The sequence below is a fragment of the Stomoxys calcitrans genome, chromosome 2 (assembly GCF_963082655.1).
Source record: "Stomoxys calcitrans chromosome 2, idStoCalc2.1, whole genome shotgun sequence".
NCBI lineage: Eukaryota > Metazoa > Arthropoda > Insecta > Diptera > Muscidae > Stomoxys > Stomoxys calcitrans.
In genome coordinates this window covers 144201164-144273252 of record NC_081553.1, presented here as the reverse complement: position 1 = coordinate 144273252, position 72089 = coordinate 144201164, and the positions used below count along the sequence as shown (strand labels likewise).

At 38.1% G+C, this 72089-nt stretch overlaps 2 protein-coding genes and 1 long non-coding RNA gene across 6 annotated transcripts; 1 reads left to right on the top strand and 2 right to left on the bottom strand.

The window, feature by feature from the left end:
• Positions 1-19783: 19783 nt before the first annotated feature.
• On the bottom strand, positions 19784-60770 carry LOC106091371 (uncharacterized). 3 transcript variants are annotated; one of them, XR_009397132.1, is made up of 3 exons: positions 60680-60770; positions 20293-20406; positions 19784-20076 (listed from the first exon to the last, which is right to left on the bottom strand). XR_009397132.1 is itself a non-coding variant. In XM_059362910.1 (3 exons), the coding sequence occupies exons 1-3, from the start codon at positions 25766-25768 to the stop codon at positions 19932-19934; spliced, it is 279 nt and encodes a 92-aa protein (XP_059218893.1). In that variant the 5' UTR covers positions 25769-25804; the 3' UTR covers positions 19784-19931. The 3 variants fall into 3 exon arrangements, 2 of the variants coding, with proteins under 2 accessions (XP_059218893.1, XP_059218892.1); XM_059362910.1 differs by lacking the exon at positions 60680-60770 and adding an exon at positions 25749-25804; XM_059362909.1 differs by lacking the exon at positions 60680-60770 and adding an exon at positions 20480-20534.
• On the top strand, positions 41326-60883 carry LOC106091378 (methionine adenosyltransferase 2 subunit beta). 2 transcript variants are annotated; one of them, XM_013257878.2, is made up of 5 exons: positions 41326-41472; positions 41599-41772; positions 47680-48048; positions 59884-60152; positions 60212-60883. In XM_013257878.2, exons 1-5 carry the CDS (start codon positions 41439-41441, stop codon positions 60479-60481), a joined length of 1116 nt encoding a protein of 371 aa, XP_013113332.1. In that variant the 5' UTR covers positions 41326-41438; the 3' UTR covers positions 60482-60883. The 2 variants fall into 2 exon arrangements, with proteins under 2 accessions (XP_013113332.1, XP_013113333.1); XM_013257879.2 differs by having other exon boundaries at positions 41384-41472; positions 41541-41772.
• Positions 60884-62573: 1690 nt separating this feature from the next.
• Positions 62574-63085, bottom strand: LOC131995084 (uncharacterized). The gene is made up of 2 exons (XR_009397133.1): positions 62979-63085; positions 62574-62848 (listed from the first exon to the last, which is right to left on the bottom strand). It is a non-coding gene; the product is annotated as an uncharacterized LOC131995084 (long non-coding RNA).
• Positions 63086-72089: the final 9004 nt, after the last annotated feature.

Sequence of the window (72089 nt, the reverse complement as noted above, 5' to 3'; positions counted from 1 at the left end):
CAAATAGTCTATTCCGGACTAAACTAAAAGAATATTTAGGGTATCAACATCATTAACAGCACCCTAACCGGTCTGGCACTAGCAAAAAAAAAAAAAAAAAAGTCCAATGACAGCATTTCCAGATTAAAGAGAAGTCAATGTTGAAAATACAAAGGGATAGATTGGGGGATGAGTTGCGAATAGGTCGGCCTGACAATAGCTTTCAAATCCATAGACAGCTTCCAAACCTATACAACAACCAACCGATAGATATAAACTGAAAAAAAAGATCTCTAGAGGGAAAATGAAATATAGTTAAGGACCCACACTGCCTATTTGGAATAAAACCCAAAGATGGAAAAAAAAATAATGAATAATTTGTGTGTCGGGCCCCACGTTGGGCGCCAAAATATAATGTAGCATACAACGCTAGGTCTAGTAAACCCCAAGATGGTCTGAAATGTTTGAGCTGAAATCAGCAGCACGCAGCTAGCTTCCGGCTTCTGTCTCGTCGGCAATGGGGAGGTTCTTTAAGGCTGAAAACTCAAACTATGGGATGTCTACACTATATTATTTTAAAAGTGTGCGTGCGAAAGATAGAAGAGAGGGAGAGAGAAATAGAGAGAGGAAAGTAAAAAAAAAAGGGGAGTTTTCAAGAGAGGGTTTTGTCTACCACCGATGCAGAGATGTTCACATCGTAATACGCCCGCCCATCCATGACCAGGACTAAAACCCAAAGTTATATCATATTTATCCATTGGTCCCACTGTACCTACCCTTCAAATGTTTGTAGCCCCGGAATCACAAAACGGAAATTTAGCTAATATTCATTATGTTGTTTATTAAACAAAATCCAAAATAATCCATTAAAATTCTAGAAAAAGCTAACTTGAACTTTCACATAACCTTAATCCTAAACAGCATTAATAAATTCATTAAAACAATTTCCAGATAATTAACGTTCATTGTGGCCTAGACCAAATCTAATTCAAGTAACAATAATTATTTAGATAGCAACTAGTCCAATAATAATTTAGGCAACAATGATTCTAAAAACAACTATCCCTTTACTTTAAAAACAGGAAACAAAACTAAAAGGCTAACAGCCTAGCTAAATGACAAATAAACCTAACCGGTGTATGTGCAATTTCAAAGAAAAAAAAAAGCTGAAAGAAATATATCCCATTCGGATATCATGGGGTTAATTTAAATCAAATGTGCATGCAAAATTTAAATATAAAAGAAAATGTAAAAGAAAAGTTAATGGCAAAAACTTTAATTAAGAATGAAAATCCATTTAAAATTTCATTCTGGTTCGGGGATATGAACCTGCGACCCACTGTGCCATGGTGGATTACATTCGAAATGCATTGGATGTATGTATGTAGCTTTAATCAGAATTATTTCTCTGTATGGTACATTAAAGTGCACCAAGTGCTTCCTCTTCCTCCCATATACTGCCTTACCCACGAGAGTTACCAAACAAATATCATCCAAACCAAAATGGAATTATTTAAAAAACAAAAATTATTGATCTAATTAATTAATTAGACAAAAAAAATAAATTTTGAAAAGAAAAATTAAACGACCGAACCCGGGCTCGATCCCACGACCTCTCACTTCAGAGTCAGCGACCCCCACCACTGAGCCAACCAACCACTTGATGGGATGATGGCTAAGCGGCCATTTGATCACTTTGAATGATATTTGCTTAGTTACACCAAAAAAACAAGGTGAATACCACGTTGAACTTCGGTGGGTATTAAAATCTAATCAAAAAGGGTGTTTAATTACTCACTTTGAAAAATGTCCCCCGTTGAAAGATCTTTCAAGTGTTCCGGTTCCGGGATATTTTCCAACACAGCGATTCCAAGGAGGTATTTAAAAGCGGATATGGACAGGAAATTGGTGAAATCAGCAACAAAGCACTTACACACTCAAGCATTCAATGTCTATGTTTTTTTTTCCTTTTTTTTTGTCTTTAACCACTGTCTTTTACTTTCTTTTTAAAAAAAATTTTAATTTTTAGCACAACAGTTTTAGCTAATTTTCTTTATTTTATTTGTCTCTAGACTTTTTCTTTTTACCATTGAAATTGCACAACACTTACAAAAGTTTGAGTTCTAATTTTTTTCTATCAATATTTATAGCTATTTTTACTTTAAATAATACTTTTTTTTTTTTTTTTTTACAGGTTTTTAACCAATTTTGATATATTCTCTTTAAAAATATTAGTTCTGGACGTTTGAGAGACTTAGTCAACAAAATTTTACACTTTCTAAAACACTTCTTGGTCTGGTAACCAGACGCAGGGCCAAGTTTTCACAATCTTCACAAATTACCCGATGAAATGCCCAAAAGCCGTCGGCGAATTCCTCCCAAATTCATCATCGAAAGGATATGCGGGTTTGTCGATGAGGGTTTCCCGTTCCCAAAAAAAAGAATCGGCCTTTGATGGTCCAAACAGCTAACATCAATCTCAAACAAAGCTAGTCCAGCCAAGCGAATGGGGATCAACCAAAAAAAAAAAGGTTAAAAGTTCCAAAAAAAAATTGCAGCAGGAGCAGTCAAGATGCAATAGTAAAAGGCTCCAATAAGTGCAGCAGAAAAAAAAATATATTGCTGAAGCAAAAAAAATCAAAAAGAAAAAAAAGCAAAAAAAAACAACAAAAAAATAGAATCTAAAAAAAATCATTAGCGACGGGATTCAATAGTCTCACCCCTTAAATGGCTCCAGAAAATTTATTGAAATAGACAATTTCACTGAGCCTAACTTCCATTTATAAAATAAAAAGCCTTGGAAATAATGCGCTAATTCAGCTAATTTTCGTTAAATTGTTGCGGGAACTACGTATACGTATACGTACTAAAAACCAATACAAAAATAAAACCTTCCTCAACACAATCAAGCCAATGCTAATATGGATCTCAAGGCCCAGATCAAGCCCCACGGAGGTCCTATACAAGCACTTGGAGAAAAACCACAACTCCTACAGACCCACCCACACTATAGGAATAGCCTAGCGGTTAGTGACGTCGCCTTGCAATCCGGAAGCCCAGGTTCGAATCCCGGACCGGTCGAAATAAATTTTATTGTTCTAACGCCTGATGTTATTCAAACGCGTGAAAAAAAAAATAAAAAAAATAGAAAATAAGAAAAAATAGAACAAAATTTGTAGCTAAATTGTAGCAAAAAAAATATAAAGCATAAAGCAGAAAACCAGCGACAAGTCACCCTACAAGTAAGAAGCTTTCGGTAACATAACAGGGCACATAGGACTACGAGCTCACTTATACAAAATCGGTGCGGCATCTGTAGGTCATGGGGGGAAGATGATCAGACATTGGACCATTTCCAATGTCAATGCCCGGCTTTCCCGTCTAACAGACACCGGTACTTAGTTGGGGCCATAATACCAGACATGAACAAAAATAGGGGCTTGGTATGGAAAACTATTAAGGATTTTGTAAGTAGCACGGAGTTCATAACTTAGATTTTCTTTTTCGAGGTTACTTTTTAGTATTGAGGGCGCAAAAAAGCCAATTAATGGCTAAGGTGTACGTCCATAGTGTCATGGGGCGGATTAATATCTGCACCCTCTTTTCCACTTAACCTTTACCAATCCTACTTTAATTGGCAATTACAATTGCTCTTGCCGAACGTAGAATAGATGTCCAAGCTGCGCTTCTTCTTCAATCTCTGACACCCAGTTTCGAGATGTCTCCACTGGTTACTCCACCGGAGTTTTGGTCTTCCCGTTTTGCGTTTTCTTTTATGGTCGCCTTCAAAATACTTCTTTGCTAGAGCTTCTTCGTTCATTCTGACAACTTTATATAGCCAACGCAACCGTTGTATTTGGATGCGTTTAACTATGCTATCGTCGACATACAGTTCAGCTTACTTAATCCAAAGTAGAATTTGTTAGTCAATATTATCCTTCGTTTTATTTCAAAACTGGTGTCATTTGTTTCAGTTTCTGACTTTTTCAAAGTTTTTGTTCCCAACTTTCTCTTTATCTGCTCGGGTGAACAGGGCTTTGTGGGTTTTGATGTCATCCACTTTGTCTTATTAGTATCAGTATCAGTTTTGCAGGAATATCAAACACAGTCATGGCTTAAAATAAAGGGCTGTCGAAGTCAACGAAAAGATGGTAGATGTTGATTTGTCCTCCGGTCTTTTCCAGAATTTGGCACAGTATAAATATCTGGTCTATGGTGGATTTACCATTTCTTAATCTCGACATTTTCAACACAATTGTCTACAAGGCGCGAGCTTACTAGGAAACGGTCACGGAAAGATGGACCATAAGAATATGACGGTGAAGTATCACAAAACCGAACGACATTCAATAAATTCTCATTCAGCCAACGATGGAAGACTTTCCCGTTCGCGTTATCCATAGTATCAACCCAAGATTGGCTTCTCAAATACAAATCACCGCCAAGAATATAACCATCAAGGTTAGGTTAGGTTTAAGTGACAGACTGCCATCAGACTCACTTAGACGTTTTCGTCCATTGTAATACCACAGGAACAGAAGAAGGAAGATGCCTTCTAGTTCCTACCGTTGATCCATCCAGATCGCTTTAAAAAGCCCAATAATTTGAGAGTGTTCATATCCGCTAAATCAGAGAGGTTCTCAAAGAAATAAGAACCTAAAGTGGAACTCCTTCTAACTGCTAGTGCGGGACACACACACAGAAGGTATTCTATATTCTCTTCTTCTTCGATGTCCCCACAGCTTCTGCAAAAGTCGTTGCTGGCAACCTTCAGTCTGTCAGCATGTTTTCCGATTAGATAGTGACCTGTCATGACGGACACAATGACTGAGACGTCGGTTCCAGCCAATGACAGCAAAGCAGTAGACCTCTTCAAGTCTAGATTATGTCACATAGTTTTGGAATGCTCACAGCCCCCTCTTTGTGACCATTATCATACGTTGTCCTTTGGGCCAGGTCCTGAAAACTTAGCTTACATGTCGCTAGAGGCATGAACCGGCACCCAGACCAGGTGAATTTTAAACTGTTCAGCCATCTCGTTGAGAGATCTGCGAGTCGAGGGCGGTTTTTGTGTTCAGAAATTCGTTCTCCAGGGATTTAATGCCTGCCTGGTTGTCTGAGAAGATATTTATGCCAATCTTAGCCATTCCATCACTTCCTTGATTGCAAGGATCTCTGCTTGATACACACTGCAGTGGTTGGGTAACCTTTTTGATATGACCAGTTCTAGATCTTTAGAGTACACTCCAAAGCCTATGTAACTTCTGTTACCAATTATATCGCATTTCCAATTGGTTCTATCAGGAATAGTGGTACAGTAATTTTGTAATCCACGCTGCCTGGAACATCGGATATTGTATCAAGGATAACAAAGTGTCCTTAGCCGCCACATGACCAATGAGAAAGATCCCTTAATCTCACTGTAGTCGTCGCTGCAATTTGGGTAGCCACAATGTCCAAAGTCATAAGATGTAGCATTAAATTCAGGGCATCAGATGTTGTCGTCCTCAGTACGCCTGTGGTGAACAAACAAGCCATCCTTTGGATCCGGTTAAGTATTGAGTAGGTGGTGAGTAGGTTTTTCAAGGGCCGTCCACCAGACAACAACACCATATAGCATTATAGGCCTGACAACTACAGTATATACCCAATGCATGACACGCGGTCTAAATCCCAAACTTTTGCCAATGGCTCTCTTGCAGGTGTATAGGGCAAGAGTGGTCTTCCTTGCCCTTTTCAAAATGTTGGATTTGAAGTTCAATTTCCTGTCCAGCAAAACACTCAAGCATTTTGCGCTTTCTGTAAATGGAACATTCTCTCCACCCAAGGAGACAGGTTCCACTGTAGGCAACTTGTATCTCCTGTTGAAAAGAACTACTTCTGTCTTGCACGGATTTATATCCAGACAACTTTCGGTAGCCCACTTTGCTGTTGCACGCAGAGCTTCCTGAACTATATCTATGCTGGGAAATTGTGTAACAATTAAAGTTGTTACACAATTGAAGTAGCTTATTTAAATCGGATTCCATTCTTTGTGGTGTGTAATTGCATGGGATATAAAAAGATCCAACCAAATATCTTCTTAGTGTATTGTCGTAAAAACTTTCAATCTGGGCCAGTACAAATACCAACATCGTTTAGTATTACTCTTTGAAATTTTAATGTATTCTTGATAATTAAAAAAAAAACTCATCTATAAAAGAGGGGTTGGCATTCTGTCCATGATTTACAGTGGGTTTCAGCATACTGGTGAAAGATTTCCCAGCTGAAGTATAGAAAAAGTTGACAGCTTTCCTGACATTGTTTACGGCAATAGATTTCTCCTCATCTGATTTCGCTGACTTTCTCTGTTTTGCAGCAACATATTTCTTGTAGATTGGACACCCTTTCCAATTCGATTGATGTCCAGAATCCCCGCAGTTCTTATAGAAAGGATCAAAGGAATCTTCTCGTGTCCTTTGACACTGTCCTGGTTCGTGTTCTTGTGCACATTTTACACAACTATATGCCGAGTTGCAGTTACCGGATACGTGCTCCCATCTCTGACATCTGTGATACTGAATGTCGCCTTTTTTCCTTTTGGGCTTTTCCCAAGAAATTATCTGGTTCTCAATCCCACGGCCATGGGACACATCACCAATCTTCTTCCTCGGACGCAACGTCACAAGACATCTTCTTCTTGACAGAAGAAGATGTCTTAAATTTAGCCCCTTCGGCAACAGTTTCTGGCACAATTCTATCCAACTCAGACTTTATACAAGTGATATCAGAATCTGTGTAAAGGCGTCGTATCACTAACGACACTTGTTTCAACTCTTTTGGGGTGAAAGAGGAAGAGTGAATGCTCTTGTCCTTCAACAGAGCCATCATTGATATATGTACTGCAGGGTCAACAAAGTACAACTTGCGTTTATTCCTGTTTACGTTCTTGAGTTTAAAAGAAAAATCTGGAATTATAGTCTTTAACTTGTCAACCAGTGTCTTCCTCTTTACTTTGGAACTTGGCCTGCTTGAGTATCATCATTCTGAATATTAATATCAGCCAACACGCTGAGAATACCATATGAATTTGGATTCTGTTGCCTATGATTAGTTAATCTCTCGGACAAGTCGGAGATGTCAATATTAAGTGGTGAAAGGGCACTTTCAATACGTTGCCTCTTTCGATCATTTGCTTTGGGTTGAGCAATTGGTGTATGTTTTGGTGTGTTTAGGCACGATTGTATTGATTCCAGAGGAAGACGCAACTTCTTCCTCCAGGCATCTTTATTGCAAGGGCTGCAACTGGATGCCCGAAATTTGATGATTCCAATAAAAAAAGAAACTATGTAAAAGAAAAAAATCAGCAATAAAATATACGTCTGGTTCAGGTCAATGTTGCCACTTTTTCTCTTGCCATCAAGCTGATCGACGTTTTGCCAACACACGCAAAGAAATGTGTGTGCGGGTGTGTATACGTGTGTGTTCATGATGCGAGAAAGAAGGTAACAACAAAAAGAATGCAAACAAAAATCTGACATCTTAATACCGTCAAATCTGGCCGGCTGATAACAGCTGCTTGCGCGAGACCACATTTTTAAATCCGCCTTGGGTTTCTTATGTTCCTGCCAGGATTCAAGGAATGAGATTAAGCCAAGCGATCAGTCGACATTACTTTTTTTTTAATTTGACAGTACTTGGCATTGAGGATGTCAACTTGTTCTCTTTTTACATTCATTCTTTGTTTACATTTTCTAATATTTAATGACATTTTCAATAGGTAGATTTGACACCTTAATGATGCTCATGGAGTCTGTCCACTTTATGTTTTTGCAAGTAACCTAACCTTCTTTTAGTGAATCCTGCATTACCACGTGAAGCAGTGTGAAATAGTTGTGATTTCAAATATATAAATTAAATAAATAAAAACGTGGAAAATAAACAAAATATTGAAAAGAGTTCTAAAACTTAACAAACAATTTAATATAAGAGTGTATTTGAATGCAACTCTGAAATTGCAATATTTCGTCAGTTGACAAGTGACTTAACCTTCTAAAATGAACACTGATCAAAATCATTTGATTTTTTCGATGAATGGCGTCTATCGGTTACCGTTAACAAATAAATGTGTATCATTGACAGGTATTGAAAAACTCGTTTTGTGAAGTTAAAAATTCAGAAGTAAAGTATGAAATATAAAAAAAAGAAAATCGATGTACCGTTTTTGGCAAAAGCTGTAATTAACACGATGAGTACGATCAAACCCAATCAAAGAGACAATTTCGAGTATTTTTCTAACGCAAAGTCAAAATCGAATTCACACTGTACCACAAAATCACGTAGTCTGAACCCAATTAACGTTGAAGCGTCAAGTTGTCACGCTGCTGGCCCATGACGATAACGTTAGCGTGTTTTTCCTTAAAGTTTTTGCCCGACCAACGGTAAAACACACTATGACACACACTATTGGGATATGATTACGAACATTTTTGAACATTGACAATCAGCCGTTTACAAAAATTAAGTTTAAATTCCTTAAGAAGTCTTGTTTTTTGTATTTTTAAGTAACCGTTGAGTATAGCGAACGTGTTTTCATTTCGCTCCTCAAAGAAAAACATCTGTATCTCGGAATAGGTACTACCAATTACGAAACATTTTAAAGCCTGTGGTGGTGGCATCGGACCGTAATATGTTGTCCGCCCCTCCTATAGGTGTAGGTGCCATGACATCTGTAGTCGAAAGTAATGCTTCAAACGCACAACCATTCGTTAGACCAACAAATGAAGAAGAGCCGTTAAGTAAAGGCGGTGTTTCCGATTCACACACAGACATCGACAATGTCAGTAAAACAGTCATCGCAGCCGAATCGAGAGATGAGAACAGCGGGATGACAGCTGTAGTGAGCGAGGTGCGAAGCTCGCAAGAAGACCGAGAAAGCAAACCGGAGCGCAAACAAGGAGACTGAGAATTATGCACCAGCAGCGCAATAAGGCGAAAGTTTCACGATGTTGGAAGGGAAGAAACTGATACTTCAAGCTCTACTACAGAAGCTAAAAAGAGAATCAGATCTCCCAAAGAGCATAATATCTCCCAGCAAAGCAATCGGGCGGAAGTGCAGGATGCTGGAAGGGATGGAACTTATGATAATAATCATACTTTAGTATTTTTTGATACTTTTTAAACATTGAAAGTACCATGGTACCCCCGGCGAATCATTTGGTACTTTTTCGAGAATAAATTTTTTTCATTATTTATGTACTCACATACATTTGTATATTGAGGCACCCTTTAGCTGATTTTATAAAGGGAAAACAGAAAATCGAGCCATTAAATCCGGATTTAAAGAGCAGTGCAAACGGGGTTTTAAGCTATAGTCCGAGTTCCGACTCGGCTGTAACAAGGAGGTATCTTATCAATGATCCAAAACGCCGAGTGGCATGAAAACTTTTAGTTAAATTTTGATAAGAGGTATCCCAGTGCAGTTCGGACTATCGTTTTTACATTTTTATTGAACTCGTTTCACTCGTCCCCTAAAAATGTAAAAATAAAACCATCACCTACTCCCAAGAAGCCCATTACTTAAGATTTGGAAGACTAAGATTGGCAAAGATCCTAGTATTGACATAACAGGTAGTACAGGGATTGGAAACTCAATGCAGACTTAATAAAGATAATACGATAACATCAAGGAGTACAGTGACAGGAAAGTTAATGCAGTCTAAAGAACAGGGAGCAGACGATCATCACCCACTCCCAAGATGCCCATTTACTGGAGGACCAATGATTGAGGTAATCAAGATAAACCTCCACCCCTCCACCGGATCGAGACTATTACACACGCTCTGATGAAGAAAATCAGTAAGGGCAAGATACATATTGTCTTAGTTCAAGAGCCATGGACGACCCGGAATAAAGTTTCTGAAGTAATCCATATAAGCTACCAATTATTCTTTTCTGGTACTCGTCCGAGGACCTGTGTTATTTGTCATAAAAATTTGAATTATATATTTTCCCCAGAGTTGTCAACGTCGAATGCAACAGTGATGAGGCAGGAGGACGGCGGAGCATACATGGCATCATTTTGTTTGTCATTCGACTCCGCGACACCTCCACCCACATCGGAGCTGCAACGGCTGGTGGGGAAAGCAAAATAGACAGGAAATGAGGTTTAATAGGGTGCGATGCGAACTCTCAACACATTTCGTGGGGTAGGTTCAGCATTAATAAGCGAGGCCAAGCCCTGGCTGAACTCCTTAATAATAACACCATGGTACAATTAAGATGTAGCGTCATTAGCACAAAAACAAAAATGTACCCCCAACTTTTGCCAAGTTGAGTGGCAACTGCCGCAAATTTAAATGTTAAGGTGGTTTTAGAAATAAACTTTGTTTTACAATTTATCTTTTTCAAATGTGTTTTATATTTGTATTTTCATCATTATAACACTGTTTCGTTGCTTATGTGTGGAATATCCGATCAAATAAAACATCATTTAAAGATTTTAGGAAAAAAAATCGCAGTTGTGCTATCAAGCCTTTGTGTCCGTCATGACAGCTCACTGTCTAATCGGAAAGCATGCTGACAAACTGAAGATTGTCAGCAATGACTTTTGCAGAAGCTGTGAGGACATCGAAGAAGAAGAGACTATAGAACACCTTCTGTGTGCGTGACCCGCACTGGCAGTCAGAAGGAGTTGCACTTTATGTTCTCATTTCTGAGAACCTATCTGATTTAGCGTGAGGGTGAGTCTGACTGCCACCTAAACCTAACCTATCAAGCCTTTGATATTTAAATTTACTGCACGTTATTAGTGCATCCTGTAATAACACTTAATATTGGTAACACCACTACCTTTATTAGTATGATTAGGAAGGAGTTTTTAGATGTGATAATATGTTCGAAATATCTGATAGATTAGTTTCAGGATTGAAGGGTGTGCATGGAGCATTTCTTCTCTAACCATCGCTTCATCAGATTTATAATAGCACGGTCAGCGCCGAGTCCGATAAGCTTCCGTAATAAGTTGAAAACAAACTGGACCAAATTCGGAGGACTACTCATAAGAAGACAGACTTAGGCAAGATAATTTAGATTGCCCAAGCATGGAAGACTTTGACGACAATGTCAACAGGATTGTGATTGCAATAGTGTAGCCTTTCGAAGAAAGTTGTCCTTTTCAGCATAAGAAAAACCCTGGATGACCGGGGAGAATCGCAACATTGGGAAAGAGGTCCGCAGATTTTACTACAGAGATCGTCGTAAAAAATGGAAGTTTACTGGGATGTGTACTACACACGGCTCAAGGAAACAACGTGCCTCTTAAAAGCCTTTCCACGAAAAGGTCGATACCGTTAATGATTTCAGGATGAAAAGTTTCTCTCAACAATTCATGTCCCAACTGAAACGTTAGTAAACGGCATGGGATTGAGAAAAGAATCAACGGAGGACATGTTGAGGCTTTTGATGAAAAGGCATTTTCCACAAGATATGACAGGAATAACGGAGACACCGGAACCATGAAATAATGAGGTTGACCGAAGGCTTATCATTACAGAATTTATGGTAAAGGAAGCCTTGAGAAGCTTCACGGCATTTAAGTCACCCGGACCTGATGGAATATTTCCGGCGTTACTACAGAAAGAGACAGACTATACGGCGCCCCATCTGGGCTATATTTTCACAGACTTGCATATACTCCGAAAGTCTGGCAGGAGGCAAGGGTGGTATTTATACCCAAGGCCGGAAAGACAAGTTATGCGACAAAAAATGCCTACAGATGCCTACTCAAAACCATGATAAAGGGTAAGACATCCAGCGAACTGCCCAAATATAATCAGCATGCCTATGTTATGGGAAGGTCGGTGGAGACTGCTCTCCACGAAGTTGTGCAGAAAGTAGAAGAATCCTTCGGTGTGAAGACGTACACATTGGCGGTATGCATTGACATCGAGGGGGCTTTTAACAATGTCCGGACCGACCGGTCCGGACAATGTCCGGTGTTCACGCGAGGACGTCGAGTGTGAACATATTTACGGGCAGTAAACTGGCCATCAAGGCAATAACAACTAGGACGATTGGTTTCGAACAGTCTTGAAACGTTAGAAAGAGATTACATATTCTCTGAGGATGGAACAATCCGCATCGTTTGGGTGCCAGGTCATAGGGGAATGAAAGAACAGATGATTTGGCAGTAAAGGCCTGAGGGTTGCCGACAATAAACTTGGTTAACCCGAAGCTTTTCGGGTCAACGACGTCCGAGTTAAGGGCATGGCCGAAAGGAAGTAAGAAGCTTTCGGTAACATAACAGGGCACATAGGACTACGAGCTCACTTATACAAAATCGGTGCGGCATCTGTAGGTCATGGGGGGAAGATGATCAGACATTGGACCATTTCCTATGTCAATGCCCGGCTTTCCCGTCTAACAGACACCGGTACTTAGTTGGGGCCATAATACCAGACATGAACAAAAATAGGGGCTTGGTATGGAAAACTATTAAGGATTTTGTAAGTAGCACGGAGTTCATAACTTAGATTTTCTTTTTCGAGGTTACTTTTTAGTATTGAGGGCGCAAAAAAGCCAATTAATGGCTAAGGTGTACGTCCATAGTGTCATGGGGCGGATTAATATCTGCACCCTCTTTTCCACTTAACCTTTACCAATCCTACTTTAATTGGCAATTACAATTGCTCTTGCCGAACGTAGAATAGATGTCCAAGCTGCGCTTCTTCTTCAATCTCTGACACCCAGTTTCGAGATGTCTCCACTGGTTACTCCACCGGAGTTTTGGTCTTCCCGTTTTGCGTTTTCTTTTATGGTCGCCTTCAAAATACTTCTTTGCTAGAGCTTCTTCGTTCATTCTGACAACTTTATATAGCCAACGCAACCGTTGTATTTGGATGCGTTTAACTATGCTATCGTCGACATACAGTTCAGCTTACTTAATCCAAAGTAGAATTTGTTAGTCAATATTATCCTTCGTTTTATTTCAAAACTGGTGTCATTTGTTTCGGTTACCGCTATGCCGAGTTTCTGACTTTTTCAAAGTTTTTGTTCCCAACTTTCTCTTTATCTGCTCGGGTGAACAGGGCTTTGTGGGATTTGATGTCATCCACTTTGTCTTATTAGTATCAGTATCAGTTTTGCAGGAATATCAAACACAGTCATGGCTTAAAATAAAGGGCTGTCGAAGTCAACGAAAAGATGGTAGATGTTGATTTGTCCTCCGGTCTTTTCCAGAATTTGGCACAGTATAAATATCTGGTCTATGGTGGATTTACCATTTCTTAAGCTACACTGATTTAAGCTACTACCAATTATTTCGTTGACTGTTTACTTTAATCTCTATTGTATCTGGTACGGAGGGGAGAAGTCTCTTGCTGCCTTATTTTTAGCCGGGTTACTGCTACACAAAAAAATGAAAACCATTGTTCAATTAAAAAATTCGCTGAATTAAACGAATTTGTACGAATTTTGTAATTTGGTCTTATGAAAATCTCAATAATCTAGTTAAAGCAGTTATTACTCAATAAACCAATTAATTTGAAAGTTGTCCCTACGTTCAAATAACATATTTATCTATTTAATTAAATATATATTTTTCTTTAACTAAAGAATTTTTATTTTAATAAATTAAATTGCTGATAAAACATGTAATATATTCCTTTAAAATATTTATTTTTTAATTTATATTTTCTAATAGAAGGAAGAAAAAATTGCCTTTCCTTAATGAGTCTCTCTTTATGGTCGTGAATACCGTCTGCAAAAATTATAATGAACAAAATAATTTATGTACATATTAAAGTGTACCGTAATAATATACCACAAAATTTAGATCCACATGAAGGAATATTGCAATTGTTATCTTCCGTTATCAGCGTCGTTTTCAAATCCAAAATTATCTCTAAAATAAAATAATACAGGGTGGCTGATGAAAGCCGCTACCAAAAAAAAATGTAATAACTTTTTTTCTATTTAATAATAATAATTTAATAATTAATTTAATTAATTAATTAATTAATTTAATTAATTAATTAATTAATTTAATTAATAATAATTTAATAATTAATTTAATAATTTAATTTAACATGAATAAAAGAAAAATGTATTCCATACACCGAAAAAAAAATGTAGCAATATTCATCATTGTAGCAATATTCATCAGCCACCCTGTATATAACAATACCCCGTCTACCTTCTTCCATATCGTCAAATTTGTCCCGATTGGAATGTACTTATTTCATCTGTTCACATCCTAATCTGCTTTACACTATTTCAGCATAACACTTTTGAATATGTTGCTTTTACTTAGCGATAAATAAAAATCTCACTTTCTATTGGGTTGCCCAAAAAGTAATTGCGGATTTTTTAAAAGAAAGTAAATGCATTTTTAATAATACTTAATCAAATATACTTTTTAGCACTTTTTTCTAAAGCAAGCTAAAATGAACAGCTGATAACTGACAGAAGAAAGATTGCAATTACAGAGTCACAAGCTGTAAAAAAATTTGTCAACGCCGACTATATGAAAAATCCGCAATTATTTTTTGGGCAACCCAATATTTTGCTTCATATTTTTTGTCTACCCACGTCACAATGTGTCTGTCTATGATAGAAACTAGACAGATATTTGACTCATTCGCACTTCTCGCATTACATACGTATGAAAGAGGACACAATAGAACGCAGAAATTGATACTCACGATTTGTATGATTAAATAACAATTTATTTCGTACGATTAAAAAACGTATGCCTTCTATACCAATTACTTGGCATGATTTAAAAACAAATCGGATTTCAATGTAAAATATAATTAAAACACTTAACACCTTGTTTGAACAATTTTTTAAAAGTCAATACCATGTTTAATCGGTCATATTTAGGTCTATATTTTTCTGTGTATGTGGACCTCGTTCTGTCTAGGTGGTATACATTCTATACCATCATCATGGATTGGTTCTGTGGTATACTCATGGTCACCAACATCGGATATCAGCAGCTGGGAATAGTATTCTTTCCATATCCTCAGCACACTTTCTGTATCAGTTACCAGATTTCCTTCTTTGTCTCTACAGGAAGATGTGTCTATACCAAAGCCATCGGTTTGATGTTTTGTTCATTGGTAGAAATTATGGACTTCATTCTGCTTCCTGAACATCTCGATTCGCTCACACTCATTTCCATTTCCTTCTTCTTCCGTTTTTCCTCTCTCCTTTTCTCCCATAACTCTCCTTGGCATGGCGCGTTGCTACTGACTGTAATGTTGCCCTGAATGCCATATTCTTGTCTTCAGTAGCTTTTTGGCACTCCTTGTCGTACCATGTTTTCCTTGGGGGAGGCTTTTAGTACGCCAGCACAGATGTAGCAGCTCTTTCAATGGAGTGGGCAATGGTTTGCCATTGCGCTTTACTATCTATACCATCAGGACAGGGAGAACTTACTTCAATCGAGTGGGTCAGCCGACTGGATTATGCCGTTAAGCTTAATTTTCCGACTGTTGGGCCAAAGATATTTTCTTCCCTATTTTCGCATTAAAATCTCCCAGAACGATTTTAATATTATGGGAGCGATAGAGTTCATATTCTTTTCTATGCGTTCGTAGAAAATATCCTTTGTCTGTTCGTCCTTATTTTCTGTCGGGACATGGACATATGCCGACGGTGGCTAGCCCTTCTTCCACCCTAGTAAACCTGGGAACAAGGTGTTTCAGTCTCAGACTAACCAGAAATCCACAGCCAAATACAAGCCTCGTTTCATGTATTTTTCTTGTCCTTTTTTCGTTTTTGGAGGGTCGTCAACATAGGGCGGATAAATTTTTAATCTTATTCGCTTTTTTTAAAGTAATCTCTTAAATTTTCCTGGATAATAGGATACTAACCCGATTACCCAACCCATATTTTTTATCGTTCTACAATTGAACTTGTGGCACATTTTAGTTCACTACTATTAACGGTTGTTAAAGGAAGCTACCTAGGTGGCACCGCGAGGAGGTTTGTGTCCACATTTGAGATGTCACAAGTCACACAAAATATCTACGTAAAATATAATAAAACGATATATATATATATATATATTAATAAATATAGCAGAAATACCTATATTCTCCTGTAGGTTTGTCCTCTTTAACAACCGTTTTATAATATTTTTTACTCAAACCTAAAGTTTTTTTGTGGGCACTTCCATTCCTTAGCAATTACAATTTAATACTTTTTTATCTCATTTTAATACACTTCCTTTTAGAATAACCCTTTTTAAATAATGGAAGAATTCATTGTCGACTCTGGGGCTGAAAGATAGATGGACAATTCTCAAAAGTCGTACAGGACAATATGTATTTCAAGGGACTCAAATTTAGATAGGGGCTGCTACAGTCAGCTAAAAAAGATTGTTAAATGTACAAGTGATTTTCGTCCTCAAGATAACCCGAGTACTCCCGAACTTTTTGTCCCTCAATCAGATGATTCTTGTGACGATGTTTCCGACTTAGACTTGGCTGATCCGGAATTATTTTCGCCTGGACCCGTAGATTTCACGTCTAACTTACTTTTTGATGGAGTAAAAATCTTTTTCTCTATTAGCTCAGGTTTTTATATTCGTGTGGCTAATTAGTGGCCCATTAGGAACCCTTAATTGCTCATAATTCGCTCATTTCCTATCGAACCACCATTCGAAGCGCCGAAGTCCGATACATACATATTTTCCTTATCCAGTACTTGTCTATGGAACAGTCTCTAGGTTGTAAACCAAAATTGGCGATCAATTATCACGATATATTAAAGGAATATATTTTCCTTGGTCGTATACAGGAAGTTACTTTTGGTGTTAGTTCAGCCCCCTACTTGGCAATAAGAACCCTTTTGCAGTTAGCTCGTGTTTCAGTAGAAACACATCCTCAGGCGACTCAAATTTTGCAGAGAGAGAGAGATTTACGGTGATGACGGTCTCTCAGTCCCACACAATATAGACACTTATATTGATTCCATATTGCAATTGATTGAGGTTTAAAGGTCAGCTGATTTCCCTTTCAAAATATTGTTTTTAATACGAATTTTCTAAAGTTCAATGAAAGTAGTTCGGCAGACATTGGGCATGCAATTAAACGCCCTCAACGTTTAATTTTGGTATCAAATCACCAATATAGCCCCCTCTGAAGATGTAACCAAAAGTCAAATACCTCGTTGGATTTCTCCAATAATCATTCAAGTAAAACTCCTTTTGCAACAGATGTGGTTGGAAGGAAACGATTGGGATGAGAATGTCAAGCCCTCCTCTCTATTAAAGTGGAATAAACTTGTCGCAAATCTTTCACAACCATCTGATATAAAAATACCCCGTTGGATCAATTTTGCCTCGTAACATCATACACAAATAAATGGTTTCTGTGAAGCTTCAGAAAGGTGTACTTTGCATTCGAAACTGCAAAACGAGGAAGCAAAAGGTTCAATCCCATATCATGGCTGCACTTCCACCCGAAAGAAGAAAATTATCTCTTCCTTTTACTGTAACAGGTTTTGATTCGCGGGCCACTTTTTATAAAGCCTTTTTCGACAAGCAGCATATCATAACGGATAAGTCTGCATTTTTGTTTGGTTTTGCACAAAAACATCTTGAGATCTGCTGTGATCTCCTCCAAATCGTTTGGTTTCGAAGCGACCTATCAAAACAACTTTATTCCGACAATGGCTCAACTTTTGTGCGAGCTGAAAGAATCCTTCGAAGATACTTTGAAAGCGTTATAAAGTCCTCAATCAAGGACATCTCCGAAAAGTATTCATCCTACCGTTTTATTTGGATTTTTATCCCGAGGATAATTAGGCGTAACATTTAGTTACGAAACTCACGTAAGGATTTATGCAGGAAGTACGAATCTAACAAAGGGTGATAAATTAAGGAAGCAATGATGATAGGATATTGTTGATGTACAAAAAGAAACCCTTACATGGACAATTTTTCACCAAAATTGATACGAGGCAATTCTATGACAAGGGCCAGACTTTCAATTGGCAAAGAAGATCAGCCCTTAAAGGGGAAAATAAAGTCTATTAGTCGCGGTGCAAGACCAGGTTCTAAATACAAAACACCACCAAAAAATTACGTTTGTAATCAATACATTAGCCACATTATATATGGGTGCCCCATCTTAGCAACTTAGCTGTTAAAGAAACCCAACAAAGAGGTGCCAGTGAAATGATGCTTTGGGATTTTCCTATAATAACAGATCGCACCATCGAACCAATTAGACCAGACTTTCTGTGCCATAATAGAAACATCAAGCAGTGTTTCCTCATAGATATACACCAGAGAAATCATTGGTTGGAATTCAATTATAGGCATAAATGGATGAAAAAGATAAATAATTTTTAATTTGCAGCAACAAAGTTCAGTCATTTTCTTAGTTCAGTAGTTAACTTGATTACGATACTGTTGAAAGCATTAAATGAAGATGTTCGTAATCAATCTATTAGTTGTGCCAATTATTTGCATAAAAAATAAATTTGCTTTGCCTCTAGTTGTTGTATCAACTACTTTTTATCGGAAAATTTCTAACGGAGCACAAGCAAAGAGTTAGCTCTACTACGATGTCGGTCATATGCATACAATTTCTGTTTTAGTTAGTACTGAAACCAATCAGTTACTTTAACCGAATGTGTTATTGTCATTTACATTCGGAAAAGCAATAAAGTTATTTCTTCTCTGTGTTAAGTGTAGTTCAATTTATTAGTACAAAAAAGTAAATGTCCAGTATAGACTTAAATAATTATACTACGTAAAAGTTATAGGAGTCTGTATTTCAATTCGCGCACATCATATTTACTAGGAGCTCATTGAGTTTATTGGACAAGCCCGCATAGTTCAGCTGTTGGTTATTGACCGTGATGCAGCTATTTCATCATCTGCTTTTTTAATTTTTCCATACGGTACTATTTTTGGTACGAATAACAGCTATAGATGTCTCTGATGATTCCAATGTAACTATAAAGGATCCAGAGAAGCAGGGCAAAAACAGAGAGCTCTAGATAGAGATAAACAGGAAAAGGAAGGCAAAAACAACGGCCATCCCAGTTGTGGTGGCAGCATTAAGCATCAGAAGTTATCTTGAGCATTTTGGCTGATTACCATACTACATAGATTTTTTGACATAAGATGATATATGCCAATTGTTTAAATTTCGTCTATTTGTTCGATCCGGCTTAATTGAACCTAGCTTGAGTGAAATTCTCGTCAGAATATTTCTACTCCCTTTCTTTCGGGGTTTTACTAATATCGTATTGTAATAATATTGAAAGGTAATCTTGTTTACCCCTTCGAACTTAACTCGAAAATTAATATATTGGGTTGCCCAAAAAGTAATTGCGGATTTTTCATATAGTCGGCGTTGACAAATTTTTTCAACGGCTTGTGACTCTGTAATTGCATTTTTTCTTCTGTCAGTTATCAGCTGTTATTTTTAGCTTGCTTTAGAAAAAAAGTGTAAAAAAGTATGTTTGATAAAGTTCATTCTAAGTTTTTTTTTTAAATGCATTTACTTTCTTTTAAAAAATACGCAATTACTTTTTGGGCAACCCAATAGCTCATGACTACTCCTTTGTAACAATCCGGGTCATTATTTAGTAACCGTTTGGATTGACTATGAGAATAGAGATAATAATCATTTCAAATACGAAAAGCCTTAAAATTAGATCGCCAATCCGGCTGCAGTTCGCAGTATCGAAAATATATTTAGTGAGAACCAGCTGCTCTATAGAAATGAATACCGAAAGATAATAAAGGTTATACTAACATCCCGCTAATTTTTATTCATATTTGTCAAGGCTAAATATTCGATTTAAAGTTATCCTTAGTATCTCTATTATCCAAAATAAATATGAGAATAAATTTTATGAACCAATTCAAAATATGAAATATAAGTCGACTTCACTGAAGTAGTGACACATCGTTCCGTGAACAAATGTCCATTATATCCAGCATTAAACTAGAATATAACAGAGAATGCGTTTAACAGCGATTTGGGACACTTTGTAAAGACCTTGTTGCATTTAAAAGCCAAACCATAATATGCTGCCGCGAAATATTCTCTGGCTATGTCGTCTCTTATAGGGTCTACGCTTGAAAAAGGCCTAAAAAACAATTTAAATAATGTTAAATGGTTACATATATATATGTACGTGTGCTGTGTTTTATTTTAGTAAATTACATTCCAAATCATGATTATCATTAACTGTTATCACATGATATCGATAACTTGTCTGTTCAATTTTGCACTGTAATTCTATCGAGTACATCTAGCATGCACTGGATAGGATTAAAATAAAATACGACAGTCGATTACTTACGAAAATAAAATATGAGCAACTTCATGCCACAAGTCACCCATTTCATTATAGAATTTAAATTGATTTGCTTCGCATATAGATTTTAAAACGCATTCTCGTGCATGCAAGCCCAATCTGAAATTAAGAAAATAAATCTGAAAAATAACTAAACAAAAATAATTTTAAATATGTTAATGTAAGTTCATACTTGGTAGACCATAACTCTAATGTCTTATAAAAATTCCACCTCATCTTTGTTAAAAACCTTCCCCGTAAATTTTGAGTGGTATGAATTTGATCCACTTTCGGCTTAGTAGGTAACTTAATTTGCGATTTAAAAACTACTCCAGAAGTAACTGATTCCCAAGCTGCATCTACAGGTACACCAAAGCCACACACAAATTGCGAAACTCCAAAATCTAAAAGGACTATAGCGTTATGGAGATTTACGATATTTCTTCACTTTGACAATACCATGAAAAATTAAAGGCAATTTTCTTTTATAACGCCCTAGGGTCGAATTCTGATTTTCGGAATAATTTAAAGAAAATACTAGACGAAAGCCAATCGTTGGAAAAATCACAAAAATTATAATTTGTATACTTTTCTTTATGATCATGGTTGAAGGCTTTTTAGCTACTACTAACTGACCCATTTTCAAAACAACAAGAGGCATTCAATTTGCAACTGATGAACAATTAACACCTTTTTGTGCTAATCTATGTACTTGAGTTCAATTTGAATTTGCGAAATTCGATAGATAAATAAATATACAAAAAATATACACTTAAAATTTTAGCAATTTTAACGGTAGCAAAGATTACATTACACTGAACCATTTCACAATAAAAATTTAACTTCGTATAGCGCTAAATATGTTTTAATTTCATTTCAGTTATTGTTGTTGTTAAAAAAAACAAATTCATATAAACTTCGTTTTAGTCTATTTTTTATTCTATGTATGTATAAGGTTTGCCCCAGTTCCTTAATGGAATATTCATGGGCCAATTTGCATTTATATTTTGCAGTAGGCAAACAATCGATCAAACAAGACATTTTATTAAATTAATTTTGGATTTTTGTGAGTGTTGTTGACCTGAAAAATTTTTTGTGTGGTTTGCAATCGTTTCGGCTTAAAACTATGTTTCCACTTGGAGTAAATCTAGATTTGCGGCGTGATTTCGGAAATCTCGTGTTTTGCAACGAGATTTCCCATACGTTTTCCATGTGAGCATATCTACTTACTTGAAGAGATTTGCCGTAAATCTCCTTCCAAATTCAAATGCAACACTGCATTTGCATTAAATACCGGTTATTATTGGGATTTTTGGGCAGCACTTTTTCTTAACAACTGACAATTTCTTATTAAAATTAAAAAAATTTAGTAGTGATTTAATAAAATCGTTTCACAAACTTCATTGCTGACCGAAATATATATGCTGAACACAAAAAATGGGAATCACAACAAAAACGCTGTCAAAAACGTCACGGTTGACAAATCAAAAACCGCATAAATCGTAGTGGAAACGGGTTTTGGAGATTATCTAAAATCAATTGGATTTGGGCTCTAGTGGAAACATGGTCTAAGATCAATTGAAACATATGTTGATAGTTTTAATTGCTTTGTATTCTGATATTTCGGTTGACGACGTCAAACCATTTTAAAAACTAGTAGAATTAAACAAAACACAAAATCAAGGCATTAAATCGCAATTAAGTTTAAAAAAAGTTAATACAAAACAGTGCACAGAAAAATATAGACCTAAATATGATATAGAATTATAAATAACTTTTCAAACAAGGCGTTAATTGCTTTTATAATTTTTGACAAAGAAATTCGATTTTATTTTGTGTCACAGAAAGTGATTGGCAGAGAAGGCATACGTTGAACATTTTTTTTAAATGTGCGAATGAAATTTTTATTTAATGTTATAAATTGTACATTGATTAAGATTATAATGTGTCCCCTTTCACACATTTGCAACGCGAAAGGAAGTGAGAATGAGTCAAATATATGTCTCTCTTCTATCATATACAGACCGCAACGAGTACGAGGATTGCCTTTTATATTTCGGGATCAGAGAACACAGAAACAAATATTAATCATCGTAAAACGCTTTATTATTATCAAAATATTCCCCATTAGCATAGGTTAGGTTAAAAAGAGGGTGCGGATAGTAATCCATGCCACTATGGACATTTACCCATGCCAGTAGTGGGCTTGTTGTGCGCTATAAATACTAAAAAAGTAACCTCGAAAAAGAAAATCTAAGTTAGGAATCCGGTGCTACTTAGAAAATCCTTGACTATTGTTTGAACCGTTGAGTGGAGCGGACGTTTTGTTAGTTCACTCTGCAAGAATTTTCCTGTAACTCGTAATAGGTCATTATTTTTGGAAGAAGACAAATTACCTATTGCAGAAGAACAGGGCTGCATAATTGGAGTGGGATAGCCGATACAGACTAATTGCCTTCGGGGATCAACGCTCAATTGAAAAAAAAAAATGATTGAAGAGATCTGGCCGGTGCAGCACCAGATTTAGTCAAGAAGGAAGATATTCCTTCTTGGCCAATGGCTCATGCTTGGACACCAAGGATTCCCCCAGATCCTGAATTGATACTTGGAAGATTAAGGTAATGTTATCCCATTCTTTCAACCACCGACTGGAAGATTGGATGAGGCTGATGGTGACCGGAGACATGAAGTATTCGTACTAAACTCCGGCTGTCTCGCAGATCTCAACAAGCCTAAAGGAATTGTATTCTTGTAAGGAGGAATCGTGCATACCGCAAGTGTCCAGTGACGGGAAGAAAAATGGTTCCACGGTTTTCTCGTCTGACCCTGGATGCGTGAGGATGAACTCCTGGTGGAATCAGAACACGAGGCTAACCCAACAGTGGTGGAAGTTCTGAATCCTGACTATAGTCCGGTTTCTACAAATAAATCTCCACCATTGTCAGGCCATTTTGGGCGGCACTAGAGGTCCTCCTGATGGCAGAGGCATTTGACGTGCCGCTTATCCAGGAACCATGGGTGTGTATAGGAATGGTTCGTGGACTAAGAATTCCGGGATTTAAACTACTCAAGGCTACGGGGAATGGGAGACACAGAGCCTGTATTCTTGCAAAGAGTAGTCTAAACATTTTTCTTCTTCCGTCGCTAAGCACTGAAGATTTAGAAGTAGCCAGCCTTGAAATAAACAAGTCTCATTACTGGCTGGCTTCCCCATATATGGCACACGATTCAGAGATGCCGCATTCAAACCTTAAGTCGCTGGTTGAAGCCGCTTCTGTAGGGAGGAAGTGATTCTCATTCACATCGTCAGATGTGGGGAAATTCGGATGTCAACGAAAGGGGTGAGCTGCTTATCGAATATATTACAAGTTGCAACTGGCGATTTGTAATAAAGGGGATAAACCAACCTTTATTACCAGGATACTACTAGATATTACCTTTGTATCGCAATATACGGAATATATATGTGCAAGAATAGGCGACTGGAAAGTGTTGGATGACCACAGGTTCCCTAATTATCGTTATATTAGTTTGAACCTTAGAGAAAATACTGCAGAAGTGGTCCCTCGACTAAACATAAGAACGGCGGATTGGGATAAATTTCGGCACAAGTTCTGCACGTCTATCGCTTCTAGATCAGAAAAGGAAGTGGAAACTGCGGAGGATATAGACATAGTGGTCAAGCGTATCACGAAGGCCCTGAATGACTCGCTTGTGTCAGCATGTCCTAGTGCCAAGCCAAGGGGCAAACAGCGACCGTCATAGTGGACCCCAGAGCTGGTTGGTCTAAGGAAGGACTGCAGAAAACTCTTCAACAGAGCAAAAGCCACAAGAGCACCAAACGATTGGGACATCTATAAGGCTGAGCTAAGAAAATATAAGGGCGAGCTGGGAAAGGCTCAGAAAAAATCCTTAGTTGAATTCTGCAGCTCCGTGGAGGATAGACCTGAGACCTCTAGGCTAAGGCAGATTCTGTCCTCAAGACCTATTACGGTGGGGCATATTCAGAATGTATGGAGACAAGAGAATGTATGGACAATGTCTAATGAGGAAACACTAGAACTACTCGTTGATACACATTTCCCAGGAAATACTCCAACGTGGCGCCAGAAGAAGTTGTCACTGGTATGCATTAGTCGGAGGCTATTAGGAAATTGTGTCTGAGCCGACAATCCTTTGGGCGATAAGAAGTTTCGACTGCCTTAAGTCGCCAGGCCCTGATGATGTATCTACTTTGCTTGTATCAGAATGTCATATATATCTGTCTTTCATTTTCATTCCGAAAGCAGGAAAACTCTACCACACAAAGGAGAAATATTTTCGTCCTATTAATCTGTCATATTTTTTTGGTGAAGACTCTTGAAAGGTTGATAGAAACATATCTTATGCCAAAGAACCCTGGAGGTCGCCTGTCGCGGCAGCAGCATGTACATAGTAAAGGCAAATCCACTGAAACAGCCCTTTACGACGTAGTCAGCTACATAGAGGGTTCTCTCGCTGTCAAGGAATATACAAAGGCAGCATTTCTTGACATTGAAGATGCTTTCAGTAATGTAAAACAGACGTCAATCATGAAGGAGTTGGAGTTTCTAGGTATCAACTCTATCGTAAGAATGTTTATTAATAACTTACTTACTAAAAGATGCATTGCAGCAGGCCTGGGATCTGTAGATCTTAAAAGATGGTTTAGCAGCGACCACTGCCGTGAGGTCAATTTATTTTATCAAGCAGAGATCCTTGCAATTAAGGAAGTGGTGGATGGGTAAAGATATAATGTCATTACGACGATTGGCATAAATATCTTCTCAGGCAGACAGGCCGCCATTAAATCCCTAGAGAACGAATTTCTGAACACAAAACCGCCCTCGACTATCGCAGATCTCTCAACGAGATGGCTGAACAGTTCAAAATTCACCTGTTCTGAGTGCCGTGCCACAGAGATATCCCAGCGAATTGTAAAGCGAACAAGCTTGCGAGACTAGGAACTAACCTACACATTTCAGCAATACTGGAATATGTGAAGAGACTGTAAGGACATCAAAGAAAAAGAGACTATAGGACACTTTCTGTAAATGTGTCCCGCACTAGCAGTCAGACGGAGTTTCACTTGAGGTTCTCATTTCTTTGAGCACCTGTCTGATTTGGCGGATGTGAACTTTCGCAAGTTATTTGGCTTTTTAAAGCGATCTGGATGGTTCAACGGTAGGATCTAGAAGGCATCTTCCTTCTTCTGTTCCTGTGGTATCACAATGGACGAAAACGTCCAAGTGTGTCTGATGGCAGACTGCCATTAAAACCTAACCTAACCTACAAAATCTTTTCCATGCCACGCCCCTAAGTTGTTTCATTTTTGGTATTGTGTCCCCACCTAAGCTCCGGTGTCTTTGTAATTTGTAATTTATTTATTTACACCCGCACAACGAGAATATAAAATTTTTATAATTACATATATACATACATACCTATACATACACATATACATATATCAGGAATTAAAAAGCGGACATTTATGGCTTTGGAGGTTTGAATTTAAAAGAAAAAACAAAAATAATTTATTAATTGAAGAGGAATTAAAAGACTTAGTTGATCCGAAAAAAATATAAGGTAAGTATATAAGAATAAAATAAATGAGCCTTAAAATTAATCAACTTAATGTTGGAAAATGTTTGCAAAGTCTGGTTTTAAATGTTGCCGAATTACTGAGTAAGTGAAGATCATTAGTAAGTGATTTCCAGAGACGTACAGCGATATGAACATATGCCATTCATAAACAAGCGTCCAATGAATTTTGGAGATATTGTGTTAGCCCCGAAAGCCAGAGATGACATAGGAAATGTTCCAACGTCTCATCATCTTCTCCACATGCTATCACTTATCGCACCGATTTTGCATAAGTGAGCTCGTAGTTTTGTCTCCCGTTATGATACCAAAAGCTATAAGACCCTCCTTCTTACTTCCTTTCAATAATAGCCTCGTCCTCTCACGATACGGACCACCCCATAGGATTTTCGCCGTTCTACCGACTGTTTCGCTGTTCAAAAGTGTTATATGTGCATTCGTCGTCCACGCCATTAACTCGGACTACGTCGACCGAAAAGCATCTGATTAACCAAGTTTATTGACGGCAGTCCCCTGGCCTTCACCACCAGATCGTCTGCCCTTTCATTCCCTCTTACTCCGTTATATCCCGGCACCCGAACGATGCGGATTGTGCCATTATCAGAAAAGGCGTTAATCTTTTTCTTATATTCCAAGATTGTTCGTGACATTACCGTCATAATTGTTATTGCGCTTTTGGTCATTTTACTGTCTCGTAAAGATGGTCACACTCGACGTCCTCCCGTCGCCACCACACGCATTCTGTGTTCGCCCGTATCTCCGCCTGCGGAACCGTATTATGGTCAGGCAGTCTAAACAGATCTCAGTCCTTGAGTTCGCAATGTAGACCTCCAGACCCACTCTGTCCTCTAGCTTTGATCCATCCTTGTAGCACAGTCTTCCACACAGCAATACTAGGGTTCCGTCAGTCCACGACTCTGCCGCTTACAGCAGTGCCTCGCACTCGACCTCAAGTGTCGTATCAGATATCCGATCGGAAACCTCTATCCTTTCTTCCAGGTTCCTATCTTCGCCTCGATTATACCGCGACGGTATGAGCTGCTCCTTTTCTCAATCCATTCTCCCCCGTCTTCCAGGGTTTTTTCTTGGGTCCTTTCTCGAAGAGGACAACTATCGTCGAAAGACTCCACCAGTGCAGTCGTAATCTTGTTGACATTGTCGTTAATGTCTTCTATGCTTGGACAATCTAAATTATCTAGCCCAAGTCTTCTTCTGAGTATTCTTCCGAATGTTGATTTGGTTTCAAACTTATTCCAAACGCTTATCGGATTCGGCGCTGGCCGTGCTATTCTAAATCTAGTGTGGCAATGGTGAGAGAAAGAGTGTTAGAGTCCCTCGAATCCTGAACCTCATCGATAAGATTTTCCGAATATATTGTCACATCTAAAACCTCCTCCCTAATACTGTTATCAAAGGTGCCGGTTTTATCAATATTAATCGTTATTAGGTGGTAAGTATTCAAGAACACTGCGCATCGACCCTATAAGTACCTCATTTCCTGTCTGTTTTGCTTTCCTCGCCAACCGCTGCAGGTCCGACGTAGGTGTCGGTGTCGGAGATTCGAAAGGTATATATATAAAGTGATGCCAGGTATGCTCCACCATCTCTAGTCTCATCACTGTTGCATCCGACGTTAACAACTCTGGGGAAATACATGATTTAAGTTTTTATGACACATCACGCAGGTCCTCGGCCGAGTACCAGTGTTAGCATAGAATAATTGGTAGTTGATATGGTTAAGTCCAGAAACTTTGTTCCGAGTCGTCCATGGCTCCTGAATTAAAGCAATATGAGCCTGCCCTTGCTGATTCCATCAGAGCGTGTGTAGCAGTCTCGCTCCGGTGGGAGTTTATCTAGATGACCTCAATCATTGGTCCTCCATTAGTTGGGCTTATTGGCAAAGGGTGATGGTCTCATCGTCTGCTCCCTGTTCTTTAGGCTGCATTGAGTTTCCCGTAACTGCACTCCCTGATGTTTTAATATAAGGATCTTTGCATATCCTAGTCTTCCGAACCTTGAGAAAGTCAATGATTCCATCATCGGGGCCCTGTTCGTTTGGCTGTAGAGACTACCGTCCCTGCACTGCCTGATGTTCCAATATTAGGATCTTTGCCTATCCTAGTCTTCCAAATCTTGTGTAAATGGGCTTATTTGGAGTAGGTCATGGTGTCACGTCTGCTCTCTGTACGTAAGGCGGCATCCTGGCTTATTTGGAGTATGTCATGGTGTCATCGTCTACTCTCGACGTTAGGCGGCATCCTAGTCTTCTTAATCTGAAGAAAGTCGTTGATTGTTCCGTCGTCGGGTCCCTGTTCGTTAGACTGTGTTGGGTCTCTCGCCCCTGCATTTTAGTATTAGGATCTTGCTTATCCTAGTCTTACCTATATTGAGAGAGTTGGTGATTGTCTCGACGTCGGCCTCCTGCCCGTTAGGCGTTATCGACTGTCCCGCCACTGCATTGCCTGATGGCTCAATATGAGAATATTTGCCTATCCTAGTCTTCCCAATCTTAAAAAGACAGCCATTGCCTCGTAGTACACCATGCCTTTAGTCGTAGCCAAACTTGTGACAGAGACTTGATCAATGCCCGATACAAGGACAGTTCCTTCCTTCTCCTGCCAGTGGAAAATCTCCCATTTATCCATGACCAAATCTTGATTTTCCTTGTTTAAGACTTCTAGAGTCTCCATTGCGTAAGGCCTGTCTTGGTTTCCCACTGTACTTGTAAGCAGGAAGCTCTTTTTCTTCTTCAGCTTTATAGCAGTGTTATGCTCTTCAGGTGATCTGATTCTCTTTCCAGCTTCCGTAGAAGTTCTATACCTTCCAGCACCCTGCACTTTCACACAATTGCACTGCCGGTACATACTCCTCTGTCTCCTTTGTCGTGCCCCGGATCGCTTTCTCGGTCTACTTGTGAGCTTAGGAAAGCCATCACTCACTTCTGCCTTCTTCCGCTGACCACATCTCTCGCTTCGGCTGCGTTGACTGTTTCATTGACACTGTGCATCCCTCTGGTTTATCCGTCTCTTCCTCATTAATTTGTCTGAGGACTAGTTTTGCGCTTGAAGCATTACTCCCGACTTCAAGTGCCATGGCACCCACACCTATAGGAGGGGAGGACAACATGCAACGCCAAAAATTTAATTAAGTTCATCGATGCGCTGTTGTTGAGTTAATCCACGTCGAAAGTTGTAAAAAACAATCGCACGAACATGTTCACAATTTAAATCCATTTTTTTGATCGAGATGAATCATTTAAGTTACTGTAAACAACACAAATAGCGCTCATATGTCAAACGTTCTGAGTACGTTTAACCTCAAAAATGTTAAGCTTTACGATAGAGCTGCCAGTTAGTAGATTGCAACACGAGGGTTGTCCAATCCCGAAATATAAAAGGCAACCCTCGTATGATTGTGTAGTCTTGACCATCTGTTTTGAAAAACGAGTAAAATCAATCATGTGCACAAGTGAAACCAGTCTATTCAAATCACTCAAAACGCAACGAAAATGTGATTCAAAAACGAATTGATTGAAGGACTAGGTTTCAGTCTAACAACACACATGCTTGTTTTGGTTGGGAGCCTGCGAAAAAATTTTCTACTCACTTCAGTTCTCTGGTACACATGCACGTAAGCAGCTGATAAATCTTTTGATGCCATATCAATTTTTATACGTAAATGGCAACAAATCAAATGTGGCAACCTTGTCAAACCACCGAAAGAACGATTTTCGAAAATTTTTCGCAAAAACGAACGTAGTACCAGCCTTTAGTCGCAGAATTCCTGGATCTGGACACTCAACAGAATCAAGCAGACGAAAATAGAACACGACAAAATCCTACAACAACAACAAAGAAATAAACCAGATTAAGAATTTACCATATATGTGTGTATAAACATATGTTAATGGTTACCAATGCTAATAACGTTGAGTTACAATGAGGTCCTTAAGCGTAGTACTGACTTCGACTTTTCACACGAACAATTGTCAAAACGCGCTATAAAAAAATTGTGATAAAGATAATGAGAACACATTCCGTAAAAGTGGTACTGAGTTCTATGAGCAAAGTTTTAGCGACATGTCGCTGCATCAAGATAAATTTCGCACAATTTAAATTGCAAATGTAAATAAATGCTCACGAAATGGGCCGAATCAACTCTGTTTCAATACTGTTGTCTTCATTGTTGTTTGCCTTATATTTGTGTTCTGATAAAGAAAAGAGGCCGTCGGATTTCGCAATAACTTAATAATGAACTCAAAACTAGGCTTTAGCGCACTGTTCTTTTGAGTGTGTTTGGTACCGACTGTGATTGTGCTTTCCTTGGGCGTTGCTAAAATGTCAAATTTTCAATACGATTGGTTTTTTTAGGATGGGTTTTCACCGCGAAAAGTGAACGTAGTACCATCCTTTATATCGAACAACTTCTTTGGAGCAACCAACGACACCATTAATTTGAAATGAGTTGACCCTATTGAATCTACTAGCACTGAAGGTACATTTTCTAATTGGAATTAAAATGCTTGAACGGTGGTAAAACAACTTGTAACGACGACAAATTATGTGTTGTTTTTGCCGTGTTTACGTCTGCGCATTTCTTGAACTGTCTGCCACTTTATTAAACGGGTCTTGCTAGCTCTTGGTGAAAACTTCCAATAATTATTGAAATTGCGCTGGATCCATATTATTTCTACTGTTTTTCTCGTCGCCACTTTTTATGAGCTGAAAATGACTCCTTACTGGTAGGTGCCTTCTAGAAAATTAAAACGATGTTTCTGCACGCGTACACCTAATCCAGTAATTGGCTTGTTGTGCGCTCTGAACACAAAAAAGGAACCTCGAAAAAGAAAATCTAAGTTAGGAATTCCGTGCTACTTACAATATCCCTAATTGTTTTCCATGCCACTCCCCTAAGTTGGTTCATGTCTGGTATAGTGTCCCCACCTAAATGCCGATATTTGTTAGACGCGAAAGCCGGGCAATGACAAAGGAAATGTTCCAACGTGTCATCATCCACATGATCTACACATGATATCACTTGCCGCACCGATTTTAGATAAGTGAGCTCGTAGTCCTCTGTGTCCCGCCATGATACCAATAGATATACTGACCTCCTTTTTACTTCCTTTCAGTAATAACCTCGTTTTCTCACGATCTAGATCCCCCTATAGGATTTTTGCCGTCCTTCCGACTGTTTCGCTGTTACATAGTGTTGCATTCGCATTCGTCGCCCACGTCCTTAACTCGGACTTCGTCGACCCGAAAGGCTTCGGGTTAAACAAGTTTATTGATGGCAGTCTTCTGGCCTTCACCGCCAAATCATCATTCATTCCCTCTTACTCCGTTAAGACCCGGCACCAGTCAATCCAAGACTGTGCCGCTGACAGCACTCTACCTCAAGTTTCATCACAGATATCCGATCGAAAACCTTTTTTCCTTCCTTCAGGCTTCCTATCGTCGCGTCCTCCCATCCTCAATGGACACTCCCATCGCCCTTAGTCTCGTAGCCGCAGTGGCTGCCTCACACTTAATCTGTACGTCAATGGGTCGGATATCTGGAATAGTCTCCAGTGCCCTAGTGGCCGTGGTCCTCATCGCTCCGCCTATGCCAAGATAACATGTTATCTGAACCTGTGGTATGGTCCTTATGTTGCACTTTTTCTCCATAGCAGTATTGGTCTAATCACGCTCCTGTAGAGCCAGTAGACTATCCACGGATTCTGACCCCATTTCGAGCCTACGGCCCGTCTACATAGTGCCCAACATCTGTGAGCCTTCTCAGTACGCTTCAATTCAGTTTCCTGTCGAAGATCACCCTTAAGTATTTGACCTTGTCAGTTATAGAAATCGTCTTTTTGAGGAAATGTGGTGCGTTAAATTGGCCCACCTTCGTCTTCCTCGTGAACAGGCATATTTCAGTCTTTTCTGGGTTAACATTGAGAGCTCTGGATCTAGCTCAGTCGTATGCCACATGCAAGACCCTTTCGGCCCTTCTGCATAACTGGTTCAGATCCTTATCGCTCAGAAGTATAATAACATCGTCTGCGTAACAGACGGGTTCAAAATCTTCCCCCTGTATCGTGCCTTGTGCCACTTTCTCCCTTATATTTTTATCATGGGACACACAATTTATCCACCTGTTCCTTAGCATATGGTTTATCCAGTCTTTAAGGACCGGGTCCATCCGGTACCGCTCTAAGGATTGGATCGCACCCTCGATGTCAATGCACACCGCCTGTGTGTACGTTATGGCATCGAGGGATTCTTCTATTTTATGCACAACCTCGTGCATGGCAGTGTCCACCGTCCTTCCCTTGACATAGGCATGCGGTTTGTATTTGAACAGTTCGCTTGATGTCCTACTCTTTATCATGGTATGCACTTTATCATGGTTTTTAAGAGAATTTTTTTAATCTTGGCGGTATCATTAACGCTATCGACCTGTTTGAATAAAAGCCTCCAGGGGGCACTTTTGCCGCTCTGGTTATCGTATTGTATTCCTTGAGCCGTGCGTTATATATATCCCAATAAGCTTCCGCTTTTTTAGGACATGCTATGTTAAAAAGTCTGCGGACCTCTTTCCCAATATTGCGAATCTCCCCGATCATCCAGAGTTTTTTTTGGACTGATTTCCTTTCCCGAAGAGGACAACTATCTTCGAAAGACAACACCAGCGTAGTCTTTATCCTGTTGACATTGTTGTTTGTGTCTTCTATGCTTGGACAATCTAAATTATCTTGTCCAAGTCTTCTTCTGAGTAGCCTTCCGAATTTTGTCCAGTTAGTTTTCAATATATTACGGAAGCTTATCGAATTCGACGCTGGCTGTGCCATTCTAAACCTAATGTAGCGATGGTCAGAGAAAGAGTGTTCCATGGAGACCCTCCAATCCTGAACCTCATCGAACCTCACATGTAATACATCCTCCCTAATCCTATTAAAAAAGGAAGCGGTTTAACCAATATTAAGTATTATTAGGTCGTTAGTATTCAAGAACTCTGCCAGGACTTTGCCATGCTAAATAGTGTTGGTATTACCCCACGAAATGTGAGAGTTCGCACCGCACCCAATTAGTACCTCGTTTCATGTCTGTTTTGCTTTCCCCACCAACCGTTGCAGCTCCGACGTGGTTGGTGGTGTCAGAGAATCGAAGACAGATAAAGTGATGCCAGGTATGCTCGACGTTGACAACTCTGGGGAAAATATATAATTCAAATTGTTGTAAAAAAAAAACGCAGGTCCTAGGCCAAGTACCATGGAATATATGGTAGTTGATATGGTTCAGTCCGGGTAGTCCATGGCTTCTGTATTAAGGCAATATGAATCTTGCCCTTGCTAATTTTTTCCATCAGAGCGTGTATAGCAGTCTCACTCCGGTGGAGGTTTATCTGGATGTAAGTGATGATCTCATCGTCTGCTCCCTGTTCTTTAGACTACATTGACATTCCTGTCACTGCACTGCCTGATGTCATCGTATTAGGTTCTTTGACTAGTCTAGTCTTCCGACTCTTTATAAAGTCGGTAATGGCTCCATCGTCGGGTCCCTGTTCGTTAGGCTGTATTGGGTTTCCATTCCCTGTACTGCCTGATGTTTAATATTAGGATCTTTGTCTATTCTAGACCTCCAAATCTTGAAGTCGGTGATGGGTCCGTCGTCGGGTCCCTGTTTGTTAGACTGTGTTGGGTCTCTCGCCACTGCACTGCCTGAATATTAGTATTATGATATTTGCTTATCCTCGTCTTTCCAATGTTGAGAGAGGCGGTGATTGTCTCGTTATCAGCCCCTGTTCGTTGGACGGTATCGAGTCACCAGCCACTGCACGGCTTGATGTCTCAATATGAGTATTTCTGTCTATCCTAGTCTTCCCAATCTTGAAAAGGGCAGCCGGATCGCTTTCTTGGTCTGCTTGTGTGCTAAGTAAAACCATCGCTCACTTCTGCCGTCAACCCGCCGCCCTCATCTCTCGATTCGGCTGCGCTGACTGTTTCATTGACACTCTCGCTGTCTGAATCCGAGTCGGAAACACCACCTTTACTTAAAGGCTGGGGACGAACTGTGCATACATCTGGTTTATCCGCCTTTTCCTCATTAATTAGTTTGACGACTAGTGGTGCTCTTGAAGCATTACTCTCGACCCCAGGTGCCAAGGCACCCACGCCGATAAGAGGGGAGGACAACACTCTGCGGTCTGACGCCACCACCGCAGCTGTTGGGTATTTGGAGTCCATTCCTAGCCTACTTTAAAATCGCTTTAACATTTTTTCGTAATAAGTAGTTCCCATTCCGAGATAAGGATATTTTTTTTCTTTGAGGAGCGAAAAAAATACACGTCCGATCCACTCAACGGCTACAAATACGAACAAGGAATAATAAAAAGGATGACATTACAATTCAGTGTTGCCACTGTTATTAAAGGTTGCCAATAATAGATAATTATTGGGTTGCCCAAAAAGTAATTGCGGATTTTTCATATAGTCGGCGTTGACAAATTTTTTCACAGCTTTTGACTCTGTAATTGCATTCTTTCTTCTGTCAGTTATTAGCTTTTACTTTTAGCTTGCTTTAGAAAAAAAGTGTAAAAAAGTATATTTAATTAAAGTTCATTCTAAGTTTTATTAAAAATGCATTTACTTTCTTTTAAAAAATACGCAATTACTTTTTGGGCGACCCAATATAAATAGGGATACAACACCAACCCAACCAGATGAACCACCCATCCACCCACGTCTTGTCGGGTCCAGTCTCAACGCCTTGCTCTCCTGTTTCGATCGTGACAGGGGGATTTTTAGCTTTATAACAATACTGCATATCTCCGGTCGCCATCGGCCTTATCCGATGAAAGATTGAGATTACAGCTCGTTAAGGCCGAAACAAAATGAGCGCGTTGAGGAGCATTGCGTTGAAAATGTAACTCTGCAAACAAATGTTAAAATCGCACAATAGTTAAAAAAGCTGCTGCAAGTATGCTAACATAGAATGACACTTGATTATAAAATTCAAGGAAGAAAATACTTTAAATTTTGCGCTTTGCTTTTGTGGGATTTTTTGCATCGTTGCATTTATTAACGCAACGCTCATTCTCAGGACTCACTGAATAAGGTTAAGCCAAACGATCAGCCGACATTTTTTTTTAAATTTTCAATTTTTGCCAGTACTTGGCATTGAGAATGTCAACTTGTTCTCTTTTTACATTTATTCTTTGTTTGCTACTTCTCCTATTTGATGACATTTTCGATCGGCAGATTTGACATCCTTGATGATGGTCATTTATTAACACAACGCTCATTCTCAGGACTCACTGAATAAGGTTAAGCCAAGCGACCAGCCGACATATATTTTTTAATTTTTGCCAGTACTTGGCACTAAGAATGTCAACTTGTTCACTTTTTATATTCATTCTTTGCTTACTACTTCTCCTATTGGATGACATTTTCGATCGGCAGATTTGACATCCTAGATGATGTTCATGGGGTCTATGAACACTTTATGTTTTACAAGTGACCTAACCTTCTATTAGTGAATCCTGGTTTATTTCTTTGGGCTTAAGTCTACTTGGGAATCCTTGATATCCAATTGTGTGCCATTGTTCGAAAAGAAATTTTTTCTTTCTTGGCTAAATTCAGTGCTGCGCCTTTCCAAATCTCTCTAATCGTTCTTAAGACGCAACGATAAATTTCAATTAAGCGTTGATGCCCGAAGGCAATTAGTTTGTATCGGCCCCGATACCAGCCTACATCGTCACAAACTGGAAAAGGTCAGGCAATTCCGCAAGCACTCCAGAGTATACAAATGACAGTACATTGACTTCCCACTCCGATTGTTCCGTGGTACGCAGCCCTGTTCTTCTCCATTGTTTTCAAGTAGCATTCTGAATCTAGATCTCCCTTTCCACTGGAAACAGACGCAGATTATCAACCGCCTAATGGATGACACTATCGTAGCTATCCATAAGTGAACTAAAATTTTTTCCGAAGTAACTACCTATTACAAGTTACAGAAATTTGTTGCGGAGCGAAATAACAAAACGTCCGCTCCACTCAACACAATGCTGATTTAAAAGGTGGTTTAATTTGCACATGAACAACAAATCATATGGTACAATCCGTCAACTCGTCATCAAGATGTCATATCTAAAGTGACATTGCTGTTAACAACAAAATGGTGGCAAAATAATGTTTGTATAAAATATTAGCTTTAAATAAGTTTAGTTAAATTTTGGTATTTGGTTTAAGTTTTTCACAAAGATTCCGAAAGTTGAACAGAGTACCCTGCTGTACACAACACTGGAATTTAAAATGGAACCCAAAGAATGGCAAGCATGTTGCAACGTTTAAGCGCATATGCGCAAGCGAGTGCGCTCATATGGTATATACCTCCATCTTGTGACTTTCGTACAGTGCTTTATGCGTTAAAATATGATTGTTTGCCAAACAAAACGAGGTTAACTTGGTAGAATTAAAGCTGCTATAATACGATCAGACATATCATATGTAATTCCAAAAATAGCAACTCCGAAAGTTTAATAACGAAAAATTTAATATGACATATGGATTTTGGGGTATGTAAGCAACTTTTTCATTTAAATCTAGCTTTTATTTCATCGAACATATTGGGTTGCCCAAAAAGTATTTGTCGGTAATATAGTAGTAATATAGTCGACGTTGACAAACTTTTTCAACGGCTTGTGACTCTGTAATTGCATTCTTTTTTCTGTCAGTTATCAGCTGTTACTTTTAGCTTGCTTTAGAAAAAAAGTGCGCGAAATTTTGTTTACATTTGTTTGTTTGGCGTCAATTTAAATATGGGTACCACATGTATTGAAAGAAATCCATTTAACAAACTGAAACAACGCTTGTGATATGCACCTTAAACGCAATGAATTCGATCCGTTTTTAAAACGAATCATAACTGGAGATGAAAAATGGATAGTTTACAACAACGTTAGTCGAAAACGATCATGGTCCAAGCATGGTGAACCAGCTCAAACTACTTCAAAGGCTGATATCCACCAAAAGAAGGTTATGCTGTCTGTTTGGTGGGATTGGAAGTGTGTGGTATATTTTGAGCTGCTTCCAAGGAACCAAGCGATTAATTCGGATGTTTACTGTCAACAATTGGACAAATTGAATACAGCCATCAAGGAGAAGCGATCAGAATTGGTCAATCGTAAAGGTGTCATATTCCACCAGGTAAACGCTAGACCGCACACATCTTTGGTCACTCGCCAAAAACTGAGTGAGCTTGGCTGGGAACTTTTGATGCATCCACCATATAGCCCTGACCTTGCACCATCTTTCGATCTTTGCAGAACTCCTTAAATGGTAAAACTTTCGGCAATGATGAGGCTATAAAATCGCACTTGGTTCATTTTTTTGCAGATAAAGGCCAGAAGTTCTATGAGCGTGGAATACTGAATTTGCCAGGAAGATGGCAAAAGGTTATCGAACAAAATGGCAATTATATATTTGATTAAAGTTCATTCTGAGTTTTATTAAAAATGCATTTACTTTTTTTAAAAAATCCGCAATTACTTTTTAGGCAACCCAATACATGTAGACACAAGTAAATAAAAAAAGTACAATACATATGAGAATACATCCGACTAGAGTGCACTCTTTTGCTATTTGACGAGTGTTATGAATGCAGATCGTGAAATATCAGCTTAAAAAGGTAAAGTTGCAAGCCCAACAACAATGAAATCAACGATACAACTCTGTGGGGATGGTGGAAACTCTAGTTTTTATATGGGTTATCATGTTTTAAGGCCACAAGATTAAAAGAATTGTCACTATAAACATTTAAATTATAAATTAAAACAATGAAAATGTGAAAAAGGAAACAAAATGTGAAAACCCTTTAAAATCCAAAAAAAGAATTTGATGTTCTATTGGAATTCGAATACAACTCCGAAAATCACTTACTCCATCAGCTCGATCATGGTTGCCCAACAACAACGAAATCAACGATAGAACCCTGAGGGATGGTGGCGCAAATTCCTACCAGATTGTCAAATTTCTGGGCACTTCCTAATAGACATTCTAGTTTTTATTTGCATTATCATGTGTAGTAGCCGCACACATACCAATTTACCAGCTGCTACGTGCATGTGTACACACAAATGTGGGTGAATGTATCCAACTGAAATTCATGCATATTGTTGTAATTTCAATCAAATCCCACCCCATTGAAATTAATAAAAAATGAAAAAAATTAAACTTAAAAAAAAAAACGAATGCAGCTTCTAATTTTAAAAATAATTGGATTTTGTAGAATTTTCACTGGTATGAATAAAATATACAAAACTTTCCAAAAGCCTTTGCCAACATCATCGACTTTATCAAAATAATGTTGTTGTAATCGCAAGAACAAAAGCACAACATGTTTTATTACAGTAGTTACTTCGTACAGATTTATTGCAATAGCTTGTTATGAGAGATATTTTTTTTTTATTTTAGAAATATAATCATTTACAAATACTTTCGTATTTATACATCCACAAATACTAAAGTTTTCCACCCTGAGCAATATCACTAAAGACTCTATTACACGGCATGTAGTTGTCTTATGACATGTCAAATTTAGCACATGTTGAGTTGTACACGTCGTGTGATACAAACTAAACTGTCATATGAAAATCACTTTTCAAAATAGCACATGCTATTTTTTTCGATTAGAGCGTGTTTTATTCCTTCTTATAAAATCAGCTGTTTTTGTTGTCAGTCGAAAGAAAGCAACCCCGAATTTTATTGTTTCCACAAATTTGTGATTTAACCAACTTTCTCACAACTTTTAAAATTTTTACGTAATTTCGTAATTTATACGAAACTAACATACATGTATGATAGCAAAAATATTGTTGCAATTGGGGTTTATGAGTTTTAAGGTTCCTTTATTTTAAATTGTAACAGTTTTCTTATTACGTCATCACACATTGTTTCTAGTATTCCCAGGATGCACTTATAAGGTGAGGTCATGCTAACAGCTGAGTATAATTTTTTGTAAATGTTTTGATTTTGCAGTAAATCTAAATGTAAAAGGCACGATAAAAGGGCTGTGATTGTTTATAAAAAGATTTCTATTTGGTCCGATATTGCACACATAAGCAATAAAACAGTGTTATAAAGATGAAAATACAAATATTAAACACATTCATGAAAATAAGTTGTAAAACAAATTTTATTTCTGAAACCATTTAAGCATTTCAATTTACGGGAATTAACATTCAAGGTAGTTTCGTTGGGGGTAGATTTTTGTTGTTGTGCTAATGACGCTTCCTCTTAATTGTACCATGTCTTAAGGCTGGTACTACGTTCCTTTTTACGGAACTATTTCCAAAAATCGTTCTTTCGGTGGTTTGAGAAGGTTTTTTTTTTTTGGTTTCTCGGCCAAAATGTTGCCACTTACAAATAAAAATTAATATGGCATAAAACAATTTATCAGCTGCTTACGTGCATGTGTACACACAAATGTGTGTGTGTGTGTGTGGGTCGTACTGAAATTCATGTATGTGTTGTCATTTCAACCAAAACCCACCCCTTCGTAATTAATAAATAATAAAACACAAAACAGTTTAACAAGAGACAAATGCAGCATTTATTTATAAAAATAATTAGATTTTCTAGTATTTTCACTGTTAAAAGTAAAATAAGCCCATTTTTCCAAAAGCCTTTTCAGCATCCTCCACTTTTATCGAAATATTGTTGTTGTAATTGCAAGACCAAAAGCACAACACATTCTTTCACAAATCTCATTTTGTTTGTACTGGTTGATCGAGTTGCTTGTTGTGAAAGAAATATTTATTTTCTTTCGTATATTTATTTATATTTAAAAAATACTTTCTTATTTATGTATTCACAAACACTTTATTTTTTTCCAACCAGAGTACATGTGAGCAACATCACTAACACCAACAAACACCCAGTTACAAATAGAAGTTTGAAGATCGCGTTTATTTTGCATAAGAAAATGAGTTGTTGCATAGCAACTATGGTTGTGCTCTGAAAAAACAAGTTATGGCGAATTGAACTCGTAATAATATCTGTTGTGTTTCTTTTGTTTGGTTGCACCTCTCTAAAAGTTATGGCGAAACAATTAACGGTGGTCTCATTTGAACAAGAACCACAGATCATATGGTGCAATGCCCCCTTTTTGGCATCAAGCTGATCGACGTTTTGCCAACACACACAAAGAAATTTGTGTGCGTGTGTGTATACGTGTGTGTAAATGAGCAGAGAATAACAACAAAGAAAATGCAAATAAAAATCTGACAACTTAATATCGTCAACCTGGCCGACTGTTAACAGCTGTTCGCGTGAGACCACCTTATAAAATCCGCCTTGGATGTAGATGCATGTGTTTGCCTGTCAAGTATCATGTTATGTATTATTGTTTGTCCTTGTCAATGCTGGCCAGCTTTAGCAGAGATCAAGAGAGGATCTATCGCGAAGTTATCAGATTGGGTATTCTCGGAACATCGATGTGACCAGCAAGAGGTATATAACGCAACACGTGTCAGTCTTATCTGAAAGCTCGTATTAAAAACGTATCAGCAAACAACAATTAGAAAGTTGTAAAGCAAATAAGTAGATCAATAAATCATTGTGAAGTAAATTGTAAACGAATTGCGTTTTAATTGGAAGTAAAAGGTCTGCAGTAAAAACGTAAGATTATGTAAATTGACAATTTTGACAGACATTTTCAATTACATGTGAATACAAAAAGTGACAAATCACAAGGCAAGGCGTATTTATAAAGTTGGTCACACGCGAACAGCTGCTAACAGTCGGCCAGGTTTGACGCTATTAATTTGACAGATTTTTGTTTGCATTCTCTTTGTTGTCATAAAAAAATCAGGTGTTTTTGTTGTCAATCTAACGAAAGTAACCCCAAATTAAATTGTTTTCACAAATATTTGATATAACCAGCTTTCTCACAACTTTTAAAATTTTTATGCAAAACAAAAGTCAATCAATCAAAAAAATAACATACTGGTGTTATTGCAAAAATGATGAATCGTATGTAAATTGAAAATTTTAACCAACTTTTGCAATTACATGTTCATACAAAAAGTGACAAGTCACAAGACAAGGCGTATTTAATAAGGTGGTCTCACGCAAACAGCTGCTAACAGTCGGCCAGGTTTGATGGTATTAAGTTTGCATTCTCTTTGTTGATATCTTCATTCCCGCATATTCTCTGCTCTTGTACGCACATTCATACAAATTTCTTTATGTGTGTTTCGTTCAACTTGATTACAACATGGAGGATTGCACCATATGATTTGTGGTTGTTAATTGTTTCGCCATGTGACACCAAGGCATCTACATGTCATGTAAACGCGCCTTTAGACGGTTAATGTGTTATACGGTTACCGATAACTGTGTTCGCGAGTAATCAATAAGAAGACGACTCCAATAAACATACTTTTAAAGGGCTAGATTGTCTGAGTTAAAGCAGTAAGCAGTAAACACAAAGGCACAACTGAGCTTGTTGCTAAAATAAGAAAGTATTTTACAAAAATTTATTTTAGAGAAAATGTCGGAAAAACCTACTGTGCTGATATTGGGCGGTACGTTTTCTGTGCTGGCGTCGTAAAACGCTTGAATTTGTATAGTTTTTTTTTTTTTTTTAAATTAGGGTGTTAGCTCAGGACTAGTCATTCTTGCACGGAATTATTAATCATACATTTTTTTAGGCTGTGGTTTTATCGGACGTAATTTGCTGGTATATTTGGTTGACAATGATTTATCCCGAGAAGTACGTGTAGTTGATAAAACCCCTCCGCAAATGGCGTGGTTGAATGAGAAACAATCCAAAGCTTTTGACAATCCAAAAGTCGAATTCTGTAGTGCGAATTTGATAAATGCAAGTAAGTATGATACGGAGTGCAATGATACAATATTAGTGCGTGTAATTATTTTTGTAACGACAAGGCGATTTCAGTACCAACCATATAAAGTCGTTAATTTTTATACCCACCATAGTGGGATGAGGATCTATTCATTTGTAACATACCGAGGAAATCATCTTAGCGCAGAGATTAGCTCGCCAGCCTTCACTTGGGTTCCTGACTAATCCTGACCAAAGGCCAAAAAATAGTACTCTTAAAAAAGGTCAATAAAGGATATTTTTCAGAAAAGGGTCAAAGCCTTTTTTGTTTTAATTAAACGAAAAAATTGCAATTAAAAAAGACAGTACAAACAAATTGAAATAAGTAAAGAAAGGTACAATATTTGATTTAAATTATTTTTTAATTGTGTATTTTGAACCAAATTTGTTCAATACATATCACTTTTTTTAATAAGTGGTTTAGACTATATCCAGAAAAACAAAAACAACGTCTTCACTCGTTTTGATAAAAATTTGGATCTAAATATTTTGATACAGTTAATTGTTATACCCACCACTACTCTAATCAAGTCATTCCTTTTGTTGCACCTCGAAATATTGATATGTTCTTGATCGTCTTGACATTCTAAATTGATCTAGTCGTGTTGGTCCATCTGCCTATCGAAATCACAATCAGTCACTTGGTGGCGTAACGTTGACTGATCCGAAGAGATGCGCCAGGTTGTTCAACCGTCAATTTATTGTGCGTCCCGAGAGTGACCGGGCAATGAGGAGAGCCATTCGCCGTATCCATGGTCTCCGAGCTGATGAACATCCATCACAATTTACCGTGGTCGAATTTACGGATGTCACGACGGATGCTAAAGAATATGGATTTATCTCGTAGGAGAATTTCCATTCGCCGTACATCAGCATGGATTTCGAAGGCAGCATAGTACAACAACTGCTTTGTTTGCCTTCAATCAGCCCGGGCCATGTGATAGGACGGTCCTCGTGGTATTGGAACTATCGAAGGCATTCGACACGGTCGGCCATAGGAACTCTGCGACTAAGATGGGGTGAATCCAGAGGGATCTGGGTCTGAGTCGAGTGGGTCTTGCTTGGCATTTAAACACGTGATGTGTGTCTTGTGGTCCCTGGTCACAATCGACATCGGGACACATAGGACTACGAGCTCACTTATGTAAAATCGGTGCGACAAGTGATAGGATGTTTAGGGCATGGGGGGAAGAAGAAGAGACGTTGGAGCATTTCCTTTGTCATTGCCCGGCTTTTGCGTCCAACAGATACCTGTACTTAGGTGGAGACACTATATCAGACATGAACCAACTTAGGGGAGTGGCATTGAAAAAAATAAAGGATTTTGTAAGTAGCACGGAATTCCTAACTTAAAATTTTCTTTTTAGAGGTTACTTTTTAGTTTTTAGAGCGCACAACAAGCCAATTACTGGCTAAAGTGTATGTCCATAGTGGCATGGGGCGGATTAATATCTGCACCCTCTTTTCAACCTAACCTAACCTACCGTGTCTGGGTTCTGGGCGGTGGATACCTATCTGCTGATGGAGGTGGTCCACATGAGAACTGAGAAGGCAGTCCGTCGAAGTTCGAAGGGCGCCATTCTGACATCTGAATATTATTCCACTGCATGTCACAGAGTTAACGAGGCCACACTGGCGCTTCATAACTTACCACAGACTCGCCAATTGCTTTATGCGAGGTCAACAAGGTGTCTTTATCAGCATCTCAGTGCTGCTGACAAGTGACTTGAGGACCTTATTTCTACTTTTGACTTTATCGCAAATTGCTGTGACATGTGGGGAGAATGTGTAAGAGTTGTTAAATGTGACGCCAAGTATTTTGGGACACTTGATGGTCTGAATCATTTCTCCATTGACCATCACAGTCAGCTCGGCATTCACCTCAGGCGTATTTGTAGGGAACAATGCGGCTGAAGATTTGGTGGCAGATATCTTGCAGCAAAATATGAGGCAAGTTCGTTCGTTGAGTTAGACGTTCAACCTATCGCTAACTACATGGCTAACTATGAGAACCACACAGGCTGGAACTTTGAGTTCCGATCTGTGTGGTGTTCATCGTTATGACGAAAAGCGTAGCTTCGAGCTACCGGGCGAGAGTTCACAGGTTGCGAAAAGTGGAGTGCTCCATAGGAAGTAGCTGCAACTGCATTGCGAACAATCAGCGGTATCCAGCGGAGAGTCTCAGAATATCACTTAATTTGGATGTTGATATACCAACATATTTGTCTTGTAAAAATATGAGGTGGTAGTATTCCTATTAGTTTGAACGCAAATGTATAAGTTAATGGTATACCACTCAACCGAAATGATTGCTCCCACTCTATATTAGGTCTGCACATGCTCTCTCAGATAAACAAAAAAGGCGAATAGGTTAAAAAATAATTTTTATGGCTTTTATAAAGGTCTGCAATTATTTTATGGTGACAACAGTATGATGTACAAAGTTCATCAATTGCTGACCTATATCCATAAATTAAATGTTGAGGTCCTTTCTGAGCAACGTTTGCATTTCTATTTGAATTGCGATTTTAGCAAAAACCCGCTTATAAAATAAGCAATTTAGAACAGTAACACTAAATTGTGCGCAAAAACTGACATAATTCAAAAACAATGCATGAGGAATACATATTATTCTATAAAAATTCAAAGTAAAAATCAAAATATATGCATATTTACTTTTGCAATTAAAAATTTGCCCACGACCATTCCATTAAATAACAGCCCGAGTAAACAATTTTTTTAAAAGAAAATAAATGCATTTTTAATAAAGCTTAGAATGAACTATAATCAAATATACTTTTTTACACTTTTTTTCTAAAGCAAGCTAATAAAAGTAACAGCTGAGAACTGACAGAAGAAAAAAAGCAATTACAGAGTCACAAGCTGTGGAAAAATTTGTCAACGCCGACTATATGAAAAATCCGCAATTACTTTTTGGGCAACCCAATAGATATAGTTGGATATAATTAGATCCAAATGGATCTGCCATACGGGCTGGAACATTGATGTCCGATATATGAGGTGTTCGTTGTTGTCACGAGAATCTTAGCTGCCAGCTACCGAGCGCGTCCACAGGTTGCGGAGAGTGGAATGCTCCATACAGAGTAGCTGCAACGGCAGTCGCAGACAATCAGCGGTATTGAGCGAAGAGTCTCAGTGAGAGGCCGGGCGCCACCGGCTCTTGCACAAATACTTAGTGCCTATGATGCTCGACATGACAAGGCGGGTTATTGACGCCTTTAAATAACCAACGGCCAACCTGTTTCCTCGGCGATCGGTCCTATGGACCGGAACGAGCTTACTCACCTAAAGAGGCTCGACGAGGATCGCCACCTCCAAATGAAAATGTGGTTACAACAACAACCACAACATATACAATTATATCTGATGCTATATATAATTATATCTGGTAGTAGATATAATTGGATATGGGATCAGATATAATTATATCTGCTATATATAATTATATCTAAAGAGATATCCAATACTTAACTATATCTGGCCTTGGATATAATAAAAACTGGCATTATATATAATTATATCTTGGGCTATATATTTGTATATCTTGCGCTACAAATGACTGAATTTTGTTCTTTCAGTGTTTTAACGTAGAAAAACTTATATTTTATTTTTAATTATATAGCAAATAATAATTATCCTAAAGAATTATACGTTTTACTAACAAAGTTTCCAATCCTAGAAATGTGAGATATTTTGTCATTTTTTAAAATTTGATCAATATGTGATTGTTGGTGTTAACAATTGGTAATATGTGATATATGAGAGTTTTATTTTCTAAATGTAATATGGTTACAGAATGTAAAATATTTAAAATATTTTTAATTATATCTGCACATTGCGCCAATTTAAGGTAGTTCATTGTTTCTCGTCCAAAGTTTTTCTTTCCCATGGACACTTTTTGCTAAAAAATTCATTATGAGATTCAATGGGAACAGCAGATGTTGCCCATAAAGTACCCGAGGTCTAGTAAACCCCTTTGTTTCGAATTTCATCGAAATCGAATAAAAACACTCCTTGTATGCTATATCCAAATATGGTCCGATCGTGACCACACAACAAAAAGGTGTGGGGGTCTACCAAAACACAGTGTCCCAAATTTCATCGAAATCGGATATAAACGGCTACTTTTATGGGCAACGCAACACAAAGAATAAGAAGAAACTCAAATTCATAACTACTTTTCAAGAGTAAGCAGAAAAAATAAGGAGTATTGGCAAAAGAAGATGCTGTTTGTCCTAAATATAGACTAATTGCATGTGTTTACCTTTAAGCGCTCAAATTATAAACCCTACTGGAAAAATAAAAGTTTAATTAAAAACAACAAAATTTAGATGGGACGTATTTGCTGACTATTGCAGTATGAGGCTCAAATAAAAGGTATTTTAGAGTACAACACGTATCTGATATATATTTTCATGTCACTGGTTGGAATAGATACACACTTTCGGTACCAGGTTTCTGGGAGTCCACACTACACTCTATCAACCAACCAATACCCAGGGAGCCTTCCCACTCCCAAAATCTCCATGAGAATATCAGTCTCAAATAAAGTATTTTAATTATAGGTACATCTAAACATAAATAACTCTAAACCCTCCGAGCGACTTTTTAGAATTTATAAAAAGATGGGGGTGGGGTGGCCCCATAAACACTTTTCCCGAATGTTGATATCGGATTCGTGCTCTACTCTCAAATACCTTTCTTTTGAGCCACATATTGCTATGGTTTATAAATATGTCCGATTTAGGGTAGCTTTGGGGGCTGGGGGTGGTCCCCTAAATACTCGGCCCCACAATTGGATATCGGATACGTTTTTAGGCTACTATAAGAGGGCAGACCAAATTTCGCTTTAATCGCACCACTCATCTCCGAGATCTGGCGTTTCCCCCATTCAAATATCAAAAAATGTAGTACCCTTTTCATCACGGCATCATTATGCGCCATCTAAGAAAATTTCAAGAAAGTCGGTTAAGCCATTTTTGAGTCCATGCGGAACAGACAAACCAACAAACAAACACAAATTGATTTTTATATATAAGATTTGTAGAAATTGGCAGAAATTCAGTTCAAAATATATATACCATATCTATTCGGATATATAGGGATATATGGCGTTTCCCCCATTCAGATATCAAAAAATTTAGTACCCTATTTTCATCACGGCATCATTATGCGCCATCTAAGAAAATTTCAAGAAAGTTGGTTAAGCCATTTTTGAATCCATACGGAACAGACAAAGCAACAAACAAACATAAATTGATTTTTATGTATAAGATTTGTAGAAATTGGCAGAAATTCAGTGCATAATATATATATATATATATATATGTGAGGCCATATCTATTCGGATATATAGGGATATATAGCAGATATAATTAAATATAGTGCCAGATGGGATTATGTCGAAGACCTTATATATTTATATAGGCCATATCTTTTCGGATATATGGCAGATATAATTAGATCTAGTGCCAGATAGGATTATGTCGAAGACCTCATATATTTGTATAGGGCACCACAGATATATTTAGATATGAGAGGTCTAAATTGATCTAGTTATATCCAATTTTATTTGGCACTATAATTAATTATATCAATCATTTTTGTTTACTCGGGTGTACATATTTAATTGTATCGGATATGTAACCTTTTTACTTGGATATTTAATTTCTGTTTGAGAATACCAAAATAGGCATGAAAACAGAAAAGGGCTGAAAGTGAATCCATGTTTTATTCTACTCAACATATAGAACGTAACTTATTGTATAAGCCATGGAGTTCAAAAAGGCTTATGTAGTATATTCATCTTTTTGAATATTTTCTTTTTTCTTATAATTTTTATTTTATTTTGTCAACCTAAATAAAGGCTCCTGCAAAAATGCATTTGCGCCTCATTCAACTACCGGCAGAACATGGGATATAGTTATTAACTGCGCTGCAGAAACTCGGCCAAATCAAACCGACGCAGTGTACAAAGAAGGCATATTAAAGTTGAGCATGAATTGCATAACTGAAGCATTGAACATTAAAGCCAAGCGTTATATTGAGTTAAGCTCTGGATGTGTTAACAGCTCGGAAAAAATTCCTTTAAAAGAGAATTGCAAAACAGATCCTTGGACAGCAGTGGCGAAACAAAAGCTTAAGGTTGAAAAGGAACTGCAGTCATTGGAAAACTTCAGTTTCACCATAGTGCGCTTGCCAATTGTTTATGGTTTTGGGGACAAACGTTATTTAAGTAAGTATTTTATAAGAATTGTTACCATTATTACTATAAGAGTATGCTTTTAAAGCTATATTTAGAATACTATTTCCAATGATCTATTAATAGAGAATGAAATATATTTTATACGAATTGAAAAATTATGAATGTAAAGAACAATTGTTAGAAATAATTGTTTATAAACTAAAGTGGTAATGTTCAATTCAAACACACTTCCTCAAATTGTATTCCAGATTGCTCTTTAAATTTGTTATTTTGATTGCAGACAGATGTTTGGTCAACATATCACATTCACAACTTCCGTGGGGCAGTATATACATATGTATATATACTTTAGTGTCGATGTGAAACCTTACATGCCTCTGATAAAGCTATAAACTGCATGACTGAGTCCAAGCCGATGGTGTGCGGTGCCCTTAAGATCTTAAAAGCCCTTTTCGGCTTGAACCAATCCACGTTTGGTGGGCAACACACCAGATAGCAATACTAGGGTTCCGTCAATCCAAGATTGTGCTGCTGGCAGCAGTGCCTCACAGTCGACCTCAAGTGTCGTCTCAGGCATCTGATCGGAAACCTCTTCCATTCCTCTAGGTTGCCTATCGTCACCTCGATTATACGGCGATGGTATGAGCTAGTCCTATCCTCAATCCATTTTCCCATCGCTTTAACTCTCATAGCCGAAGTGGTTGACTCGCGCTTAATCTGTATGTCTATGGGTCGGATATCCAGAATAGTCCCCAGTGCCCTAGAGGGCGTGGTCCTCATCGCTCCGCCTATGTCAAGACAACATGTTCTCTGAACCTGTTGTATTATTCTTACTTTTCACATTTTTATAAAGCCAATCAAAAGGAGAAATTTGAACTGAATTGGATAAAGTGGAATTTTTTTTGAAGTATTCGAAAAAAAAACTAAGTCTTGGAATTATTCTGCTCAAAAATTGTAAACAAAATATGGGACATGGCTGAATAGCGCATACAAAATTAAAGTTACTTTGAAAGTTACAACAGCAGGAGCTCCACCTAAGGAATATAGCAATCTTGGCGAAAAATCCAGGAAATATAGAATTTCCGACACATTCAAACGAAGAAGCCAAGGATTCCTTTAAGTAAATATTCAAAAGAGATCAAAAGCCACTGGCAGCTATTAGAGTTGTCGACATTCTCCCTGAAGCATCGCCGACCCGGCTTAAGAGAATAGTACAGAGCATTCCAACGCCTTCACTCCAAGAAGGCTACCCAGAAGAAGACTTGGACAAGATAATTTAGATTGTTCAAACAAAGAATACATTGACGACAATGTCAAAAGGATTACGACTGCACTAGTGGAGTCTTTCGAAGATAGTTGTCCTCTACGTGAAAGGAAATCAGCCTAAGAAAAACCCTGCATGACCGGGGAGATTCGAAACATTGGGATAGAGGTCCGCAAACTTTATAACTGAGCTCTACGTAAAAATGCGGAAGTATATTGGGATGTGTATTACACACGGCTCAAGAAATACAACAAGATTACCAGAGCGGCAAACGTGCCTCATGGAAGCTTTTCTGCGAACAGGTCAATAGCGATAATGAATCCGCCAAGATGAAAAAGTTTCTCTCAAAAACCCATGTCCAAACTGAAACTAGAAGATGACATGGGAGTAAGAGCAGAGACAACGGAGGACATGTTGAGGCTTTTGATAACTGAGCTCGTCGTAAAAATGCGGAAGTTTACTGGGATATATACTACATAAGGCTCAAGGAATACAATGAGATTACCAGAGCGGCAAAACGTGCCTCCTGGAATCTTTTCTGCGAACAGGTCGATAGCGATAATGACTTCGCCAAGATGAAAAAGTTTCTCTCAAAAACCCATGTCCAAACTGAAACGTTAGAAGATGACATGGGAGTGAGAGCAGAGACAACGGAGGACATGTTGAGGCTTTTGATAGAAACGCATTTTCCACAAGATACGATGGGACTCACGGAGACACCGGAATCTTGGCAAGAATCAGTGGCAAGGCAAGTTATGCGACACCACAGGCCTAGAGACTGCCCTGCACTAGGTTGCGCATAAAATAGAAGAATCCTTCGATGCCAAGAAGTACACATTGGCGGTTTGCATTGACATCGAGGGATGCTTTTTACAATGTGCGGACCGATCCAATCCTTAGACCAAAACCGGGTGGACTGGGTCCTTAGAGACTGGATAAAACATAAAAGGGATAAAGTGGGTGACCACCACAAATAACCTATTACGGATGCTGATTGAGGTGGGATTTGAACCCGTTGTTGTTGTTGTTGTTGTTGTAGCAGTTTATTGTGTACTATCTTTCGTCTGCTTGATTCTGTTGAGTGTCAAGACCCAGGAACTCCGCGACTAAGATGGGGTGCGTCCACAGGGATCTGGGTCTGAGTCGAGTGGGTCTGGCCGGGCAGTTAAACAGGTGACGTGTATCGTGCGGTCCCTGGTTACAGTCGGGACATACATCTTGCACGTCGGCATCAATCCTAGCTCTGTGGGAATTGAGGCGGCTGCATCTGCCGGAACGTAATTGAGCCAGAATCACTCTGGTTTGCCGGGGGAGGTCGATTTCTTCGGGTGCAATGGGTGGCGGTCGTACTCCAAGGACTACATTCACCCGGTAGCCAGTTAACGCGTCTGCTACCGTGTCTGCATGAATGTTGTTCAGACCCGCTTGATATGCCGCTTGATCTAGAGGTTCTCTCTTGTAGCGCTGGACCTCACGCTCTAGATCATGTAGATCTACCTTAAGGCTTCTGGGCGGTGGGTATCTATCCACAAGATGATGATTTGGATGATTTCTGCGATAACAGCCCAAAAGGTATTGCTTAGACAGCATGTAGTTATGTCTTCGCACTGGTAGGATCTTTGTCTCCTGGTGGAGGTGGTCCACATGAGAACTAAGGAGGCAGCCCGTCGCAGTTCGGAGGGCGGCATTCTGACAGATCTGAATATTATTCCACTGCGTGTCACAAAGCTGACGTGACCACACTGGCGCTGCATAACTTAACACAGACCGGCCAATTGCTTTGTACGTGGTCAACAAGGTTTCTTTGTCTGCACCCCAAGTGCTGCCAGCGAGTGACTTGAGGACCTTGTTTCTACTTTTGACTTTATTGCAGATTGCTGTGGCATGTGGGGAGAAAGTGTAGGAGCTGTCAAATGTGACGCCAAGTATTTTGGGACACTTGATGGTCGGAATCAATTCTCCATCGACCATCACAGTCAGCTCAGAATTCACCTCACGCGTATTTGTAGTGAACAGTGTGGCTGAAGATTTGGTGGCGGATATCTTCAGATTTCTTGCAGCGAAATATGAGGCAAGCTCGTTGAGGTAGACGTTCAACCTATCGCAGATGTCATCAATGGGTGGGGGGCCTGATGCCAAGATCGTACAGTCGTCCGCATATGATACGATCTCTATGCCGTCTGGAGGAGGTGGGATGGAGGAAAGGTAGAGGTTAAACAGAGCCGGAGATATCACCCCGCCTTGGGGAACTCCCTGTTTCACTCTACGGTGTTTTGACTTCTTATCCCTAAATTCCACAAATGACTGGCGGCCACACAGATAATTCGCGACCCAACGTTTAAGGCCTGGCTGGAGGGACGTGTTGGCGATGTCCTCAAATAATTTGGCATGGCTGACCGTGTCGAATGCCTTCGATAGGTCCAATGCCACGAGGACCGTCCTATCACATGGCCTGGGTTGATTGAAGCCACGGCAAATGTGTGTGGTGATGGCATGCAAAGCTGTTGTTGTGCTGTGCAGTCTCCGAAATCCGTGTTGATGCTCGGCGAATGGAAATTCTCCTACGAGGCTCGGGAGGAGTAATGCCTCAAGCGTCTTAGCCACTGGTGAGAGAAGGGAGATCGGTCTGTACGACTCCCCCAAACTCGGGTCTTTACCAGGCTTCAGTAGCGGGATCACTCTGCCCATTTTCCAGACATCGGGAACTATAAGAGTGTTCAATGACAGGTTAAGGACAGTGGTAAGGTACTCAACTCCAGGTAAATCCAGATTCTTCAGCATCAATGTAGAGATTCCGTCGGGGCCCAACGCCTTGGAAGATTTGGCGCCACGGATGACATTCGTAACTTCGCCCACGGTAAATTGTGATGGCTGTTCATCGGCTCGGAGACCACGAATACGGCGAATGGCTCTCCTCCTTGCCCTGTCTCTCTCGGGATGCACGATAAATTGACGGTTGAACAACCTGGCGCATCTCTTCGGATCAGTCACGGTTAACTCGCCAAAAGTGACTGAGGTCCTGTCGTCCCGTCTACCGGGGTTCGAGAGAGACTTAACAGTGGCCCACAATTTGCCTGCACCGGTGCCTAAGTTACATTGCTCCAAGTGTTCCAGCCACAAATTCCGCTTATGTTCGTTGACTACCCTGTTTATTTCCAGATTCAGCTCGCTGATTCTGGGGTTAGCGGGGTCCATAGCACGAATCCCATCACGCTCGTCTGCGAGTACCACTGCTTGCGCCGGGAAATTGGGTCGCACTTGCGGTATTCGACCGGCTGGAATAAAGCGAGCGGCTGCTGCGTTGATGATGTCTCGGAATTTCCTCTCGGCCACAAGCACATCAGAGGGGGGTGGCAGTTCATTGAAGCGGCGATTGGTATACTCTCTGAAGCCAGTCCAATTGGCCTTCTTATAGTTGATGAACGTTCGGCGCTCAGAGGTTATGAAGTCGGGTGGTCGGTCGATGGTGAGGATTATGGGGAGGTGGTCTGACCCCAAAGAGATGACGGCTTGCCAGGATACGTCACTCAGGAGATCAGGGGATGCGATTGAGATGTCTGGCGAGCTGCTGCACCTCCTCGTAATCCTAGTGGGGGCATCCTCATTCACCGTGCAAAACGTGGAGCTATCTATCTGCTCTGCCAAAGCTATGCCACGCTGGTCGTTGCCTAGGGGAGAATGCCATGACGAGTGATGTGCATTGAAATCCCCCAGAACCAGACGACTATGGCCAGATAGCAACCCACTTATGTCGGGGCTGTAGGCCTGGCCATTAATCGGGACACAGCTGCCAACCGGCGGTATATACACGTTGTATATCTCTATCTCGGCAGTACCAGACTTGACTGCTACCCCCATACATTCCATGTATGGGTCACTAGCGTCAAGCGCAGGCGAGATAGGTCTATACTGCACGGAATGGTGTATAACGAAGGCCAATCCCCCACCTCCATTCCTTGAGCGATCCTTACGTAGCACATTGTAGCCGTGACAACTGTGCAAGCTGCAGGTGTTAGTCAGCTTTGTCTCCTGGATCGCTGCGACCGATATGCTCTTCCGACTCATAAAATCCACAATCTCATCAATCTTGCCTCGCAGTCCATTGCAGTTTAACTGCAGGAACGATACATTTCCCGACACTGGCCTGGCAATAGTAGGGCTAGGGTGCTGTCTTTGCATAAATTGCCGTACGGGAGAAGTCGGGGGGGTCACATAGTCCGACGACGAGGACGCCGAAGGCGACGACGGCGACGCTTGTGACCCACTGCTGGCTGAGTTCGCACAGCACCTAGCGACATAGCCAGTATGACTATACTCCCGTAGCGAAGTTAGGCCAGAGCAAGAACGGAAATGTACCCACTCCAAGCACCTGTTACACCTCACCGACACTGACCGATGATGAAGGCGGTTCTGGCAAACGGAACAGAACCAGGGTCCGGGGTTCTTTTCAATCCCGGCACGGACCAAAAGCATACGGAGAAGGCACTCCGGGATGTGCCTCTCCCATGACGAAAAAAGACGAACACGTACACTGAGGCGGCAGCCCTTGCCGATGAAGATTCCATCGGGTCAATCCGGTACGTACAACCGGCTGCCATGGGATTGATTTGAACCCGTCTGCTATGCAGACGATGTTATAATACTTCTCAGGGGAAAGGATCTGAACCAGCTATGCAGAAGGCCCGAGGCCTTGTATATGGCATATGACTGGGCTAGACCCAGGGTTCTCAATGTTTACAAGAAGAAGACGAAGGTGGACATTGACATACAGATTAAGTGTGAGGCAGCCACTACGGCTATGAGACTTAAGGCAATGGGAGAATGGATTGAGGATGGGAGCAGCTCATACCATCGCGGAATAATCGGGGCGACGATAGGCAACCTGGAAGGAAGGGAAGAGGTTTCAGATCGGATACCTTAAACGTTACTTGAGGTCGAGTGCACTGCGAAGCACTGCTGCCAGTGGCACAGTTTTCGACTGACGGAAAACCAGAACGGTAAGGTCACAGTCATGCAGTGTAAGAAGGAGATTAACGCCTTCTCTGATAATGGCACAATCCACATCGTTTGGGTGCCGCGCCATAACGGAGTAAGGATGAATAAAAGGGCAGACGATTTGGCGGTGAAGGCCAGAGGTCTGTCGTCAATAAACTTGGTTAACCCGAACCTTTCGTTTCAACGAAGTCCGAGTTAAGGGCGTGGAACAGCGAAACGGTCGGTAGGACATCAAAAATCCTGATCCAGAAGGAAGTAAGAAGGAGGTCAGTATAGCTCTTGGTATCATAACGGACCTACTTTATGCAAAATCGGTGCGGCAAGTGATAGCATGTGTAGGGCATGTGGGGAAGATGATGAGTCTTTGGAGCATTTTCTATGCCATTGCCCGGCTTTCGCGGCTAAAATATACCGGTACTTAGATGAAGACACAATACTAGACATGAACCAACTTAGGGGAGTGGTATGGAAAACAATTAAGGATTTTGTAAGTAGCACGGAATTCCTAACTTAAAATTTTCTTTTTCGAGGTAACTTTTTAGTTTTTAAAGCGCACAACAAACCGGTTACTGGCTTAGGTGTACGTCCATAGTGACATGGGGCGTATTAATATCCGTTCCGTCTTTTTAACCTAACGTAGATGGAGGTCTGAAATTTGGCATTTAGATACAAAAAGGAAATATATGATGGGTGACTTAATGATTTTTCGCAATTCCTTCATTGTTGTATTGCAGATGTGGTATATGCAGATGGAGCTAGAGGTCTGAAATTTGACATGTAGGTACAACTTGGAAATAAATGATGGGTGACTAGATGATCTATTCATAATTCGTAAATTGTGATACCAAAATTGGTACCATCTTTGCAGATGGAGCTAGAGGCCTAAAATTGGGCATGTACGAAATATATGATGGGTGACTAAATGGCCTATTCACAATTCTTTAATTTTGGTATCAAAATTGGTACCATTCAGAAATTTGTGTACAGATGGAGCTAAAGGTGGGAAGTTTGGGATACAGTTACACCTTGACAGTATGTAATGGGCAACTAGGAGATTTTTTTTTAATTTGTACATTTAGGTACAAAATTTGCAAAATGACACTTTCTTTACGGATTGAGCTCTCCAACTTGATATACCAAAACGTAAAAAATTGTACTTTCTTCACCGATTGACCTGCAGATCTCAAAATTGAGACACCTTGGCAATATATATCGGGTAACTAGAAATTGTTTTTTAATTTCTTACATTTAGGCACAAAAAGTACAAAATGGTACTTTGTTTACAAAGTGAGCTACGGCTCTCAAAATCAGGATACAGGTATACCTAGAGTATAAATCGGGCGATTATGAGATTTTTTGGAAATTCATACATTTAGTCAATAACATGTGTAAAATTGTGCTTTCTTTATGGATCGAGCTAGAGCTCTGAAATTTGGGATACCGGTACAGCATGAGAGTACATACTGGCCAATTGGAAAACATTTCTTGAAATTCGTAATTTTAGGTACTCAAACGTACAAAATGAGCTTTCAAAATATTGTAGAAATGAAGAAGATTTTTTTAATTATTTTTTTTCAGTACTAAAACGAACAAAATGTTATATTCTTCAAGGATTGAACTAGAGCTCTGAAATTTAAGATACAAGTACACCGTAAGAGTATATATCGGGCGGCTGAGAACTTTTTCGAAATTCGTACATTTAAGCATTAAATTGGTACTTTCTTTACGGACTAAGGTGTAACTTTACGGATTAAGTTACACCTTGGCACTATATATCGGGCAACTAGAGGTTTTTTGAGATTCGTATATTAAGTACTTTCTTTACAGATGCAGCTAGAGGTCGAAAATTTGGCATGTACCTACAATTAGCAAATATATGATGGGTGACTAAATGGTTTTTTTCAAAATTCGTACATTTTGATACCAAAATTGGTACCATTTCGTACCTTTTTTTATAACTGGAGGTAGAGGTCTAATGTTTGATATGTAGGTGCAATTGGGAAATATATGATGGGCAACTAAATGATCCATTCACAATTTGTAACTTTCGGTACTAAAATTGGTACCATTTGGTACAACTAAGAAATATATGATGGGTGACTAAATGATCTATTCACAATTCGAAAATTTTGACACCAAAATGTGCAAAAAGGTAAGAAATAGATTGTATTCGCCTACACATTGAGAGTATATACCGGACGACTAGAAGAGTTTTTAAGTTCGTAAATTAGGGCTCTTAAACGTACAAAATGGCACTTTCTTTACAAATTGAGCTAGAGCTCTCAAAATTCAAATGCAGTTGCCCCTTGATATTGGTTGTGGCGGTTGAAGCGGACCGGGAGTATGCTTGTCTCTAAATATAAAAGAGACGCGTGATTGACTGACTGACTGATCACTGCCCAGCTCAAACGGCTTAAGCTAGAACCATAAAATTTTCCACGAATGTTGGTCTTGGGTCGTAGGCGCGTGATAAGATGGGATTTAGTGTTATTCGTACGTTAAGGTACAAAAAATTAAAAAAACGTACGAAATGGTGAATGTTTGCCCAGCGCGAACAGATAGGGCTAAAATTATGATTTTGGGCTGAAATTAAAAAGCATCTCGAAAAACTAAGATTTGGTGACAAAAATTTCCAAAAATCGTACCGTAGGAAGGAGAAATTGTATACTGATTGAAAAATTACGGCACTTTTCCAATACCGCCTGGCATTATTTTGTTCACCGCGCCAGAAGTGTTGTTGAGCTTTGTACTTAAAATATTAACGCCATTATAAAATGTTTGTTAAACAAATAAATAAAATGTTGTAATACAATTTGAGTGCGTAAAAACCTGTTCAAATACTCGAAGGAGGTGAAAATGGAAATAGTACAAATACTAAGGACATTCTATTGGGTTGCCCAAAAAGTAATTGCGGATTTTTTAAAAGAAAGTAAATGCATTTTTAATAAAACTTAGAATGAACTTTAATCAAATATACTTTTTTTCTAAAGCAAGCTAAAAGTCACAGCTTATAACTGACAGAAGAAAGAATATAATTACAGAGTCACACGCTGTGAAAAAATTTGTCAACGCCGACTATATGAAAAATCCGCAATTACTTTTTGGGCAACCCAATACATTAAAAACATGGTAGTCTCTTGTGTGGAAAACGATGCTGTATCAATGCATATGAAATCCTTTGCTGAATACAAAGAATTGAGGTTGGACGCGGTGTAACATTCCTTTTTGTAATTATTAACATAAATAATCAAAATAAATCAGAAAATTATGCCATAAAAGATCCATTTATTACCCGAATTCGAAAAAATTTGTTGGATATCGTCCAGATCGCACCATATTTGCCATATAGACTGATCTCCCGATATAGAGTATTGAGCCCATAAAAGGAGCATTTTTCATCCGATTTTGATGAAATTTGAAACAGTGAGTTTTAATAGACCTCTTGCCTCAAGTCTGGAGATCGCTCTATATAGCCGATATATAACTAAAATCCGATTTTATGAGATCAGAAGATAAGGTTTATATACAAAGAATACAAAATCATCAAAAATTGTTTGAAAAATGTTTTTATACTCAAGATATCGGCAAAATTTTAAATAGGTAAATACCTGGGTACCAATTTACTGGGTAAATGCCTTTTGGGTATTTACCCATCGTCCATCTCTAGTAATGAGGGAATGTCCTATCGAATGAAATCAGCAAGTTTTTCTGGTTTAAAAAAAGGATTCGGTGAAAAATATCGCAAAAAACGAATAAAGTACCAGCCTTTAGGGGGTGGAATAATCAATAGCGGATTGGTACTAATGTTCTGGTGCTAAAACCAATAACAGATTGGCATTAAAACCAATACCAGTTCTGTAATAAGGCTAGGACCAAACGGTTTTAATCATTTTATGTTTCATCCATACCATCCGGTATTGTTTTTGTATCACACGGTGTTGGTTTACTTTTAATACGGTACTATGGTACTGAAATGAGCAAGAGCTTTGAATATTGATACTTAGGAACACTGTGGAAACCTAAATTGGGAGTTTTTGGACATTAAAGTACCAAAAAATGTACGAAATAGCTGAACGGTGTATATGGCAAACGGGTAGTTTTAGAACTTCGAAATTTGGTTTAAATGATTATTGTTGCGAAATAAAGGGAGTAAAGAGAAGAAATATGGAAAATATACTGGAAACGGGAGAAACGTACGTTTAGTACCGTATTCGCTACCATTTCGTACTTTCTTTCCGGATTGAACTGGAGCTCTGAAATTAAACCGAACAAAATGACACCTTCTTTACAGACTAAGATACATGTAAATTTTGGCAGTATGTACCGGGTGACTAGAACATTTGTACCAAAACGTATAAAATGGTACTTTATTTACGGACTGAGCTAGAGATCTCAAAGTTTATATCGGTCGACTAGATTTTTTTAACGTACGTTTAGTACCAAAATTGACAACATTTGGTAATTTCTTGACGGTTTGAACTAATGCTCTGAAATTTAGCATGTAGGTAATGGAGGTACAACTAGGAAATTTATAACGGGTGACTAAATGATCTATTCACAATTCATATATTTTGATACCAAAATTGGTAACATTTGGTACATTTTTTACAGATTGAGCTTGAGTTCTGAAATTTGGCTACAGGTATATATGAGGCGACTAGACGATTGTTTTAAATTCGTACATATTGGTACAGAATTCTTTACAGGTTGGGCTAAAGCTATCAAAATTGTGAAACTGTAACACCTTGGCAGTATAAAGTGGGTGAAATTCGTGCATTTAGGAACTAAGCCGAACAAACAGCAAACTTTCGAATGAGTATAGCTAGATGCTTAAAATATTGCACAACTACATTCTATTAGTGTAGGTGTTGAGATTGTAAATGGGCCATATCGGTCCATATTTAGATATAGCTCCCATATAAACCGATCTCCTGATTATACTTCTGATTTTTATCCGATTTGGCTGAAATTTTGCACAGTGTCCAATGGACCATGTCAAATACGGTCCGGTCCTAATATAGATCTCTTATGAACCGATCACCCTATTATACTTCTTGAGCCTCTAGGCGGCGTAATTCTTATTCTATTTCGCTGAAATTTTGCACAGTGACTTTTTTATGACCTCCAACATACGCGCCAAATATGGCCTGAATCGGTCCATAACCTGATATAGCTCCCATATGAACCGATTTTACTTCCTGACCCCTATAGAGCGCAATTCTTATCCAATTTGGTTGAAATTTTGCACAATGGCATGGCAGCCGGTTGTACGTACCGGATTGACCCGATAGAGTTCTTCATCGGCAAGGGCTGCCGCCTCAGTGAATGACACACTGCTACAACAACAACAACTATGGTCTCTAACATCCAACTCTAGTATGGCCCGAATCAGTTCATAATCTGACATAGCTGAAATAGCATAACAATTCTTATCCATTATCCTTTGTTTGCCTATAAAGGGATAGCGGGCAAAGAACGTGACAATTTCGATCCACGGGCCTGGCAGACCTTCCACGCTTTTACATGTTTTTTTTTTTTTTGCTTAGAAAAATTTTTTTTAATGAATGAATAACTTATGTTACATTTATGCATTATATTTATTTTAGTGCCTCGTATAATTATTGCTGCGATTTACAAACATTTAAATGAAACTATGAAGCTGTTATGGAATGACGCCATGCGATTTGCTACCGTTCATGTTTACGATGTTTGTGGAGCGGTTTGGAAATTGGCAAATAGTGAAAAGGCTTACCGAGAAACATATAATATAACGGATGATGCAGAATCCACCCAGGGTACAATAAGTGATATGCTGGCTGATATATTTTCTATAGATATTGATTACTTTGGTATTGTAATGTCAAATTTAACAAAGGTCAGTAAAACGCATATATAACTGCTTAAACATTAACAGAACTAAACGTTTAATTTTAGCTTAGTCTGTCGGACACTGTTAGCGAAATCAATGATAAACATATGGCCCCTTGGGCAGAGATTTGCCAACAGGATGGCATCTGCAATACGCCATTGACACCTTACTTGGATGAAGAGCAACTGTATCACAAACATTTGAATTTAGATAACTCAAAACTAAAGGAGTTCGGCTATGAACTAAAACACCCTAAGGTGACATGTGATCTCATTAAGGAAATAATAGACGATTATGTTGAACTTAAGTTATTTCCAAAATCGTTGATTTTATAATTTTCGATACAAGCAACGTTTACGATTTCAATACGCTGTGCTGCAACTTTAGACTGCGCTCAACAAATGACTTTAATTGATATACAATTCTTGAACTGAAAACTCATCAAGCGTTCTTATGCTCTATTACTTTTCCATTTATCTTTCTCTAAAGTGTACTTATAGTATTATCGTAGTTCTATACCACTGAAATCTTACCATCTGGTGTTAACAAATATTTCAATGGATTTTTATGAAAATACAAGATTTTATCTTATAAACGATTAATTTTATATAAGGCTAAAGTATTTGATAGTATGTATGTTAATTGGTTCTAAAATAAAATGTAATCTGTCATATGTTTGTGCCAAATAAATAAAAATAGAAAACTAAATTAAAATCATTCATTGTATAGAAAAGATATTCCGTTGTTTATAAGTGATTTGGAGGTTTATATAGAGAACTATGTTTCACTTTTCCTTTCACCCCTTGAGGCTGTTAAATGCATGGTTCGAATTGATTAACTATTTACTTTAACGGTGACTATGAAAATGTTGCCCATGAACATTCCACTAAGGAACAGGGGCAAACTTCTCACATACCAAGTTTGCCCGTGCAGTCCGATTCAAGTTTAAGCTCAATAATTAGGGGCCTCCTTTTTATAGCAGAGTCCGAACGGTGTGCCCCTTTGGAGAGAAGGTTTACATGGCATAGTACCTCACAAATGTTGCCAGCATTAGGAGGGGAAAACCACCGCTGAGAATTTTTTTCTGATGGTCCAGCCAGGATTCCAAGCCAGGCGGTCAGCGTCATAGGCGGATATGCTAACCTCTGCACTATGGTGGCCTCCACAACCTCCTAAACTGTTAGTATTCAGTTTTATTAAATTTTTCTTGATTTTAACTTCCTCTTTTTTCGACTTGCATTGTCGAGCAAAACACAGAAAACATTAAAAGCAAAAACGTTTAAAATGTGCTAAACTTGTATTAATATTGTCTTGCGTCCATTTATTTCATATGGCCGGATCTGGTTAATATTAGGCGCCTAAATCGAGAGGTCTAATACAAACGACAATTTAAAAGTTCAGCAAAATCGGGTAACAAAGGCGCCTTTTATGGGCCTAATTCCCAAAATCGGAATATCGGTTTATATGCCATCGTATTATTATGGTCCCGTTCAAGAACTGGGGGTCTGTGCAAAATTTCAACCCAATATAATAATTTTTTAAGGCCGTGACATAATCACTACCTAGGGACCAGATAGCTGCAGCGAGTATGATTGTATATGCTTGATCATCTGTGAGCAAGTGAAACCACACAGCAAAAAAAATTTTCATGATATTAATGACTTTGTCATAACATTCATTAAACAAATTTTAAATACGTCCCAATCGAACTTTTCATAATATTTATGACACACATTTCATAAATTTCAATTCAACGAAATTATGAGTATCTTTCATAACATTTAAGAACAAATTTTAATAATATGCCCTAACCGGCAAAAAACTTGAAAAATGAAAGATTCGGCGGAGCTCGGCAGGGACTAGAACCTGGGCACACGGAGCAACAGCGAGAGCCATTGCCGTTGTCTTAGCGTTCGAAGCCATCAATACAACTTCCAACAGATGCTTAAAATAATGTGTTGTATGGAAGAAGTGTAATTTGTCACAGAAAGAATGTCTGTCAATACACAAAAATAAATGCATTGGGAAAAGTACAGCTAATAGACAGGGTTGTCGAGTATGGTTAATGTGGTAATTGTATCATAGATGCGTTATCGCTGTTAGTACGGTTCAAATACAACATACCAACACACGGCCCTTGAAGCCATCACACCTAATATGGTTGAAAAGTTTTCTAACCAAAGACGAAACGCGTCCCATAGTGGTAGGTATGTGTTGCTATCTTTGGCTTTCCTTTTCCATTTGCATCTCCGATCATTGAGCTCACCTCGAAAGAGAAACAAACAGAAATTGTAAAATTTAATGATCTTCGCCCTAACGAGCAAAAAACTAGAAAAATTAAATATTAATTGTATTCATGGAACCCTGTTCTACTGTTTATAAAATGTTTTCATTACATCTATAAACAAGAAAAATAAAACCAAAAGCTTAAATTTTTAGTTAACTTTATTGAGATAAAATTTATACATAACATCACACTTGCATGTGGAACGGAGGTAGCGATTCTTTACCAGACTCTGGGAAGTCTGAATCGTTTCGGTGCATAAAACTGACGCTGTATACGAACAAAAAAAATATTGCTTCACGGTTACCTGTGTAAATTATGATGGTCTATCAATGGCTTCACTTTGCAAATTATGTGCTAAGTTCTTACACTTCAATTCCTCGTTCAGGCGATAGTCCTAAAATCCTATGTAATGATCCTAAAAATGTAATGATGAGTTGTTAGATTATGGAATTCAAATGAAATATCGCGTATCCTCATGTTTACTACATGTTGAAAAACTTTTTTTTTTTTTTTGCAAAAAACACTATACTGTCGACAGTTCTTACTTATTACACTTTTCACTTCACTGCAAAGTTAAATACACCAAATAATTTCCAGATTTTACGTAGAATGAATGACGCAGAGACCTAACTGTGCATGTTGCCCATTGTTGCAATGTAAAACATGCTTGAAGAAATGCGTGTGTGTGTTTTTTCATTCTTTCTTTTGCACACAACGAAAGCATGTGAGCAAAAATGAACAAACGAGAAATAGTGGCAAAATGCTGAACCTCTTCCAAGTATACATTAAGTAGTTTACTTGAACTTGACTTGGAAAATTCCCCCATAAAATTTTCATAAATGACATTTTTCATTTTACATCTACATGGACATATTTGAATGGCATAATATTTATAATAAAGATTATTAATAATATGAAAAGTTTTTTTTACATGTATAAAACAAAGTTTCATAAATATAAGAATATTTTTCATAAACGATCATATTCATACATTTTTTTTCATTAAGAATTTTCATAATATTTATGATTTTTTCATTAATAATATACAAATTTTCATAATATTAATGGACAGGTTATGAATCCCGATCATTACATTTATGAAGAAAAATTCTCTCTTAACTGTCTATTCAACTCGCTCAAAACGCAATGAAACTGTTGTGATTCAAAAACGAACTTATTGAAGCACTAGGTTCCAAACGAACAATTCACATGCTTGTTTTGGTTAGGAGCCTGTGAATGATTCTGCTGAACGGGACGCTCAATTCAATAGCTCGTGCTTGATATGATTTTTCTGTTTGTAGTATTTGATTTGATTTGTTCAAAGTGCAAATGAACAAGTCTGATTGGAGTCAAGCTACATAAATTGCTCTTCACACAGATTTAGAAAACAAAAACATTCTTTAATTTCATATGGTATATAGCTTAATTCTAACATTCGAAATTTAATTTCATTAAATGAACTAAAAATTTAACAACTTTACTTTTGGGACACCAAATTCATTAAAAAATGTAAATGGGGTAAACTCGAATGGAAACAAAAAGTTCATTCAAGTTGATTCATTTCAAGATAGCTTGTTTGATCATCCCTCGTTACTGAATGAAACGAGCGAGTACGAACATTTATGTTTGATTACAAATGAAGTTTGAACTGAATGTTGAGTTCGAGCGGTCATTGGTTTTTCAATCGAGGACTCTTAGAAAATTCACATAAGGAAGTTTGCTACTGCTAAAGAGTGTTGGGATGCTTTGAAAACACAGCATGAAAATCTAATCCGTAGGGTAAGTCTCCTCCAGCAACTATCAAAGAAAGAAATAAATGAGAGGCAACCGATGGAGGACCACATCGCGCAATTCTTCTTTCTTGGAAGTTTAACTGAAGATTACAATATTATTCGATCAGCATTATAAGTGCGGCCCGAAAAGGATCCGATTTTGGAATTGGTAAAAGAAAAGTTGATGAAAGAAGCTAAACGTAAAATGGGGAATCAAGAAGTTGCTTTGAAAGCCAAAATTTAATCCTTCTTTTCTTTCCTGTTCTTTTCATGCGAAATTGATTTGATTCTACTAAACATTAAAAAAATGAATTTTCTGAACAAATTATTTTCTTATCGACCAATGGTTTAAGTGCGAATTACATTTAACAACCAAAAATATTTGGAACGATTTCACTCTTCCTTACGACAATATTTTGTTTAACTAACACAAAAAAAAATTAAAACCAAAAAAAAAAGTTTTGCGAAATTATCGGACACGTATGTTGAAGAAAACGAGTTTTTCTCACACAAGCACCAAAAAGTAAAATAATGTTAATGTGTATTGCTATGATTTTCTGTAAATCAAATCATCATAGAATCTATGTTCATTAATTTTCTCTCTTTCTTAAGAATAACATAGTACAATAAAAACATATTCGCTGATTAAGAAGTTTTAGAGAAGCGGTGGATTTGTTTAACCCATTTTAGACAGGTGTTGCGTGCTCAAAGCTGCAATTATATGTTCAGGCATGTCATATGAGCTGTTACTTTCTGTATTCATAAGACTTTTCTTATGTAGTTAAAAATACGAACAGAGCGCGCTCTTATCGGCATGTATTCTCTTATGTATTGTACCTTTTTTATAGACATGTGTACATGTATACTCGATGAAATAGCAGCTCGATTTAATCGAATCAGTTGCATATTTATTCCAACATCTATTTGTTATATTAAATTTCTCGTACGTATCACACGATGTCTACAACTTTCAGAGTTGCTATTTTTGAAATTACATATGACATGTCTGATCGCGTAATAGGATCTTTACATGTATGTATAGGCAATACATGTATGATACTAACTTATATGTATGCTACTATAACTTATATTGAAAAAAAAATTACGGATTACTCTGACTACAGAATAAAATAGAAATAATTTTTTCAAAAAGTTGTCTGTGATATTTTTATTAAAACTGTTCGTAAAATGAGTCAAACAAAAACTTCTCTTTTTTGCAACCTTAATATTTTGATGGAAAAAGAGAAATATGTCATAATATTAATTTGAGTACATTTCGCTAACCTCTGCGCCATGGAGGACATCGTAGCGCAGAGGTTAGCATGTCCGCCTATGACGCTGAACGCTTGGGTTCGAATCCTGGCGAGACCATCAGAAAAAAAATAAATTTTCACCGGTGGTTTTTCGCCTCCTAATGCTGGCGGCATTTGTGAGGTACTATGCCATGTAAAACTTCTCTCCAAAGAGGTGTCGCATTGCTACTCGACGTTCGGACTCGGAAGCCCCGTATCATTGAGCTTAAACTTGAATCGGACTGCACTCATTGATATGTGAGAAGTTTGCCCCTGTTCCTTAGTGGAATGTTCATGGGCAAAATTTGCATTTTTACATTTACAGTTCACCAGAAGATAAAAAAAATATACTCGTATATCGTTCAAATTTTATTTTTGATATTAAATATAGTGTCTGTCCTATCTTTTTTTCAACCCCGATTTTTTGGGAACTATTCTACACAAAAACACCGAGTGTAGCTTTTATTTATAAGGGAACCGAAAGCTTCTTGAATGTAAAGTTTGGCCTGCAAAAGGATACAGTGGTAATGAAAGTGCTTTTCGTGCCACTCTTGAAATAAGCTAATTATCTGTTTCAAAATTAACTAGGGATTCACCGTAATTTTGAAGGTGGGAAGTGCATGATAACATTCCGAGATGAGCTACATGGCAAGAGCATCTTTTTGCTATTGATGAGAAACATGTTGCATGGATGAGTTGGTGTATCTATACATGCCATTGACATCTTGGTCATCGTGATAGGGAAGCAGTTATGGCAGGTGTTAATAAGAAATTGATTAATGAAATATACCTTGATTCCTGCAAGAAAACCTTTTCCAAAGGTATCGTCTAATACCTTAAACTTGATATATAGTGATCTGTGTGGTCCAATGCAAAATTGTGCCCATAGCGGCAATCGTTATTTCTTGACGCTTGAAAAGGGTGATTTTTTAAGAGCAATAGGAAAGTTTTTCAAAAAAAAAAAAAATAAATTCAGTAAAATTCATGAAATCCTTATTTGAATCGACGGTCTATATAATTTAATGTTTGATGATTATTTCATGCAAATGTTGACCGTGACTGCGCCGTCTTGTTGAAACCACATCTTATTCAAATCAAGCTCTTGCACATTGGACAAATAAAATTTGGATATCATCTCACGACAGCATTTACCATTCACAGTTACGTTACGATTCGCATCATCTTTAAAGAAATACGGTCCAGTGATGCCATCATCCCTTAAACCGCACCAAACCGATTTTTTCCGAATGCATTGGTAGCTCTTGCAATGCTTCTAGCTGATCCTCATTAAAAAATCGACAATTCTTTTTATTACCCATTGAGCCAAAAATGAGCTTCGTCGCTCAATGGAAGAAGCCTGCGACGAACTTTTTTAACAAAGCACGCATTTTGATAATAAAAGTAAATAATTTGCAAGCGTAGTTCGTTTGTTAGATGATTCATGATTAAATTATTGACCAAACCGAAGATGATTGACAGTGAAACAAAACACGAAATGTGCGTGGGCTGTTTAAACCCATGTTGGCAAAAAGGTAATAGCTAAAAAATCAGCCTTTAGATAACAAGGGCACATTTTGCACTTGTACAGCAGTTTGTACTGTATAAAAGCGAAGCAATAGAAAAGTTAGAGAATTAGAGAATTTGATGCGAAAATAACTACGTGCTGTCTAAGCACGTTCCAAATCAGAATTTTTAAATCAAGCGTGTCTAGATAACATTCACGCAGACACGGTAACTGATGCGGTGATAGCTACCGGACGAATGTGGTCCTTGGAGAACGACCGACTCCCATTGAACTTGAAGAAATTTACCTCCCCCGGCAAACCAGAGCAGTTCTGGCTCAATTACGATTCGGCAGATACAGCCGCCTCAACTCCTACAGAGCAAGGATTGATGCTAACGTGCAGGATGTATGTTCCGAATGTAGCCTGGGACCACACGACACCTGTTTAACTGCCAAGCCAGACCCACACGACTCAGACCTAGATCCATCTGGACGCACTCCATCTTAATCGCAAAGTTCCTGATCTGGATACTCACTCAAAAGAACAAGCAGACGAAAGATAGAACACAACATACCGCTACAACAAAAACTACTTCTATAACAAAAAGGCAATACTCATATATAGGAGGCACATATCTAACGACAGATTTTTTTTGCAATTAATACCTTTAATATACTTTTAGATACGAAAGCAAAGCTCTTACTCGGACTGTGTCCTAATTTCACGCCGCATAGTATTTGATTGTGGAATAGCTTCGCAAGGGCATTCCAAAATATCATCAATTTTATCTTCCATTAAAATTAATTCTCTAAAATTGAAAATCTTTAATATTCATATATTAATTTATCTCACTATACAAACTCGATATTGCATTCAATTCCAGATTTGTCCATTAATGAAGAAAAGTCCACTCTAAATAAAGTATAAAATAAATTGCTTTGGTCAGGCTTCTTGACCAAAATTTTTGGCTTCCAGTTCAGTCCCACACAACTCGCTCCATTCCTGTAGGCTGACAACATCCTTCGGCACACAAAAGAACGGTTCATTTATTTTGCAGTCTTGCTTGCTGCACACAGCGCACCTAGGCATTTTTCTTTTTATTTCCTTATTATTTTTTTAATGAAACACTAATTTTTGTAATGTAAACCAACAAGGAATGGGAGAATGTAAAGAAAGAGCAAATTGGCATCCTCAATGCTGAGTACATAAAAAAATACATCATACTATCGGAGAATTTGGAAGATGCATGCAAATTGCAAATTTTGCCCATGAACATTCCACTAAGGAACAGGGGCAAACTTCTCACAAAGGTTTAAGAAAAAATAAAGAACAGTTTTTTGTATATAAATACGTTGCTGCCTTTTTATTCTAAAAACTTTACCGTAACGGTTGTGTGGAATTTTATTGCTGGCTGAGTGTGGTACTTAATATTTTTGGAATTTTAGTGTTAGTGACTGCTAAAAGGCTGACGAGACGTCGCCTGGTGTGAAGAAGAAAAAAGAGAGTTTTGTGTTGTCCAAGTCGTTAATTTTGGCGCACATTGCTGCTGATAAGACGACAAGAAGCAAAAATACGACGTTTGATGCCAATAGAACATTGGAAATTAATATTAATGACGCCGAAATGTTGGAGGATCTGTTGCTGTTGTTGCCAATAATTTCAAAGAAGTTGCTGCTTGTGTTGTTTCTAATGAGATGATGACTGGTAAGAGGATCAATGAGACTGTTACTACCGGTAATGGGAATGTAATGTCTAATTGGGTTGATGAGGTTATAAATTCGGCGAATAGATTGAAAAGGAATGACAAAGTGGCGGATAAAAACAATAGAGCCTTTATTCCACGTAGTTATGTGGAGATGTTTGGTGTGTTAAGAGATATTCCTCTTTCGAAGGTTCCACTCTAAGGGTTATGTCTGTGCAGAGATTCACAAGACGCGATGGGAATGAGAGAGAGATAAATTTGTACAGACTTATTCGGTCAAAATTGGATTAAGTGGTAGTAATATTCCAGTGTATGTGTTAAATATACTATATCTAAAGTGAACATGTTTGCAATGCAGTAAGTGTGGACGACTGGGGTACATGTAGAAGGAATGTAAGTCCAACAAAAGATGTGTCATGTGCGGGGTGGAAAGAGATGGATGTGATGCCAGTTGTGAGAGTGGTAGATGAGTTATTTACAAAAAAGTGAGTTATGCAGCTACGTATAGGGAGAAGTGTCTAATCTGGATGAAGAGAGACAAAAATCAATAAGCTGGTGACTGAAAATAAAATGTCCAGATCCGATGTTTTAGAAACTTATAACTAAGTCAGATCGAATCGTTTTGATGTACTTGCTGACAATGAAGATTTCTCACAGATGCCGGAGAGGGATGCTAAACACTAAAAATTGGAACAACGAATCTAAAAAAATGTTGACCCCATGGCCCTACAACAAGGTGTAGGGCCAAACGTGCAAAACGCGCGATATAAAACTGTTTCTGAACTAGGAAGTATCAGGCAGGAATTTTTGAATTTTAATATTATTAGGAAAACCAGAACTGATGGCTATGATGGAGTTGCTATTGGTTGAAGAAAATATATCAATTTTACGGCCATTGAATATCAGACCAATTATCATAATGGCAAGGACAAATCTTAAGATAAATTTTGTTTTCTATTCAGTTTTTTTCCCACCTGCGGTAGATGATGATGGTTTTGAGACAGAGATGACACGTCTCTTAGCATATCGGGAGAACTACAGTAATGTTATTTTGATTGGGGATATTAATGTGAGGAATGTGGCTGGGAGTGAGTACGTGTCAGTTCCCAAAAGCAAGATATAGTTTTGTTTGTTTCAACGATGGATCGTATACTTTTAAAAGGAATTCCCCAATTGAAATTGAACTGACCCATAATCCACTATCGTATGGAAAGTGTTTGGCCATGAACAAACTTCTTGATTCATTAACCAAAGTGAATCTTGAACCAGATATGAATTCAATTGAAGAATGAGATTAAAGAGGCAACAATTTCTATTAACAGTAACAAAACGTCCAAATGCTGGCTGCAATGTTTAGACGTCAGAAGGCTGCAATAAATAACTATCGAGAACCTGGACAATACTAATCGGGCAAAAAGGGAAAATTTTCTAGAAAAGATAAATGAACTTAACAAGAATCCAGTTCCCCAATCCTGCAACTTATAACTAAAATCGTTTAGTTCAAATTGTCGATAAAAAAATCGTTTGCATAAACGATTATATTATTCACTAATTCCTCGTTAACATAAATCGTCATCTTTTTTTGTTTGGAAACTCTACGCAAAAACACAAAAAGCACAAAAAGGAAACGACAAAAATTATAAAAAAAATTTATAGACTAATATTCTTTTTTTTTAACTTTAAAAACAAAATAAAATGTACACAATTATTTAGGAAAAGTGTTATCAATGCCAATTTATCCGCATAAAATTTTTGCGAAAATTTTATTTCATATTGCGAAAAGCACGCTACCGCACTAATAAAAATGTTGAGCGTAAAATAATATAAAACACTTATTCCAAATAAGTTATCCAATTTTAATCTAATTTGGTTAAATTTTGATTAAATCAAGTAAAAATTTTAAATTTTTAAACTTGGGTTTGGGAAATTATTTTACTTAACCAATTTTCTTCTTAAGAAGTTAAGTATTCCTATAGCAAACAACTTTTTCATTTACCCAATATAAACATGTTGTTATGTTGAGTTCAATGCTTGCTACATACCTATATTCTTCAAATTGTATAAATATTCGTTAGAAATAGTTTACGAATTTCCCAAGTTTAAGTATTATTGTATAAATTTGATGCAAATACAAGTTTTAATTTAAAATTTTGTCAATTTAATGTTTAATTTAAAAGATTGTTACTTCTCAGTAATACTAAGCCTAGCCAAAATGCAATTATAAATATGCTTTTTAAACACACTGTTTGCCAGTCATGCAATTATCACTCGATTAAAAACTAAGAGTATAACATAAGACATTTGATTTGCGACTTCACGTTGTATAGGATAATAGATCCATGTTCGAAACCCTAAATAAAATGCCTAACAAACCATTAAGGGTTTATTAATTATATAAACTCTTATTTAAAAAGCAAAATGCGCCTTTTACATTTTTCTTTGTCTATGGAAATCTACATCTTTTACCTTTTTATGTTTGTAAAACATGTCCCTTTTAGGCTGTTATTGGTAATGCAATAGTCAGTAGAGCGTCAGCAACACATACAGATAACGGCTAAAAAACCATGCAAACCATTCTCGTGTCGCACAATTAGTATTACAACGCTCAGTCTGATGTACGCGTTCTCCAGGAAAAGTCGTTGAAGGCATCAAGAAAAAAAATGAAAAAGTGCAAAAATATGAAATAAAATTACAAAGGTCAATTTGGCGAATCACGATATCCATCTCTTCCTTCTGTTCAAATAATGTTTTTACAGGAAGAAATTTAATATGCTACAGTGTTATAGAAGGAATTTGTTCTCATCGCTATTGCTTAGAATAGCCCGAACATACAGCGTGACACGGCCTGAAATTTAGGTAAGCATTAGACATTAAAAAACTAAAAATTTTTCTGTTGTTAATTTTTCTTTATTTAACTTTGTTTGCAGGAACTTTCAAAATTGAAATGCGATCTACAATTTATTCAAGGATGGAATATTTTAACGCAAAGGATTTATACTACACCTTTCATAGAAAATTAAACTATGTATCTATACTACGGTGGCCACCGTAGCGCAGAGGTTAGCATGTCCGCTTATGACGCTGAACCCCTGGGTTCGAATCCTGGCGAGATCATCAGAAAAATTTTTCAGCGGTGGTTTTCCCCTCCTAATGTTGGCAGCATTTGTCGCACTGCGGCACGACGTTCGAACTCGGCTATAAAAAGGAGGCCCCTTATTATTGAGCTTAAACTTGAATCGGACTGCACTCATTGATATGTGAGAAGTTTGTCCCTGTTTCTTAGTGGAATGTTCATGGGCAAAATTTGCAATTTGCAATCTATACTGAACACTTTCATTTCTTTTCCAACAGTCTATAAAACATTGTGAATATGGCGTAACGGAAC

Excerpts from the sequence above, each read along its gene's own strand:
- LOC106091378 (XM_013257878.2), top strand. The coding sequence starts at position 41,439 with ATGTCGGAAAAACCTACTGTGCTGATATTGGGCG. Across the intron at positions 41,473-41,598 it reads TACTGTGCTGATATTGGGCG|GCTGTGGTTTTATCGGACGT; the intron begins GTACGTTTTCTG and ends ACATTTTTTTAG. Across the intron at positions 48,049-59,883 it reads TGGGGACAAACGTTATTTAA|TGCCTCGTATAATTATTGCT; the intron begins GTAAGTATTTTA and ends TATTTATTTTAG.
- LOC106091371 (XM_059362909.1), bottom strand. The coding sequence starts at position 20,523 with ATGAGGTGGAATTTTTATAAGACATTAGAGTTATGGTCTACCAA. Across the intron at positions 20,407-20,479 it reads TTAGAGTTATGGTCTACCAA|ATTGGGCTTGCATGCACGAG; the intron begins GTATGAACTTAC and ends TCTTAATTTCAG. Across the intron at positions 20,077-20,292 it reads GTTGCTCATATTTTATTTTC|GCCTTTTTCAAGCGTAGACC; the intron begins GTAAGTAATCGA and ends ATTGTTTTTTAG.